This window comes from Protopterus annectens, chromosome 12.part0, assembly GCF_019279795.1.
Source record: "Protopterus annectens isolate FY-2018-M chromosome 12.part0, PAN1.0, whole genome shotgun sequence".
Taxonomy (NCBI): domain Eukaryota; kingdom Metazoa; phylum Chordata; order Ceratodontiformes; family Protopteridae; genus Protopterus; species Protopterus annectens.
Genome location: NC_056746.1, coordinates 906,071,459 through 906,143,547, shown reverse-complemented (window position 1 = coordinate 906,143,547; position 72,089 = coordinate 906,071,459).

Below are 72,089 nucleotides of genomic sequence, written 5' to 3'. Positions count from 1 at the left end.
GGTGTCCAATCTGTGCAACTGCCTTTCTTTTCTATTTGTCAGTGCTACTGTGATTTTTCCTAGGGAATGCATGGCCAATAACATGGCAGGAGATGTCTGATTATGATGCAGACCTGGCAGACTTCCAAGACAAGTAAATATAGCTTCATTGCTATGAAGCATAGCATCACTCAGCACTCATATTATAAATTCTTTTCATCATACCATGCTGCTTGAAAATCAAATGATCCAGTACTGAAGAAACTTGTGTTTGAGCTATGTTGAAATGAATTGTTCTTTTTTATTATTATATTCACAGGACAGCGATGTTTGGACCCAATGGTGACATCTGATAGCCTAAGTAAGAAAGCAGCTTGCATGCAGAAGGCTTCAGCTTATTTTCCTTTAACATCAGAACTTTGTAAGCTTACATTTTTACTTAAGTGTCTGCTATGAAGTGTTAAGGCACCAAATAACTTTCACATAAGACAAGAAAAGCACATAAATAGGAGACCAGGCAAATTATAAAACTATTTCCATGAGTTAAAAAAAGTCTATACTCCTTTTCTTGATTAGTAGCAACAATTATAAGACTGCCATGACCAATTAGAAATGAACACTACAGCATTAATTCTGCTAACTAAGATTGCATGATTAGTTGTTTACCACATTCTTTTAAAACATAGTTAATAGAATATTCTACATGGAATAAATCATACTTTCATGAAGTGTCAACATCTACACGGAACAAATGTTATACTTTCATGACTTGTCTGCATTTACCAAGAACCTTCCATTTCAGAACAAATCCTATACTTTCATGACTTGTCTGCCCAAAGGCCCTTGAAAGGGTGTCCAATTATTACTGTGCAATATTATTATCCAATTGGTAATGTGACTATTCAGTCTAAGGCTTATCAGAGTGGCCTGTTACAATAACCTCTATAAATATGCAATGTACTCCAGAGCCTATCTCTACACAAACCAGCCACAGGTAAAGGTTTGTAAAATATGTAATAATAAATAATTAAAACACAAGACAATACTATTATACCACAGAGATATCTAAGAGTTCAGAGATCACACTGAAACTTAAAACAATACAGTAGGATAGGTCTGATGTCAAAGAAAAACACTTAATCTAACTTCCGAATCTTTAGCTAATCTTAAGAGAAAACACAGTGCTATAATCCTACTTACATACATAAAGAGCCAGCAGTGCTGGGGTTGATGGTCCAAGACAAATGCTTTCAGTCTCTCAATGAGCAATAATTTTTAAAACACTAACAAACAGCTCTGCTAAGGCCCTCCCAAATTACATCATTTTGACACTTAGGTTTTCCAAGTATTCACACTACATCATCTTGACACTTAGTTTGGAGTTCCCAGGCCACAAACTGCATTATTTAGCAAGCTAACACCTGCTCAGGAAACTACAACAATAAAAGACATTTCACATGTATACTCTAAAAATTATTCCTTAAGTTAAGACAATAGAAAGAATGTGTTCAGCCAGTTGCTTCGGCACCATTTTTTAGATAATTGTAACTTCAAAGAACATTTGAAATGCTTGGCTTGATATTCCTTACAGTAGATGGCAATGTTGCAACAATCTTGAAGGTCATATTTTACAGTGTTTTCTTTCATTTAAGAACACAAGCCTGTATTTTACATTTATTTATACAAATGATAGAATTATGTATCAAATTATATTTGACTAGGCTGACAGCCTTTGCCCATCTTTCCCCAATCTTCACAGCTTCTTCTTCTTCTTTCGGTTTTTCCCGGTTAGGGGTCACCACAGCAGATCACCTGTCCACTCATGATTGGCAGTGGATTTTTACAGTGTTGAGTTGCCAGCCCGGCACCCAACCTTCCACAGAAGGCACACACATGCACACACTCACGCCTAAGGCCAATTTAGAGTGTCCAATCCACCTACAACATGTCTTTGGGATGTGGGAGGAAACCAGAGCACCCAGAGGAAACCCACACGACCACAGGGAGGACATGCAGACTCCACACAGAAGGCACCCCAGCTGAGAATCAAACCAGAGAACCTCTTGCTGTGAGGTGGCAATGCTAACTGCTGCACCACCGTGGCCGCCCAATATACCTCCAGTAGGTAAATGTCTTAAAATATTATGCGAAGATGTTGGTTAGCACCCTAGCATCTATTCTGCTCGACCAGGCATCCCTGGGTAGGATATCAAACTCTTTCATATTCCTAAGAACAACTACAGATGTTAGGTTAGGACAATTGGAAAGCTTTCCAGGAAAGAGCCAGTTATAATTTCAGGATTCCTAGGCTTACATACCTTCCGTTTTCAGCCTTTTTTCCAGATTTTAGTTGTTGAATCCCATCAATTGACTCTGTTCGTTCCCCTTTGACAATTGGTTGTCTCTGACTCATTGTGATTAAAAGTGAATCAAGTGGAGAACAGTTGGCATGGAATGCAAAATCCCTTTTTCTTGGGGGGGGGTCGTATAATCGTCCAAACCAGGCAGAATTTTTTCTTCCAGTTCTTCTACTGTGCAGTCATAATTCAATGCTATTTTTTAATTGCTTCTGAAACCAAAAGAATATACTTCCTACACTCCAGTTTTAAAATCTTCCTCCATACTAATATTTGAGCAAAATCCAATATTCTAGATACTGACCCTTTAAACATGTTACTGTCATTCACTAGAAAAGCTTTATGCTTCCAGATCTTTGAACTTTTGGGTCTGGTTCACACTAATAGCCTTTTGTTGAACATGGAGCATCATGATTACAATCAAAATCGGAAAAAAGATAAACTTGTTGCGTGCTACTAGACTTATCTGCAACAGCACTTTCAAAGGTGTGTAACAAATATCACACACACCATAAGCGCTGTGATGGCTGCTATAAGAGAAGGGATGTCCCTTTGATCACTGAATATCTATCCTCCTATGTTCACTGAAGTTTACATGTTAGTTTGTAAGTAGCTCATTTAAATTAGGGCAGTATTTAAAAAACATCACTGACTTTTTCCGCACTTGCTGTCTATGTGACAGCAGTCACCGAGTACTTTATTGCCTTTCAAAGCTGGTAAAACACGTCAGCATTTTTTTTTTGTGTAACACGTAGTAGATGGAGTAGATAAAACTCCATGCACTACAAAGAGTTACGATTGGGTCTCACTGATCATAACCAGTTATTATTTCTTCTCAACATGGATGTCAAGATTCAGCTCTTGGGGTAGACCCAATCATAATTCTCTGTGTTATACCCATCACAATGAACCATTTCCAGATGGTGTTAATGCATTCTCTACATGTACCTTGCATTCTTTGATGGCATGTTGGAAAAGGGTTGATTCTAGATGCTTTCTAGAAACAGCTGTTTGATCCGCTGTATATACCTCTACAAAAAAATTACAGACTGGATTCTTTGTTTAGATCCAGGACTGACACTGCTAGGAACATTCTCCAGGGTTTCCTGGATCCATATTCTTCCTCCTCCTCCCAGGTTGAATATGCTATAGTATTCTACCCATAGGCAATTGCAAAAGTGGGAATGATGTGCCTAATGCAGTTGTATAAGTTACACTTACCCATAACCATAGATGTTCAAATTCCTCACTGCTGCATTTGCCACGCCCACCAACCATCCCCCCAGTGTGGTTACTCATTTTTGGTTAATTCAGAATGAGTTTCCTACATATTATATAGCTGGTAAGAAAGTCCTGAAGATTTTCCCCTCTGACTGCTGATTTTCCTACTTCAGGGATGGCCAGTCAGCAGTCAAAATGGATCTGAGGGAGGGATCCAGAGCTTTTGGAAGCTGGCTGGTTGCTGTGAATTTGGCAAGACACAGCTTATAGGCTACTACATCAGTGAGGAATTTGAACATCTGCTGTTATGGGTAAGGGCAACTTACACAACTGTACTTTTCACTTCTTACTCCTTAACACTATATTTTTCCTTGATCTGCTCAAAATTACATCTTCTAACTGTGCCTTTTTAAAGCATATCCAACTTTACCCAGAGGTCAGCAGGCACTTCATCCTCTGCTACCAATACAGGCACTGGGGTCTCAATGACTAACTCTTTTTCCTGTAAAGGGCAACTCATGCCAATATTATTTAATGCCAAATGCTATTTCTACCCTCTTCATTTTTTCTTGTTGTTTCCCCTCTTTATAAACTTGATGCAAAGTATCTATTTTCTTTACTTTTGCTTAGAGTTTATGATGACTTAAGAAAATCTGTTTAAAATGATCTTACCTCTAAGTATACACTACCCTCTCTTTTTTTCTTTCCTCATTTTGGTTACTGTCCCTGTGTTTCAGTGCTAATGAACACCACCCTCTCACTTTTTTCTTTAGGATGCTCTCTTACTCTCTTACCTTACTGCAAAAGGTATCTCAGAATAAAACCGATCTTCAGTTTTGCTAGTTACGTCTACTCCCTTTACAACACTTTCACGCTACATAATCAGACTATGCATTTCCCTTCCGTGTACTGTCTCTGTTCTTGTAGGCTGGCCTGCCATATCTATTTAAATGGTACAAGTCATTTTTCCCTATGTAACCTTAGCCCAATTTTTTGTACTTATGTGGCTAACTACTCCATTGGCATGACCTAATTAATAGTACAATTTTCACTTGTAACAGTTTTCACAGATTTAAGTGTAACTATTATTTGTTCAAAATCTAGCTATGCGACCCCTTTTCTCCCCATTTTAAAAGAGTATGTTCCAGTTGATGTTTCCTATTTGTTACAAAAAATTGACATATGCGTTATTGTTATTCTAGCCTGTTCAGTTTTAAATATTGCTATGCAATGAAACTTTACCAGTACAAGAAAGCTTTCAATATTCTTAGGATAACTTTGAAACATCTACTTTCATAAAGGAGCAGGCAAAGCCTTTTTAAATTTATCAGTGATTAAGGTTTCTATAATTTTATTTTTAGCTACATTAAATACATGTTTTAGATCACATAACTGAGATCTTGCCATTTTGTTAGGTAAAACTGTCCAGCAATGAAACTTTTGACCTTGTATCTCAGAGGTAACACCTGTTTTGAATAACAATGATTTCTTTCTCATTGTCCTGACAATCTGTCCTTTCCCTGTCCATGAAGGCTTTTAAAGGCTCCCAGCAAGCTGTGCTGTGAGAGTTCTAGTGCAGTTACTGTGGCCCCATTATTTCTGGTGTGCATACTACTCAAAGGCAACCAGGTATGCCTCAAGGTCTTCATTCCCGGTAATTTTTTTAGTGGTGGAACTGTTTTCGGCATTAATATTCCTTTGGCTGTTGATCCCATATCTTCAGCAGCAGATATGTTTGCAAGAAGTGTACTGCAACCATCTTGGCATTTGTGCAAATATGATGTAGTGGCACCCCACTCAACTGCAACATATGGCCACTTACAGGACAGGCCAATTCACAACAGCACAGTCATGCTTTCTAATAAGCTGGGGTAAATTTACTCAAACAATTTGACTATGTGTGGTGGCAAAAGGTAAAGGTCTAGATTTTTGGTATAAAAGGTGCACTAAAAGTGCCTTCTGTACTCAAGAGTCTGGTGCATTAATACACTAAAACTCCAAGGATGATCAAAATCATGTATTTTTTATTTCAACATAAATGAAAAAGACAGCAAACTCTTTCTTACTCAGTGAAGCACATCAAAATAACTTCCTGAACAAAAGGAAGAAAAAACATACAGAATCCCTGCTTCAAGAAATCCCAGAGCCACTATAAATAGAGCATCACTTACTTCCAAAACAATCTACTAACTCCTTTCTACTTTGGCAAGAAACAGGAGTCAAAGTCCACAGCATACAGGTGCTGTCTTGTAGTCTCACTCCTTTGGATTCCTTCACAAGAAGATGCTCAGATTTTCTCAAAGTAGTTCACAGCAATTTGTCTTTACTGCATCATAACATCCAGCCCCAATGTTCCAGGCATCCATTTTCTCTCTATGAAAGACCACTTTCTCTGGCCTGGGAGAGCTACAGCCCTCTCTTGTATACATCATTTAATTACATAATTGTTTCTTTAACTAAACCATGCAGAAATCTACTCTGACATACAAAAAGGTATCTTACTACTAATTTATGTGCAATATTTACATTATTTTTATGTTATTTGAGAGACCATTCTGGCAAGGATCACCACCCTATATCATAGTAAGTATGTTTATATGAATTTATGTATTTTATCAATTCAGCTATCCTAATTGTAGACCAGATGAAAGGTGTGGGACACGTTATAAATGTATACATACAAGGTCCAGCACTTTATGAATAAAATGTCTTTAATGTTAGTGGCAACTCAACGAAATAACCTTGTTAATGAATGTGCAATCAAAACAGGTATAAACCTTACATAAAGGCTTTTATATGATACATTTAAATCATCACAAGAGCAACATAAGACAGCACTTGAATGTAACTGAACAGAAAAATGATGGTAAACAATGAGTCTAAATATTATTAATATGACAAATGCATAAGCAATATAGAGGATTATAATTGTGTCTCCGATTGTAACCATACTATTATGTATTCATGACATGGATGCCAGGAAATTCACCAACAAAGTGAGGCTCAAGATGTATAGCTTGGCATCCATACTGAGAACACACAATGAATGGTTAGGATCAATGAGACCTGATCATAATTCTTTATAGTGCATGGAGTTTTATCTACTCCAGGTACTACCAGTTACAGAAAAGAAAAAAGAAAAGAAAATAGAGTGAAGTGCTTTACCAGCGTTGAAAGCCAGTAAAGAACTTAATGAGTGCTGTCACACAGACAGCATGTATATAATTAATTTGTTTAAGAATTCTGGAGGAGTGGTTGACAAAAGGAGAACGTCAGAGAAATTTTTAAAATACTGCTCTAATTTAATTAGAACTGTAAGTTCTGCAGACAGAACGAAAATATGTGGCAAGATACTCAGGGACAGCTGTGAGTGAAGGAACCTCCCTTGCATGAGACCCAACCGTAACAAAGCTTAGGGGATGTGCAACAATTGTTACACACCTCTGAAAGAGCAGTTACGGTCATGTCTCATGCTGCACTAGCACTTTACAGGTTTATTTTTATCCCAGTTTGGATCCTAATCACAGAACTCTGTGTACTACATTTTATACAAATTCAAGAGAACAAGGGCAATGCTACAGCTATCACAATGTACACAATGTGAAAGGGATGTACATAAATGAACTAGCTGTTTTTAATATTCTGTGAAAAATGAAGTGCAGTTTCACCCCCTAGTGGATGCAGGAAAAAATTGTTATGCAATGAAACTATAAGTACAAGAATATAAAACAACTTATGAAATAAAATACCTTTTAAATGTATTAATTCAGTCTAGGATTGCACAATGCTTCCAAAGTTATTATCCAAATGGCATTTCTTAATGTCTAATTGATGCTTCCTCAGTGATTTATGTATGGTAGCTATGGGTATCCTGTCAATACCAATAAAAGTAAAAACAGTGATTTTATGTGACACTGCATGTTTCTTGAGAGCACTCCTGTATATGTGACATCTGATGTCACTAACATGAGTTGCTATGGGATGTTTTCAAGAATGGTTTATGTGGCCAACATAGAAAGAACTGCAAGTGCATATTATCTTATACACAACCAAAAAAGTATATATATATATGTGTGTGTGTGTGTGTGTGTGTGTGTGTGTGTGTGTGTGTGTGTGTGTGTGTGTGTGTGTATACCCCATATGTAAAAATGGAAGAAAGGGTTGTGGATGTGTACATTTATAGTTTACTATAAATAAATACACTTATATATATATATATATATATATATATATATATATATATATCTGTACATACACACACACACACATATGTAGATATATGTACTGAACATTTTTAATGCTGGCGCAAGTGATTGAATAGTCATATGATTGCAGAATGCTGGCAATACTTGCTGTGAGGCTGTGGGAGGTTGCTACACAGTGGGGATTGGGAATGTGTCCATTCCTCACTGTTGTGCAATCTTGGTGTTGGTACATATAAGTAGCAGGGGGTGTGCCCCTTCTTTTTCAGTATTTTGACTTTTTATCTTTTTAGATTGATCATTTAGGATCGATTTTCTGAGTGTTTGACTATGGGTAGAACACTCATATACATACATGCATATGTGTAGATATAGACATGTAAGACCTTCGCCTGAATACAGATTTGCATCAAATGGAAAAAAAAATGTGTGACAGCGTTCAGTTTCAGACTGAAAATGTAACATACAATGGAATCAATCACTGCGCTGGATTAATAATGCTAAGGGCCTTTATGCATAGTCTTTTCCAAGGGCCACAAAAGGTAGTTTCCAAACAGAAAATGTTACACCCAACCTGAATACATTTATGCTTTGACAGCTATTTGCTGATTAAAACTTTTGATCGTTGTGAAAACAATATTACCATGCAGTAGGAGAAAAGGACAGCAAACTATCACCTTGGTTGTTGGAAGATATAGTAGACTTGTAACAAATGTTATATTAGACAACTAGCTCTAGCTTCAATCATTTGTTAGCCATATTAACCACATCAGGGAGTCATCACATGCACAATAGCAAAGTAACCAAAGAAAGGATTCAGAAGTTACTGCTTATTTTTCCCATTAGAACTTGATTTGTATTTTGAGACTCCTTTGCATAGCTCCCTGACATTCCAGAATTTACATGCAATCTAAAACAATGAGTGAGGTCACTGAAAAAACAACCAGTAAGGACAAAGTGAAAATTCCAGCAAAGCTAGAACATCCAATGAGTGATCTCCCAAACCTCTTGCATTAGAGGCACATGGGACATATGTAAATGATCCTTAGGATCATTTGCTCTGTCCCATGTGCCTCTGATGCAAGAGGTTTGGGAGGTCACTCAGTGGATGTTCTAGCTTTGCTGGAATTTTCATTTAAAATTTACATACAATGGTAAGAATGTTTATATGGGTTCCAGTTTAGTTTTACTGCATTGCAATGATTTCTTAATGTGTTAGGACACGAATGAATGTGTTATCAATTCCCTTAACATCTATGCTTATTATTTCCCATTACGCAGTGGTGGTGCTGCGGTAGCGTTGTCGCCTCACAGTAAGATGCTGTCTGGTTTGATTCTCAGCTAGAGCGTCTTCTGCGTGGAGACATGTGTGAATGGGCTACCTTCGTTGAAGGTTGTGCGTCAGGGCTAGTAACTCGACACGTAAAAATCAACTACCAGTCATTAGCGGACCGGAGTTCCGCTGTGGCGACCCCTAACCGGGCAAAGCCGAAAGACACAACAACTGTCTTCAGATAGTCTTTTACAGGTTCATAAATACTCAATAAGGTATTGATCCATGAGGATCTTTAGAAGCCTAGCCATGCATTACCATGACATTTTTAGACCTTACATTGTTATAAGTATGAATAACACAGGGATGAGAAGAACATTTACATGTTGCTCCTAGCTATGAAGGTCAGCAGTGTTAAACCAGAGGTGAATTTGCAGTTACCCACCCAGTTGTTCAGATAATGTTTGACTAGTGTAAGAAAAGTACTTTGTTTTATGTGGACAGGAAGGCAATTCCAAAGTAGTATTCTCTGTGATACATATTTTTTATTTTTTATTTTTTATTTTACATTTGTTGACCGGGATAGTCCGACTGGATGCATGTCCATTTTCAGCGGAGGCCCGGGGAGAAAAGCTCCAAGGGTAAGCAGATACAGCATTACATAATACCAGTATTACATATTACAAACAGATTATTTACAGAGATTACATAAGTAAGCAAGTTAAACAAGTTCCACAGGTTAAAGTTAGTCCTGAGCACAAGTCAGGATTAAATTAAATTACACAGTAAACTGGTTAACAGATTTTTACACATTCGAGTTAGCCAGGCTTGATACATTGACATAGCCAGTTAAGTGGCAAATGTTGTTTGAGTCTACTTTTAAATTGACCTAAGGTGGAAAGTAAGGTAATATCAGCTGGAAGTGAGTTCCAGGATCTACTTACAGAGTTTGCAAAGAGAGAATCACCGGCTGTGTTATTAATTTTGCTAGTCTGAATTAGTAGTTTGTTAGAGGATCGAAGCGGTCTAGGATTGTTATAGGGGGTGATAATATTTTTAAGTGCAGGAGTATTGTCCGGATTATAGAGGATTTTATAGGCCATAATCAGTTGGTTATACTGGATTAGGCTAGGTAGTTCAAGCCAACCAAGCTGATTTAGATTGATGCAATGATGTGTCCTAAAAGGCAGCCCAGTGGCAAACCTGGCAATGTGGTTGTAGCAAATTGAGAGTTTGTTAAGGACAGTCTTGTTCAAATTCGAGAGTAGAGGGTATGCATACAGAAGGGTTGAAAGAAGGTGAGAGCGAGCTATGGCAATTTTAGCTGGAGGGGTTAGGAAGGCTTTTATTCTGTAAAGTGACCCTAGTTTTTTATTGATGGTTTTGATAGTTTGGTTAACATGTAGGTCAAATTTGAGATTATTGTCTAAGATGACACCTAATAGTTTTGTAGATGGGTCAGGGGAGATTATTGTGCCATCATTTGATTTTATGGTAAAGGTGAAAGCGGTAGTCCTACGTGTTGGTGAAAATAACAGCATTTTAGTTTTTTTGGGATTTAGGATCAGACAATGTTCAGAAAGACAGTTTTCTATTGTATTAAAAGTGGTCTGGGTAGCTGATCATAACTCTACTGGAGATGTGGCTGAGCAAATCAGAGTAGTCATCAGCATATTGGATACAGCTGACTTTTGGGATGACAGTATAAAGGTTGTTAATGAAGATGGAGAACAGCAAGGGCCCTGGTATATAGCCTTGTGGTACTCCGAGGGTGTTAGGTAGAAGGTTAGAGAGTTTGTTCTGCCAGAGGACAGCCTGCTGTCGACCATTCAGGTAGGATTGAAACCATTGGAAGGCTCCAGTATCTAGACAGAATGTTTGCAGGGTGTGGATTAAAAGTTGGTGACAGTATAAAGGTTGTTAATGAAGATGGAGAACAGCAAGGGCCCTGGTATATAGCCTTGTGGTACTCCGAGGGTGTTAGGTAGAAGGTTAGAGAGTTTGTTCTGCCAGAGGACAGCCTGCTGTCGACCATTCAGGTAGGATTGAAACCATTGGAAGGCTCCAGTATCTAGACAGAATGTTTTCAGGGTGTGGATTAAAAGTTGGTGATCAACCATATCGAATGCCTTGGAAAGATCCAAAAAGAGGGCTGAGGATATATAATTATTGTTGCGATTATGGTTTATGGTGTTAGTAAAGGCTAGGAGGGCTGAAGTAGTGCTGTGATGAGGACAGAAGCCATGTTGAGTGTCTGCCATAAGGCAATTTTGGATTAGGTGGTGCATGAATTGTCTATGAATACATTTTTCCATAATCTTTGCAAGTGGAGAGAGTATAGCTATTGGCCTATAATTGGAGAATTCAGTAGAGCTGCCTCCTTTGTGAAGTGGGATTACATAGGATATTTTCCAGATGGTGGGAATTTTAGCTTCTACTATGGTTCGATTGATTAGTATTGAGATGGGGTAAGCAATAGCATCAGCTGATTTTTGTAGGTACTCGGCAGGGAGTTGATCAGCAGAAAGTGTAGTGGGTTTTAATTTTTTGATCAAGGTACGGATAAGTGAAGTGGCGACTGGTTGGAAGCTGAACGCAAGTAGGTTTCTAGAGGTGCTACTTTCAGGACCAGGGGAGCTAGGAGGTAGTTGGCTAGCTAGGGCTTGAATTGTCTCAGTAAAGAATTGGTTAAAACTATCAGAAACATCTTCAGGGGTTTTATCAATAGTAGCAGCAGGGATTGGGGTTGAAGTTTGTCCAGGATGTAGTAGATTATTTAAACCTGCCCAAAACTTCTGAGGGTTATTTTGATTTACTGTCTGTAAATTACAGTAGTATTGTTTTTTGTCTTGTAAAATTGATTTTTTGGTTTCGTTCCTGGATTGCTTGTATTTAATGTGATCTTGAGGGTCTTTAGAAGAATGCCATAAAGCCCATGCTTTGTTTCTAAGGGTAATTTTGAGTTTAGACTCTATAGAAAGCCATGGTGCAGTTTTTGCCTTGGTTCTCTTTGAACGAACAGGTGCATGCAAATCAAGGATCTCAAGGAATTTGTTGTTAAAGTATGCTACTGCTTCCTCTAAGGGGAGGTGTTTTAGAATAGACCAATTACATGAGTTTAGTTCTTGTTGCAATTTGGCAGGGTCAAAGTTTTTATTGTTTCTAACCTTTCTGAGTAAGGGTTGTTGGGAATTAATGGTTTTGTGCTTAATTACATATGTGAGAAGGTGATCGCTTAGGCCATTAAGGAGGGTACCAGAGGTGTACAGTTGGGGTGACTGTTTATGAGTACCCAGTCAAGTATACTTTCTTTTGGTTGGGTTTACCTATCCTGGTAGGGGTGGATATGATTTGTGTAAATGCATGCAGGTTAATATGGGTGGTTGGGGATTCTAAGGAACAGGTGCCCCAGTCTATGTTAAAGTCTCCAAGTAGTAGGGTTTCTTGGGGGTAGTGACATGATAACCAGTGCAGGATATCTTCAAATGTAGATATATTGTTACCTGGGGAATGTACATACAGATGATATTAATGCATTTATTTTTATTAAGTTGCAATTTGGTGGCAAGAATCTCAGAGTTATTAATCTGAGGAGGTTGTATTACATCTATGGTGACATTCAACTCAGATTTATAGAGTACAGCTACCCCACCCCCCTTCCTCGAAGCACGATCCAGCCTGTGTATGTTGTACCCAGGTGGTAACACTTCATTGTCTTTAGTGTTAGGTTTTAATCAGGTTTCAGATAAACAGAGAATCTCAGGGGAGTGGACATCCAGAAGTGCATGCAATTCATGTACCTTGTTATTAATGCTTCTAATATTGAGATGACAGACTAGGAGAGAGTTAGTTGGCCTATAAATCATAGGTTTGTAGTTTAGATTACAAGTAGAGGGGGTATGTGTATCTGAAGTGAGTGGGCCAGGGTTGGGGTGAATATCACCACCAAGTATTAGGTTGAGTCTATACTTGGTGATGAACTTCAGGAATTTGTCTATTAGTTTGTGGTAGTGTTTGGATCTAGAGCTAATGTGCCTGGGGTTGAGATGTTGATAGACTGAACAAGATGTTGGATAGGATCTGGTACTGTAAGTATGGTTGAAGGTGGAAGGATTTACAGCTGGGGTGATAGTATGGCCTTTTGGGACCTGAAATCCCGTAAGAAACTGGTTTTCATACAAGGTAAGGAGGTATGGTGTGAACAAGAGGGGTGTGAACAAGAGGGGTAGTAAAGAGGAGTATATCATTATATGTGATTCAGCTAGTGAGTGAAGGAACTGTTTTACCTGGTGATGCAACACCAGAAGATAGAGTGGTGAGGTAAAGGTACTGGAAGGGGGATGGGAGAATGCCAGATGAAAGCTAATAGGTGCTATTAAATGTAGGTAGTAGAATAGGGGTGGGTGGAATTATCCCAGATGAAAGCAGATAGGATCTAGAAAGTGGGGGAGTGGCTATAGTACTATAAATTTAGAGGTACTGGGGGTGGGAGGGAATTGGGGGCAGGGAGGGGAGCGAAGACAGCCCGAGCGTAGCGAGGGCGAACGTAGCAGGGCTATTGCAGTTTACAAGGTTTCCTAAGGTGTCCTAAAGCTATGAGGTAAGTATTACAGCTCTAATGTAAGAGTCAATTTACTGCAGTTACAGGGGAAGGAGGCAACCACTCAAGTAGAAACAAAGAGCCCTATGGCTGACCAATATGGTGACCAAGATCTATTCTCCACTATGTTCTATTTATGTTGCAATAGAGACTGAGATCTCCTGAGTGAGTATTTATATCCCCATTGAACTTGTAAATATGTAGTAGGTCTCACAGGATAGGGTCTGTTGAGGCTCTGTATGCAAGGCAGAGTTTGCCCCTCATTAACCCTGTATGCCACACAGAAGAGGTACAAGGCTTTGAGATGGTCTGCATAGTTTTTTTATGATTTAGGTCCTTGATTTTCTTAGTAAGAAAGCATTTTGGGCATTCAGGTTGTGTCAAATGTTTGCACAGGCACATACCACAGGGGGTGTTAAACTCAATGATTAGCCTAATGAGTGTGGAATACAGTGGAATGATCACATCCCTGGATATGGACACCAAACCCTTAGTAATAAGCTGTGCAGTGAAAAATGACATTCTTACAATAATAGATATGTGGTGATTGAAGCACAGTTTATTGTCTATATAGGTTCCAAGGTCCCTAACCACTGGATCATTTTTAATTCTAATAGTCCCTATAGCTTTTGTAATATATTTCTCTGTTTTAATTATTAATAAGCATGTATTTTATTTAATTAGAAACAAGCATGTATTTACCAGCATCCTAGAACCAACCTGAAATTGTATTTTATTTTTTTATTTATTTACTTTTCATGATTTTTATTTATTTATTTATTTTTCTGTGGCCCAGTTGCCTGACAACCATCAGACCCTCTTTCATTCAGCCAGGCCATTTACACCCTGTACTCTGGAGTCTGATCTGAGAGAAGCTGTCACTGAGGCAGCCATGGGGAAGTGCTGATTTTTGTTATTTAGAGCCCAAGCTAAGTTAACTGCACATGCCCAGTAACACCCTCAGGGTTTGGTATGCAGTGGGTAGTAGTAGCACCTGTTTCTGCAAGTGACATCATGCCCCAGAACAGCCCTGCTCCCTTTGAAAAGTACAGTTGTGTACCTACCATAAATGTAGATGTTTGAGTGTATTCACTGTTGCAGTCATTACACTTGGGTTATCCTGCTGGCAGGCTACCCGCAGTCGGCCCGAATTCCAAAGTCTTGGTCCGGCGTCGGTTGCTGTCGCCTCTTCCCTGACGTCAGTGTGCCAGGGGTATAAAAGATGCAGCCGACCCCATTTTCTTCAGTTTTTCTTGCCCCAGATGTCAGGTGCCCCCAAAAGGGTAGGCTGTAAAAATTATGAACATAAAAAAGCATGCACATAACCTTCATCTACAAACAAATACACCATATAGGTTGTATAGAATATAGAGGTACAGATAAGTCCCAGCAAAGAAAAAGGGGAAAGGTGGGAGGGTAACCTGGACTGCAACAGTGAATACACTCAAACATCTACATTTATGGTAGGTACACAACTGTACTATGTTCATCGTGTTTCACTGTTGCAGTCATTACACTTGGGTTGAATCCCAAAGCTGAGGTTGGGTGGCTGGGCCTAAATAGAGTTTGGAGTGGCTATGAGGCCCTGCAGAACTGCAGTGGCAAAACCTGCTCTGGATTTAGAGTAGAGAGGTAAATGGTAGTGCTTTGTAAAAGTGTGCACTGAAGTCCATGTTGCAGCCTCCAAAATATCCTTGGTTGGTACTCCTCTGAGGAAGGCTGCTGAAGTAGCTGCTGCTCTGGTAGAATGTGGCCTAATGCCCTTGGGCACAGATTTGCCATGTTGTGAATAGCAGAAACGAATGCAGGGGCCTATCCATTTTGAAATAGTCTGCTTTGAAATGGCTTTTCCTTGGGAATCTGCAGCATATGCCACTAAGAGTTGCTCAGTCTTTCTGAAGGGTTTAGTCTTGCCCAAGTAAAAGCGTAGCTGTCTGTGTATGTCCAAAGTATGCAGAAGTCTCTCCCCCTTATTCTGTGGGTTTGGATAAAAGGTAGGCAAATGTATGGTTTGGTTAAGAGCCACGCTGGACACTACCTTAGGCATAAATGTAGGGTTTGTTTTTAAAGAAACCCTGTCCTGATGGAAAATAATGAAATGTTCCACAGCCATTAGTGCCTGTAACTCTGAGACTCTTCTTGCTGAAGTTATTGCTAGGAGAAAAGCGGTTTTCCATGACAAGTATTTTATCTCTGCTGTATTTGCTGGTTCAAAAGGAGGCAGTGTAAGTTTTTCCAAGACAAAGTTAAGGTCCCATGTAGGTATTTGAGCTCTTCTTGGAGGTCTTATGTTTTTGGCCCCTCTGAGAAACTGTCTTAGCAGTGGATGAGAAAAAATAGGGGGATCCGTATTGTAATGAGCTGAAATTGCAGAGGCATGGATCTTAATTGATGAGAAGGATAGGCCTTTGTCCAGCATCTCAGTTAGGTATTGCAAAATCTGAGGAATATTAGGCTCTAGCGAGTCAATTCCCTGCGCTTGGTTCCAAGCACAGAATCTTTTCCATTTTTCTGCATAAGATTTTCTGGTGCTAGGCCTTCTGGCCTCCAAAATTACACCCATAACTGCTTTGGAGAGAGGTGTGTTTTGAATGATTACATTATCCGCCATGCAGCCAGATTTAGGGTTCTGAGTTGGCTGTGCAAGATCTGATTGTTTTGTTGGGTCAGCAAATGAGGTATTAGAGGTAACGTCCAGGCTGGGCCTTGAGACAAGCTTTTTAGGATTGGGTACCAGTGCTGGTGTGGCCAGTCTGGGGTAATCAGAATCATTTTTGGCTTCTCTTGTTTGACCTTTAGGAGTACCTTGGAGAGGAGAGGCAGAGGAGGGAAGGCATATACTGTAAGGGCTTTCCAGCTGAATGAAAGGGCGTCCACTTTCCATGCTTGCTTGTGATAAGTCAGAGAGCAGAATCTCTGTAGCTGGCAGTTGTGAGGGGAGGCGAATAGATCTATGTCTGGGCATCCCCATTTCCCTGTTATCATGTTGAAGATTTGTGGATCCAGTTTCCACTCGTGAGGATTCATGAGGTTTCTGCTTAGTTTGTCTGCCAAAGTATTTGTCTTTCCTGGCAGGAATTGTGCTTGCAGATGTACTTGGTAAGTCAATGCTGTGTTCCACAAAGTCATGGCTTGCCTGCAGAGGGGTTAGGAATGTGTACCCCCTTGCTTGTTTATGTACCACATGACTGTAGTATTGTCCGTCTTTATCAGTAGTTATCTTGGATGAAGTAGGTCCTTGAAGGCTGTCAGGGCATTTTGTACAGCTAGCATCTCTTTTTGATTTATATGTAGATGCATTTGGTTTGTGGGCCATGTGCCTGAATACATTTTCTTGCCATGTGCGCCCCCCAGGCATAATCCGATGCATCTGTTGTTAGTGTCTGCCTGGCAGTGGGTAAGGTGAATGGCTGTCTCTTGTTGTGGTGACAGGCCTGTACCCACCATAGAAATTCCTGTTGCAGGCAGGGAATAAGAGTAATTACTGTTTCCAGGCTGTGGCAATGTTGAGTCCAAACACTTTTTTTATACCATTGTAGTTTCCTCATATGCAGTCTTGCATATGGAATTAGCACAATGCAGGATGCCATGTAGCCCAGAGCATGCAGAATTTTTCTTGCAGATAACTGGGTCTTTGTTGCCATGTCTTTGAAGTAAGAAGTCAGATGCCTTTGTTTGTCTGGGGTGAGATAAGCCATCTGGGCAGTTGTATTTAAGCTTGCACCCAGGAATATTATCTCTTGAGAGGGCACTAGTTTTGATTTCTTTTGTTTACTTTGTACCCTAGGCAAATTAGTAATCTTTTTACAAACGCCAGATGCTGTAGTAGAATATCTTTGTCCTTTGCTTGAATAAGGCAGTCATCCAAGTAGGGGTATATTTGAATTCCTCTTTGTTTGCAAAATGCAATTACTGGTGCCAGGCATTTTGTGAAGACCCTGGGTGCAGTAGATAAGCCAAAGGGCAGTGCAGAGAACTGGTAGTGCATTGAGCCAGCTATGAATCTGAGGTATCTTCTGCATGATTGTCTGATTGGGACATGCAGGTATGCCTCTTTGAGGTCCAAAGTTGCGAGCCTAGCCTTCTTGTGCAGCACGGGCAGAAGCTGCTGTAGTCAACATTTTGAATTTTGGGACGTCCAGAAAAGTATTTAGAATAGACAGGTTCAGAATTGGTCTCCAGGCTTTGTCCTTTCTTGGTACTAAGAAAAGTCTTGAGCAAAATCCTTGTCCCTGCTCTTGGGGTGGCACTGGCTGAATAGCCCCCATGTCCATGAGAGATGAAACTTGTTTTTGTGCCTTTGCCCATTGATTGTGTGGCAGATCTGGCATACCTTTTGCCTTTGGAAGGGTGTGAAAGTGGAACCTGTAACCCTGAGAGACTATATTTAAGACCCATTTGTCCTGGGTGATCATGTGCCAGTTTTGTGAAAAAAGTGCTAGCTTTCCCCCTAAGGGTGCTGCCAAAAAATAAGTGCTTGGCATTGGCAGAGGGAAGTCATTGGGACTGTTTTCTATAAGGCTGTGATTTGTCTTCTCCGATTTTGGAGGTAGAAGCACCTCATTGTTTGGGCCTGTATGAGCCATGGGGCTGTTGCCTGCCTCTAGGGCATCTGAATCTGCCTCTTTGTGGTCTGTCTGACACTGGAAAGGACCAATTCTTAGAGGGCCAGTTTCTGCTAAATCTGGGTGGCTGTACCTGTAAGAAATCCTTTACTGTCTGCATAGATTTTGCCTTATCCTCCATTTTCTTTAACACCTCCTCTGCCTTATCACCAAACAAAGTATCATGCTGTAATGGAGCATCCAATAATTTTGCTTTAACATGATCAGGCAGATTCTGTTCCTTTAACCAAGCATGCCTTCTAATAACAGAACCTGTAACAGCGGCCCTGCACGAGGCCTCCAGTGAATCATAGCCACATTGCAAAGTATGTTTTCCCACTTGTTCAACTGCATGCAATAAATCCTGCAAATCTTTGTTCTCAGTACATTCAGAATTTGTCAACATTTTTTGTTTTAACAAAGACATTAAGTATTGCTGATATTTGAGCATATGAAACTGACAATTGAAAGCCCTTACAGCCAAAGTAGCAGAAGTGTAAACTTTTTCCCCCATCTGTCCAAAGCCCTAGAATCTCTGTCTGAGGAGACAGGGTTTTTGGCAGAAGCAGCCTTGACCCTTTTGGGACCCTGTGAGATAGTTTCTGGGTTAGCAGCAGGGTTTTTGTAAAGAAACTTATGGGTGTCTGGAACCCTGTAGTATCTGTCCAGCTTAACAGGAGCAGGAGGTAAAGAGTCTGAAGACAGGCCGGACTCTGAGAAAACATCATCCACTATGTCTAGAACAGGGGGAACTGCAAGAGGTCTGTGCTGTGAAAGTAAAAGAAAATCTGTAAGTCTTTTCTTAGATTCAGAATAATCCTGGCTCTCCCAATGGAAATGCGCTCTCATGGTATGCAGGGTTTTCCCAAAAGAATAGTCCTCAGCAGGAGAAGCTGAAGGAATAGAATCTTCAGCATCAGAATCCTCATAGGGAGGTACAGAATATCCCTGATCAGAAGAGGAATCAGAGGAAATGGAAACCTGATCAGAGGAATCATATTCAGTGTCTTGCCTAGGCCTCTTATCAGGAGGGGGATGGGAACCCCTGATCAAAGTAATTAAGTCTTCGGCCATTTTGAGCATCTGTTTCTTAGGCATAGAAGCCTGTCCTGGAGAATGCTGTACTGGTTTCCTTGTCTTTAAAACTGTTTTAGACTTTGTCTTGGATGCTGAAGTAGGCTTTATATAAAGTTGTGTAGGTCTGAAGACATCCTCTGAAGCCGATGCCTGCTCAGTGGCTCCGGACCCATCTGAGGGATTAATTTCCGAAGGGCCAATACCTTGAGTATCCAGAGGCCTAGCTGTCTCCACGTGGGAGTCAGAGGCGGCCTGTGGCTCTGAGGTAGCGGGAGTCAAGGGCTGCGAAAGCGCCTCACTGAGCATCGGGCGAACCAGCGACTGGCCTAGAAGAGGCTTCGTCGTCGGTTTTGGACCTCGGATGCTTGTCCTTGTCTTTATCCTTGCATTTTTTATGAATTCCGGTCGTCAGTTGTTCCAACGGCATTATGTAGTTAAACCTTCTGCCAAAATAATGAAAAGCAAAATCGTACCGATGCTTAATAGTGCATTGGTTAAATCTAGCTCAAAACCGACAACTAGCAACGTCATGGTCAGGGCCTAGGCAAGGAATACAGTAAGAGTGGAAATCCTTATGAGGTATTTGCTTCCCACAAGAAATACAATTGTTAACTTTTTCTGACATCAGTCTGGAGCAAGAAAAAAGTTTCCCCAACGGGGTACTTAGCTTTATTGAAGACTTCGGATCTGAAATTCGATTTCAAAAATCTCAGGAGTCGGCCGACCAGCACTTGCGAACTGCTTTGCTTCGGCCACCGCGCGGCAAGAAAGACTGAAGAAAATGGCGTTGGTTGCATCTTTTATACCCCTGGTGCACTGACGTCAGGGAAGAGGCGACAGCAACCGACGCCAGACCAAGACTTTGGAATTCAGACCGACTGCGGATAGCCTGCCAGCAGGATAACCCAAGTGTAATGACTGCAACAGTGAAACACGATGAACATCCAGTGCTTTTGTGGTGTCTCTGGTTTCTACAAAGGATTCCTCTACAGGACTTGTATATGCACCCCCCCCCCCCAAAAAAAAAAAAACAAGTAAGCCAGCAGAGCCATGTTTCTCCTATCCTCCCCCTGCCAGCTTCAGCAGGCATCTGAGCTAGTAATCAAACTCAGGTCAGTCACCTGGGTCATAGTCAGGGCTTTATCCATCTTCCTTTAATGGAAGTGGCACAAATATGCATTTTAAAATTAAGTTTTAAGTGGAATGAAATATGATTACTTTTTAACTGCACTACTTCCATAGGCAAACTAGGCTGTGATTTTTTTTGTTTGTTTTGTAGGTAACTATCAGTGGTGCTTTATGGGCACACCACTGCCATGCTTGCTTTATATTAGAATGCTTTCTCTGCAGCTGCTACCTGTAAAACTGTGTACTGGTTTCTTTGGGCTGAAAATATGGCCACAGTGGAGAGTGAGGCTCTGAAGCACACTTTTTGCAATTCCTTAGCCTACCTAGCCCATTCAAGTGCAGCAGCCAGATATATACGTGTACTGTTAATGCATTTGGGCTGTTCTTCAACCCCCCCCCCCCCCCAGCAGTCCTGTGAGAACCCCAGCAACTACTCTGTAAAGAAATATTTTCTGATATCAGTGTTAATTTTCTCTTCTCACACAGCTATCACTCCTGAATTCAACTTTCCTATTGTTGTTTTTCAGATATACCTCATCATCTTGTCCTAATGATGATCAGCATGAACACTATATATCCTCTTACCTTCTGCTTTACCAATATGTACAGCTCTGTTGATGTTTTATTTTATAGTGGAGATGAGGCCCAAGAATGTTACATAGTTGACAGGGGGCATGTACTATGCAGGTGTCAACTGACGGAATTCTTTCTTCCCATATTTTACACCTATTCTTTTTACTTCATAAGCCCCATTTTAATTACCATTTTATTAATCTGATAACAATATAAACACACTGATCCAGAGACAGGCATTAGGCTGTACATTAATACAGAGCTCAGATTAAGATGTTGTTGAAAGAACATTAACAGTAAGTAAATAGATGTCTAGTATTCAAAGATTAGCACTTAAGGCAAAAGGAGCAATGATAAGGAGACGTATATGGAAATGTGAGTAGAGTATTTGATGAGTTAGACTACAGTTAATAATACAGAGTGCTGCAGCAGCACATTCATGCAAGTGATTACATGACATTATGCAGGCATCATTTTAAGAAAAAGAATGAATGGATTAGAAGGTTACAGCAATGTTTTTTATTTCCTCACTATAAAAAAGGGATACTTTTGATAGTTTTATTCAGGCATTTGAAAGAGTGTGTAATTAGAACCAAACTGACCAATGATAATGGGTGAGGTTGCTAACTCCTCTGCTTATAGGTAAAGCTATGCTGATTGTATTGACTGTAGTAAAGTGTGTCCTTTTAGAATGCTTTAATCTCATACATGAAACCTATGGAAGAAAATTTAGGGGACACAGCAAAAATCATTAAATAGTTACGGAGACAACAAACCTACAACTAGAAAATCTTACAAGTGTAAGAGGTTTTCTAGATTGTGCCCAGCCAATAACTGTGGCCCTGAAATTCTTTTGACGGCTCTGGCTTTGAAATATTTGTGTATGCTACTAATAGATGGTTTGTCATATGCTTCTGTCAAAGTGCATCTTGCGGTCATCTTAGTTTGTCTTCCCATGGATCCTCCTCTTTCATCTTTGTGGTCAGTTTATGAAAAGAGTTACCTGTGAGACCCCCTCGAAAACAAATCCCTCCTTCCTAGGATCTTAACTTTTATTCTTGAAAAATGTAACTTAACTCCTTTTCAATCTGCCTCTTGGGCTGATTTATGGTTCATTACTTAAGTACTTCCACGGTGGTGCAGCGGTAGAGTTGTTGCCTCACAGCAAGAGGTTCTCCCATTCGATTCTCGGCTGGAGTGTGAGGAAGATCTTTGTGGCAGACCAGATATGTGCCTCAGATGAATAGATGGGTAGAAAAGGTGACCTCTATTTAGCAAGCAGGATACAACTCCACAACAGGAGTTTACCTAGCACTATCAAAGGGTATTAAGGGAACCTGTGGGGTGCAGTCTTTGCGATCACATCAGGTTCCTTATACAAAAAGGGGGAATCTGATTCCTGTACATGCCAACGCCCTGAGGGGGTAGATGCTTCCAATGTAATCAAGTGGGACATGTATGATCTAAATGTCCACAGAGACAGGGAGATGGAACAGCAACTTTGTGAGGTTAAAGAAGCTATTGCTAATATACAAAAAACACTTGCAGGATGTTGCAATAAATTCCAAAAGCTGCCAGGTGGTAAATCCCAAAGAAAACTTCTTTTTATTGACACAAATACATGCTTAAGCGCTTTCGGCCATGAAAATGGCCTTCATCAGAAATACCCATAATCCCAATGGCAAACACTTAAATACCCTTCAGTGAAAAAAAAATTACTATTCAATTAACCAATGAATGTATTTTATACAAATAACATAAATAAACTAAAAACACTACTATAAGACACTTATAAAAACTGCAATTCTACTTGCATTTATTATATTTTGCTTTTCTACGTAAAACAACTTTATAATTCACCCCACTACTGAGACCAGGTTTGTTATATGCATTGAGCAGAATCTGCCATTTGAGCTCTTTGCAGTCAAGCTCTCCTTCTTTGTCCCCATTAAAATCAGGAGAAACATAGTCTATTACCGAAAAACAGAAGTTATGTACTCACCATAACGTTCCATCTGAGTAGTTGTACTTCATTTGTCTTCAACCTGTGGGAATACGGATCCATATCAGATCTGAGCCGGCAAAGATTACTAGCATCAGCTTTGAGCTCCAGACTCCTACCCTTACCCATAATCCACCACCCTTGCCTTTGATCCCCAAATCGAGTTTGCTGAACTTATGCTTATAACTCAACCTGATAACATACTTGTGACCTATACTTACAGCCTGCAGGCTGAACATGTGCTAAAGGTCCGGGGAAGGAGGGAGGGATGGTTGAAGACAAATAAAGTACAATTACTCAGATGGAACACTATAGTGAGTACATAACTTCTTTATCTGAAGTAGTTTACTTCATTTGGTCTTCAACCTGTGGGACAGAGTCCCCAGCTACTAAACTCCTGGGTCGCCCTCATGGACGGATATTCCTGAACACCGTGGAGCCAAATGATGCTCTCCTTCTAGAGTCAAATCCAATTTATAATAGGAGATACACTTGTGAGATGATGACCAAGTAGCTGCTGAGCAAATGTCATCTAAAGATATCTTAGACCAGAAAGCTGCATATGTAGCCATGGACCTAGTGGAATGAGTTTTAACCTGACCTGGAGGAGACATGCCTTTGTCCTTGTAGACCTGCAGGATGCATGAAGAAATCCATCTAGCGTTCATGACTTTGGAAATAGGTTTGCCCAAAAAGGGTCTACAGAACAAAACAAACAATTGATCAGATTTACGAAAATTGTTTGCCTGTGTTAATAAAATCGTAACTGTCTGTGAACATCCAACATGTGTAGCTTGTATTCCATTTTATTGTTAAAATTGGAAAAGAACACAGGCAAATTTATAGTCTGATTGATATTGACTGGTGATGCCACATAAGGAAGAAAGGATGGACTGGTGCAAAGGGAAACTCTATCTTTATGAAAAATCATGTACGGGAATTTTATAGACAAGGCCTGCAATTCCGAGACCCTCCTAGCAGAGGCAATAGCGACCAGAAAAGCTGTTTTCCATGATAGAAATTTTAGATCAACAGTAGAGGCAAGCTCGAAAGGTGGAGCGACCAGAGCTTGGAGAACCATAGTAAGGTCCCACGGGGGGACAAGATCTTTGGCCAGGGGGCATAGTAAAAAAGTGCCTTTAATAAAGGCTTTACACAGTCTAGAAGATGCCAAGGATGCATAATTCTCGTCCACATGAAAATGAGAAATGGCAGCCAAATGAACTTTGACAGTAGAAGAACTAGCTTCGTGCTGGAAAATATCAGCTAGGAAATCAAGGATAACAGAAATAGGAGCCGTGAAAGGATCCAAACGCCTCTGAGAGGCCCAAAAAGAAAAACGTTTCCACTTGCTGTGATAAACTTTTCTGGTTGAAGACTTATGAGCAGCTATCAAAATAGACAACCGAGGAGGAAAGTCCAGGAGTCCGAGCGATCATGAGAACTGGAGCAGCCAAGCCGTGAGCTTCAGGCTGACCAGATTTGGATGAGGCACCCCCGATGGGTGTGAAATCAGATCCTGAAAGGGATCTAGGATCCAAGGTGGAGCCAGAAGGTAAGACTAAAGGAAGGGAACCCATACCTGGTGAGGCCAAAAAGGGGCAATGAGGATCACCTTGCTCTCCAGTCGATAAGCTTTCTGCAGAAACCTCAGGATAAGAGGGACTGGAGGATAAGCATACAGAAGACCAGGAGGCCAATCATGAATTAAAGTGTCTCTGGGGGACTCCCATGGAGGGGGGTTCAGAGCGAAAAAACAGCTGCACTTCACTTTGGAAGGAGATGTGAAGGGATTGTAGCAAGGTCGACCCCACTCGCTGAAGATCTGTTCTGCTATTGATGGATTCAGAGACCACTTGTAAGGCATAAAAATGGTCTGACTTAGCCTGTCCACTAGAATGTTGGACCGTCCCGGAATGTGCATTGCAATAAGAAAGCAACCGGTGGAAATCGCCCATTCCCACACTCTCACAGCCTCATGACAAAGGGGATAAGATCCCTCCCTGTTTGTTGATGTACCAGACTACTGACGTTGTTTGACTGAATAGCAATCGTCCTTCAGAGGAAGAAAGGCATGAAGGGCCTGTAACACTAGAAGGACTGCCCTCATCTCTAGGACATTGATATGCAAACTGGTCTCCATGGGGGGCCACAGGCCTTGGACTGTCCTGCCCGAACAATGCCCCCCCCACCCGAGTTGGGAGGCATCCGTGGTCACTGTGGCATGGGCTGGGGCTGGAACAGAGGGTCATCACTCCAAATGTCCAGAGAGCTCATCCACCATATGAGGGATGATACACTTGACTTAGGTGGATAGGATAGGTTAATATAGCAATAACCCATGCCTGGGTGTGGGTAATGCTGGATTTACCCATGGTTGGTGTGGTTTGGTCACAAGGGCGAAGTCCGAGTGGCCAAACAAAGCCAACCGTGGGTAAATCCAGCATTACCCAGGCGTATTATATTATACAACGACATTATTTAAGAAAAAAAAAACTTTTCTTAAATAATGGCATTGTATAATGCCTCCTTGCTGCCCTTCCACAGCTGTCTGGTATTCTGCGGCAGTTCTGATGTACTGCGCATGTGTATGCCTACGCAGTACATCAGAACTGTGTTCAAAAGCAAAGGAGAAAGCAAGATCTCAGTTGCTTTTTACAAACTGTTTTGCTATGTTAAATGGGTTTAACATAGTGAGACAGCTTTAAAAAAAGCAACGGAGAATCTCCGTTGCTTATTTTAAAGCTGTCTCGCTATGTTAAACCCATTTAACATAGCGAGACAGTTTTGAAAAAAGCAACTGAGAAAGCAAGATCTCCGTTGCTTTTTATAAACTGTTTCACTATGTTAAATGGGTTTAACATAACGAGACAGCTTTAAAAAAAGCAACGGAGAATCTCTGTTGCTTTTTTAAAGCTGTCTCGCTATGTTAAACTCGTTTAACATAATGAGACAGTGTTGCTGTAAGAGGTATAATAATGGAAAAAGTCTGGACGACTGGACCTTTTTCCATTACTATAACTCGGATTTACAACGTGCACACTGACCAATCAGCGTGCACATTTTTGAATATTAATGGGGGGTCATTGTATAATGGTAAATAAAACAGGGACCACTGAACCGCCAAGGTCCACTGAAGTATCCGCATGTGTAGTCAGGCACATGGAAGGAGAATTATGGTCACCGCCATCGAACCTAGGGCCCTCAATACAGATTCCACTGTCAGGAGATGAGAATGGTAAATTAGGGAGACATGCATCCTGAGGTTTTGAACTCTCTCTGAGGTCAGGAGCACTTTGCGCTGGAGTGTGTCTGTCCTGGCACCAATGTAGTCTATCACTTGTAGAGGCTCTAGTAGAGATTTGGATGTGTTGATTGTGATACCCAAACTCAGGGCAAGTGTCAGAAAGTAATCCCTGGTTTGGAAAAGTAGACAACTGGTGGGAGCATTGAAGAGCCAATCGTCCAGGTATGGATAGAACTGAATCCCCTGAAGCCTCAGGTGAGCTGCTACCACTGCCATCAATTTGGTAAACACCCTGTGGGCTATGGTGAGACCAAAGGGTAGGGCTCAAAACTGGTAATGATTGGCCCCTAGCCAGAAGTGGAGGAACCTCCTGAAGCTTCTGTGCATCGTTATGTGATAGTAAGCATCCTGGAGATCTAATGAGCACATCCAGTCGCTCTCTTGCAGGAACGGCATGATGGACTGTAGTGTGACCATCCAGAACTTTTCTTTGGCCATTGACAGGTTCAGGGTAGAGAGGTCCAGAATGGGACTTAAGTCCCCCATTTTCTTTGGCACCAAAAAGAACTTGGAGTAGAAGCCCGATCTGGACTGATCTGGGGGGACAGTTTTGATGGCTCGTTTTCCGAGCAGCTTGGAAATTTCCTGTGTTGCTGCCTCCCTTTGCATGGGTGGAACATCTGGGAGGTGTTTGGGAAGGGTTGGAGAACCCACAAAGGGGATAGAATATCTTCTGGATATGATTTTCAGCAGCCAGCAGTCCATTGTTATGGACTCTCAACCTTCCTTCTTCTGAGATAAAAAAAAAAAATCTTTCAGTGCTTCTGTAATATCTGCTTCTCGTCAAGACCGGCCTTTGATCAACTGGTGCCCTAGGCAAAAGGTTTCCCAGCACCCCCCAACATCACTTGGTGCTCCCATCCTGGTCTGCCTACACCATCCAGATTACTGGAAAAGCACCCCTGCTAGAGCAGCACCCTAGGCAGCTGCCTAATTGGCCTATACCTAAGGCTTGCGATGCTTCGTGTGTTACTAAGCATACTTTAAAGTGTGCTCAAGATGCTGCTGTTTCTTGTTCAGTATTGAGGAAATTGGCTTGGCTTTATTCTCTAAACCTTCACAAAGATGGGGCTTTCCAAGATGGCTACACACTGATCAGCTTAATGTTAGTTGTCCCAGTGTAAAATAAGAAACTGATAGATAAGGGCCAATAACTCTGCCTGTTTTAGTAAAATTCAGTTATTGGCTAGTAGGTACACTGCCTGGATGCCAAGAAAGAAGAAAGTAAGGGATCCTGAAAGAAAATCAACTATAAAATGTGAAGAGAAAACACTGACTGGGAAGAATCCTGCAACTGTTCAGCAAAAAAAGTAGTTCAAGGTCCACCTTTGGTGCAATTGATTGCTTTCAGTAATTTAGAGGAAAATAAGTCAAATGTACTTATAGTTGATTAAAATAAGTGAAATACTGAAGGGGTATATCAACTCAAATAACAAATGGCCGGAATAAATGAAAGAAACTTTAAACAACTATTCAGATGAATGGATAAAACTGAAAAATAAAATCAGAGGTCGAAATATATAAAAGAATGGCTGATTATGAAACTGCTCAAAAACAGCTTTTTCAAAAAAATAGTAAAGTTAGATGACAAAGTGTACTGAAAAAAAACGGAGATTTTCTGATGTACCAGTGAAATAGGAAGGAACAGATTGTAATAATTTTATGAACATGCAAATAAGTAACTGGACTGCTATTCCACAGCAGGACTTGATGTAATAAAAGTACTTAAGCAAGTTAATTTCTTCTTTTTTTTAGTTTTAAGAAATGTAGGCATTACAATGTAAAAAGAGAAGAAAAGCTGGACAAAAGCATATTCAATTAATATGCTGTAATCTTCAGTTGTTGAGGTGGGGGATGGGGTGTCAGAATGTACAGATTGCAAAATATGTAGAGCTTATATGTTTTCTCTTAGGTGAATGTCTGGTTTGAGGCCCTTAGCATAATCTAATAACAAGTTTTTTTTTGTCTAAGCAAGAAATAAGAGAACACTAAATGTAATGAGAAGTTTTCCTTTAGCAAATAAATGTTCAGTTTGAGAAGTCTGTAGCTGTGGGCCGATGTAGATTTTATTCTTGGGATTCCGTGGAGACAAGCGGCAATAAAAGCCATGGCATATTCTTAAGGCTAAAAGTTAATGCTTTCTGAAAACATGTAAGCTGTATTTCATATCATAGTGGAAAATAAAAATAAGAACAGACAACAATCTGTCTAAGTAGGAGCACATGGATAACCTTAATATTTGGTTAGATTTTGCCTGAGTGCAGCTTTTGATTTGGGACAATTGTTCTTATCAGGAGAGATAAACTTCATTATTTGAAGATGTACATAGTTTTGTGTGTTTAAGTTAATAGGTTATGGGAGTGTATTTGCTTTTTTGTTTGAGGGTTTCATTAAAACACAGAGTTTTATAAAATGTGATATAGTTCAAGTACAGATGACAAGAAACAAATGCATAAAAGATGTGCTGCCAAACATTAGTGGAAGCATGTAATAAAAGAGCTGGAAATGGACATTTAAAAAATCTGTCATATATAAGATGCAGGAATAATCCCTTCTTGTCACAATGGCTACACTAAACATATTATTTTGGAATGTGTCTTGTCTCACAGTTATAGACAAAAAGTAAAGAGTTCTAGATAAATCTATCAGAAACAACAAGAACTTTAACTCCACTGACTTTCAGAATGAACTCAGCATGCAATTGGGCCATACTTAAAGAACTTCCACTAGATGATGCTGTAGCCTAAGTTAATTCTAAATTCCTCTCCATTCTAGATTCCCATGCTCCTATCCGCACCCTCAGAGCTAAAACTAAAACCGCCCCCTGGCTCTGTAAAGTAACCAAAACCAAAATCATAGCAAGAAATAAAGCATGGGACAAATGGCACACCTCCAAAGACCCACTTGACCATATTAAATTCTGACAACTAAGGAATGATACCAAGAAAGCCACACTGTTAGACAAAAAAAAAACTTCTACCAACACCTTCAGCAAAAACACCAGAACAAACCTCAAAAATTTTGGGCAGGCATAAACAAACTGCTCCACCCTCATCAAACTCCACCCCACCCCCTCAACTTGCGACCTTAAAACTCCGGAGGAAACTGCTAACATCATTAACAATTTTTTACCAAAACCATCCAATCACTAGCTAGCCAGCTACCCCCACCAGCTCCTTTCAAAACTCCTCCACAACCACTACCCCACTCCCTTTCGCCTTCCAACCTGTATCTACATCCACCATTCGATCTCTAATTAACAAACTAAAGCCCACTACCCTTGCAGTTGATCTCCTCCCACTGCAATATTTACAAAAAGGGGCAGATGCCATTGCATACCCTGTCTCGATCATAATAAACCGCACCTTGACTGAAGCCACTATCCTCTCTCTTTGGAAGGTTTCCCATGTCATTCCCCTTCATAAAGGAGGGAATTCTTTAGACCTCTCAAATGTCTGGCCAATAGCCATACTATCACCACTGGCCAAAATTATGGAAAAGTGCATCCACAACCAATTAATGCACTATCTCACCCAAAATAAACTACTGGCCAACTCTCAGCATGGTTTTAGGCCACACCACAGCATCACATCAGCCCTCTTGTCCTTCTCTAACTCTATCAACATCAACCAAAACAATAAAAAACTTACCTCTGCTCTCTTCCTAGATCTCACTAAGGCCTTTGATATGGTTAATCACCAGCTGCTTCTCCATACCCTGAAGGAACTGTCACTGAATAGTAGCTCTATTAAATGGTTCCAATCTTACCTGTCTGATAGACAACAAGCAGTCTTATGACAAAATACCCTATACACATGTCTACCCATTACTCTAGGAGTCCCTCAAGGCTCCATACTAGGGCCACTACTCTTATTGGTCTTTATCAATGACCTACCCACCATCACTCCCAAGGCTACCTGCATCCAATACGCAGACGACTCTACTTTAATATGTACCCCCTCCTCCTCAACTGCGCTTATGACCCTAACCCAGAATACTTTCAATGATGTAGAAAAATGGTTCGCAAACTGTCAGCTTCTATTAAACCCCAACAAAACTAAACTGCTCATCTTTTCCCCACCTGCAAATCCTTCTCACCATTCTTTACTATAAGTTCCAACAATGGCACAATTATTGGCAATTTGCAAGAACCACTATCGCTCGGTCCCACCTACTTTCTACCCTCCTCTATGCCTTCCCCCTCTTCACTAACCTGAATCAAGCCACCGTTACCAAACTTGCTAGTTGTTGCAACCATATTGCTAGATTTGCTACAGGTGCTACCTCTAGGACCCACCATTGTATCAACCTAACTCAACTAGGATGGCTGGAGTGGCCCAGTCTTCTCTGATACAACCAACTTGTAACAACCCACAAAATAGTATATCAACCTGAGAAAACACCAGCACTAAATAAGATCATCAAACCATACAGCAACCTTAGGTCACTGTGTTCTGCTGACAAACTGCTGGTACAAATAACTAAGAGCATGAATGGGCTGAGTACTCTCTATTCACTAACTCAGTAGGCAAAACTTGGAATATGCTACCTACCGAACTTACTCACCAATCCTCCTTAACCCAGTTCAAAAAAAGCCTCAACCTACACTTCCAACAACATTGGCAATGTCCCTGCTTAAACCCTGACTAATCACCACCTGCAAATTCTCCCTAAGCATTTCAATCATATACTCTAATAAGTGTATGATTCTTGATGGGACTTAGCCCATAACTGCATGTATTATTGTCTGAAACTGAAGCCGCATGATTTTGATGTTGTCTTCTATGTTTTATCTAAGTTTGTAACCCTACTGAAAACTGCATATTATACTTATCTCTAAATGTTTATATTGTTCCTAATGTATTTGTACTCTGCTTTCTGGAGCTTTTCTCCCCAGGCCTCTGCTGAAAATGGACATATATCCAGTCGGACTTTCCTGGTAAACAAATGTAAAATAAAAATAAAATAAATTTTATTAACAAATGCAGAGTGCAAGTAACAATGCTCCAGGAGACACACTTGGAAAGAATTGAGCATGTCAAATTTATAAAGAAAGGACTTCAGGAGCGATATTCAGCAAAGTATCAGGGACAAAGGAAAAATATCATGGTGTGAAACTAATGCCAAAAAATGCACTATTGTACCCCCAGGGAACTACCACATTAGCAATATGCCCGTGAGAGTTGACCTAGTTGTTCAGGATTTGGGAACTTATGTGGGCAGTGACCTAACTTTTGACTAACATGTTTTTATTGCTGTAAGAAAGTCCTTCTGTATTGCATAGCTTATAAACAAAATTATTGTGTCTAGATTTAGGGATGTCATTGCCGCCTGTATTCATCCCTCATTAGGCCTGTCATTGAATATTTAATGCCCCCTTTGGCATGTATCTGTCTAGATACATACAATAACTTGGACACCCACAGAGGTACTTTACTAAAGGGATAGAAGGCTTAAACAACATGTCCTACATGGACCTACTCAAAGCCCTGTCACAATACTCAGTATCTTACCCTAGACTGCTAAGTGATGACCTGTGTCTGACATACAAGGCATTCTCTGATCCATTACTGATGGATTTACTGCTCATCAACAAGTCAGATGGCATCAGAAATGCTCAGTCTAGGGATCTAAACCTTTTCTGCAACATTAACAGAATGGTTTGGAGGGACAAGTATATTTTGCACAGGATGTCACTGCTGTGGAACAGACTTCCCATCCACATATAACAAAGTTCATCCCTGCCCATTTTCAAGAACAACTTAGATCTATGGATGGGAAACAGAAATTTACCCTAAGACTGCCACTTTTACTACTAATAAGGTGGCTCCTAAATGCTTTAAACCATGCATGGGTCCCCTCGATTTATCTGTGGTATGATCCCGCCAACCTATAACCAAATGAGACAAGTTATTTCAAGTGCAAAGAAAGGGAAATTGGCTAGGCTTAAAATGGCCTGAAGGGCAGCGTCTTGTACTTACCTTTAAACCTATAAAAGGGCAGTACTTACACTAATTGCTAGAGAAGCTCCAATAATGATAGAAGAGGTAAAAAGCTAATAATGGTAGATTTGTGGTAGTAAGGGGCTACGGGTATGGGAGAAGGATTGTGCTGGCATGTATTTATATTCCACCTAAAACTGCTATTATGAAAATTAAGCACATTTTGGGAGAAATAATCCATTTTCAGCATGGAATATTACTTATAGTTGAGGGATGGAATTTGATTTGCAACAGTGAGGATGACCTAGATGGGAACATAAAACTAGACAGGGTAGATCTCTGAAGAAATTTATGAAAGTATTGGGTATGAAAGACGTGAACTCAGTAGTAGGAAATCAGAAAGAATTAACATATTATTCCTCAAGATACAATAATTGGGCTAGACTAGACAAACATCATATTTCACAGGAACATGTACATATAATTGAAAGCTTTGACACATATCCAATAACTATTTCTGATCATGGGCCAATAACAACTAAAATAAAAATGTATGGAATTAAGTAAAAATGAGACACTGGCACTTCCCCACCTACCTGTTAAAAAGAGAAGAGTGTAAGGAATGGGTAATGGAAATTATTCCTGAGTTATTATGAAAGATAGAAATTTCTTCAGAAGTTATACCTAGTGAGTGGGATAAAATGAAAGTGGAATTTAAGAATAAGTAGAAATAAATGAAAAAAGATATAGTTAACAGAAAACAGGATTTACATAGAGGGGCTGAAAAGTATTACAGAATAAGGGTAATCTCATAGAACAAGAAGAGACACAGTTGCAGAGTGCTAAAAAGAAAATAATGACATATCTGGATTATATACATAAGTTCAGAAAGATTGCTGTTAAGCAACTGTTTTCTAATAATAACTCGAGAGCACAAAAACTTTAAGCACAGCAACTTAAGCAAGAGAAAGTGGAAAGAGTTTTTGCCAAACTTAGGGAACATGTAACAAGAAAAATAACCAGAAATTTTGTAGAGGTGTTAAGAGGTATTTCAGAAATGTTATGAAAATGTGTATAAAGCAGAGAAATGTGTAATTCAGGAAATAGCACAATATATATAAACAGTATTCCTGTAGAAGTTTGGAAGCAAGGAGGGCAGAGAGTGGTAAAAATCTAGAAGGATTTGTTTTACAGTATCCTGAAAGGAGGGAAAGCACCAGCATCCTGGAAGAAAGCTGTGGTGGTTGTAATACCTAAAGATGCTAAAGACCCATCAGATCCAGCTTCATATAAGTCCATTTCAATTTTAAACCATGATTACAAAGTGTTCATGTCTATGATAGCTAAAAAATGGCAAAGGTGTTGCCAAAACTGATAGATGTGGATCAATGTGTTTTTTTGCATGAGAAGCAAACATTTGACAACATTAATAGAATAATGATGATCCGGGGAGAAGTAGAGTATAAGAAAGTGCTGCTGTTGTTGATGAGTCCTGATGCAAAGAAAGCATTTGACAGAGGAAGCAAGGACTTTATTAGGAGGGCAATGGAAGCATTTCCATTCCCTGACACAACAATAAGGTAAATTAAGAAAATGTATGAGGGATCGCAGGCATAAATGAAAGTGGGAGGGTTCCTTTCTGGCAAGTTGTGTCTGAACTGAGGAAAAAGTCAGGGGTGTCCTCTTTCCCCTTTGGTATTTGCTTTATAGTTGGAGTCATTGTCAAAGAAAATAAGGGACTCAGAAATTAAAGGATATAACTGGTATGGTAAGCAAGAAAAGTTGGCTTTATTTGCAGATGATATTATTTTGTACCCGATAAAACCAGAAAAGGACACCTTAGTGTTGTGGAACATTTAGAGAAAGTTTTCAAGTCTTTCATCATACAAAATTAATGAAGATAGAACAAAGGCTACAGCAGTGAAATATGTACCCACACATGAATTGATCCAGCAATACCCATACTTATGGGGACATGATAAAATGAAGTATTTAGGACTAAGGATTCTTTTATGGCAGCTAAGGATATTGTGAAGAGACTAAACATAAGATAATACAAAAACTGGAAGATCTTGTTTAAGCAGTGAAAAATGTTTTTAGTCCCTTTAGTTCTATAATTAGATCAAGCATATTTTTATCAACCAGAGGAGAAGTGGTAGACAGTAGAGTTGAAGGATTTTATCTTGGAGGGGAAAGGGCAAGGGTCAAGTGGGATAAATTGATTCTTGCAATAGAATAAGGTGGATTAGGATTACTTAATTTGAAGGGGTATTTTAGAGCTACACAGTTAAGGCTGATATATATAACACAAGCAGAAAACTGTAATTCAAATTAGAAAGGGATGATGTTGAAACGGGGGGGGGGGGGTTCGGGAAATAAAGAGAGTGGGATTTTGGATGCAGATCATTAAGGAGAATAACAACAGCCACACATATTATATTCAAAAAGTAGCAGAAAATATTTGGTACTTACATATTATTGCAACCAGATTTTCGAGATAATACCGGTTGCTTCCCAATGTTTAAATATGACCCTTAATGTAGTGAAAATGTCATACAAATTGTTTTGTTTCACAGTGAAGGTTGCTTTATGGAAGGTTATCAATAAAAAATTAACAAATTAATGTTGCTGTCTATGTATGCTTTTTACCGCCAGCATGTCATGCTGTTTTTTTGCAAGTGCACCTCTGTGTAATGCATGTTTCCCAGCAAAAACACTGCTTTGAAGACCTACTGAGTGCAATTGCTGATAACTTTCACCCATATACCAAGAGAAAAACAATGAATGAGCCATGCACAGCTTTCCAGCTGTAAAACATGCAGAAATCCTTGAAGTACATCCAGAGTTTGTCTGAATATGCCACCATCACAACATCAAGACAAACTACACCTGGCAACTTCTGCCGTGAAAAACTACCCCAGAATCACCTGTCAACATCACTCCCCATCACTCTTGCATGCCCTTAATTCCTGCAAGTTTCTGTTATAAAGGTATCTTTTCTAGCATGTTTAAAAACATTGACAAATAAACAGTTTAACAGAGCATTTTCATGTGTCTCTGTTTTTATTGTCAGCATTGCTTCCTCAAAGTTAAAGTAATTTAACTATGTAATAACTTTCTCAGTCAACAAATGTTAAATAAATAAATAAATGAATAAATAAATAAATAAAAGTAATTCTTTCTTCAGTAAGACAGCAGCCCTGCCAATTGAAGTGTGCCTGTGTAATGTACGACAAACAGGAAGAACATTAAAATATTTGTTTCTCTTCCTGAATGGAAGGCAAACTTGTTTCTCATCAGTAAAGATGTTAAATAACAGCTTAAGTTATTTCCCACACTCATTTTCAGGCCATCATGCATAGTATCGCAACCGCAGAAATCTGGTTGCGATAATACATAAGTACCAAGTATTCTAAGAACTAAGGCAACATGAGATTGGAGAAAGGAGATTTTTGCCAATAGGGATGACTGCAATTAGGGGTACGGAGATTAGGGAAGAAGGGGCTGGAATATACTCGAGAAAACTGGTAAAGAAACAACAGCCTTCCTACCTTCCTACCATCCAGAGGAGCATTGCTGGTCAGTTAGCTGCCAAAGATATTTCCCTTGATAACAATTCTGATTTCTTCTGGGAAATCTTTGCTTGATAGATAGAATAATGCTCATCAAGCTCTATTTTGTCACCCCAAAAGCCTGCCTTCTGCCATTGAAACTCCAACACATGCTCTTCCCTATTCAGAAAGTGAAGAGAAGTATCAAACTATGGTTCACTCCTCCTAACAGAGACTGGACAAACATGACCTGGAGGCTAAGGTGTCCACTATGTGGGATACATATTTATTACAAACCTCAACACATGCTTCCACAGATTTGGCCCCACTCTCAAAAAAAAAAAAAAAAGAAAGAAAATGAGGGATCATATCAGGAAAAAAGATCACCAGCGATATTACTTGTTGTTATTACTAATATTACAAATTACCCTCAATTCAAGATCAGGAGGACAACTACCAGGTAAGTGTAAATAAAACTGAATTAGGAAATGGTCAGACCACAAGAATGGTTCTACCATCAGACCCATGGCTGCCAGATCCATAAGGAAAACCAGAGCCAATGCACTGGTTGTGATGGCACAATCAAATGATTTTTAGCTACCTGTTAGATTACACCTTATGCACTGCAGTGGTAATAACCTGAACAAATCAAAATCTTTCATAATACAGTTAGATTCATGGGCAGGAGACCCACTGCCTTATCATTGCCACAGATATTAAAATCACCTAACACCATTATGTATTGGTGACCTAACACTGAGTCGATGAGGATGTCAGTGAACTCCTGGAGGAATGTCCTCACACTACTTGGTGGACAACAGATGAGGAGAAACCTACAATTTGTTCCTGCAAGAAGGATATATTCAAAATAGTGGGCTTTCCTAGTTTCCACCCTGGTTAGCCTGACCTTATCATTATAATAGATAGCAACCCCATCCCCAGTCCTATTCCCTCTAGGGTAATGTATAACTGAGAAGCCAGGTGGAATTGCAGCAGTTACATGAGGACCAGAATTCTCATTAAGCTATGTCTTGTTTATAAAAGCAAGGTTTACCTCATTCAACAAGTTGAGAATAATATTGGTTTTAATGAGACCTGATCTTGCATTAAAATACAATGCCTTAAGGTGGTCCATCAGAGAGTGGATCATGGCCACCTGTTCCAGATGGTTAATGGGAACCATGGGTACTGCAACAAGATAAAAATGTTGGCAGTTACCTTCAGGGAAAGGTCACCAGGCCTTCTGCCCCCCCCATAGATATACACCCATGAGCATTGGTTGTAGACCAATGATAAAAATCTCCCAGATTCCTATAAAGTAAATGAAGATACTAGGCAGTTGAAAAACAGGGATAGGAAGCCTTATTAAATTGCATGAACCTAAGGTTAATGACAATTAAATAAGGAATTTTGAATCACTACCTGAGTTCAAAAATGCCCACTCTGGACACCTACACAATAAGCTTCCAAATGCTTTAGGGATAATTGTTTACCACACTGTTCATCAAAACTGAACATAGTTTGCCTTTAGCCAACCAGTTAATCTCATCTTGTTGCCGAGATCTTTATTCAGCTCCTCTTACTGTAATTGTCTTCTACCTTCTTTATTACCTTAGTTTGCTGTTCTTTGTGCTCTTAACTGTTCTTATTCTGCACTTATTACTGCTTGTTAGTAGCCTGATTACATTTGTCTGCTATTCTATGCATCTTAGGTTTGGTTTTAGCACTTGTGCTTCAGACCAGTTACTTTACATTTAGGGTTTTTGTGGACAAACCCTAATCAAACCTGCTCTCCCTAAGTCCACCAAGTATGCAGAGCACTGTATTTCTGTGAATTTGTACAGAGTTGATATATCAGAGAGCTAAATTCTCCTGTCTGTGAACAGAGTTGGAACCTTTTCCCATCTTATATTCCAAACTGATAAGTACAAGTTTTTGCAACTCAGTTTGCACTGTGCTGTATTTACATATATACTTTATTATTCATATATTTGCTGTATTGCTTCTATCCTTTGTTGTTGTCTGCACTTTGTTTCTCAGGGTAGCTCAGAAGCTAGTTTTAGATGGGGGTTGTTGAGCCAGCCCATCTTAACTGTTTGTCATTACCTGGGGTGTATTTTCTGTGTTGTACTTCCATTGCCAGAATCTCCTTGCATTCTGACTGAGTGTGTTTCTCAAACAATATGGAAATATAGAGCTGATAAGTATATTTCTGTCACTTTTTAACCGTTCAAAGTTCTGCACTGTCTTAATTTTTGCTTGACTGAATTATTTATATATCTGCTGGCATTGTCTTCTAATATGCTAAGTGCCTCCATTTTGATTTTATCCTAATTTACTGCTTTCTGCATTTGTTTTTAGTTTTTTTTTTTAATTTAGTTGCATTTATTTAAACTGTATTTGCTTTAATACTGCTACACACTCAAGTGTGCTAGCTTGCACTGCATTTGAATTGTTTTACTGCTGTTTTAGCTGCTTTTCTGTAAAAAAAAGTTTTAAGCTTATTTCCCACCTTTCCTGTAACTAGTCTAGTCCAGATACAGATTTGCTACATCCAGGACTGTTTGTAAGTTTCTGAGCCCCCAAAGCCTTTCTGTGTTGGATGGAAGCCTTCTAGCTTAACAATGGGAGTGGTGAGCACTAGGTAAACTATCTACCACAAGAGGAGTGGTTTCTGGCCCAGAAATTGTAGTTTATTGTCCGCTTGGGCAGTTTTTCCATCCCTTTCAACTTTCTGGTTTAAAAGCTGGCATTTACGCTTGTTTCCCGCCTTTCCTGCAACTAGTCTAGTCCAGATACACATTTGCTGTATCCAGGACTGTTTGTAAGCTTCTGAGCCTCCCAAGCCTTCTGTGCTGGAGGGAAGCCTTCTAGCTTATCAGTGGGAGTGGTAATCACTAGGTAGCCTATTTACCACAAGAGGAGTGGTTACTGACTCAGAAATTATAGATTATTGGCCGTTTGGGCAGTTTTTCCATCCCTTTCAACTTTCTGGCTAAAGCCCATGTTTGCACAGGTTTGAGCTTGTTTAAGCTCCATGGATCCAGTGTTGGTGTGCTGCAGACTGCAAGAGCATGAACAAGGGGAAAGAGATACACTAAGTGCCTCCATTTTGATTTTTTTCCCAATTTCCTAATTTACTGCTTTCTGCACTTGTTTTTAGTCATTTTTTAATGTAATTGCATTTATTTAATCTGTATTTGCCTTAATATTGCTACACATGCAAGTGTTCTAGCTTGCAATGCATTTGAATTGTTTTTACTGCTGTTTTAGCTGCTGTTCTGTAAATAATAAAAAAAAAAACAAGTTCAAAGCTTGTTTCCCGCCTTTCCTGTAACTAATCTAGTCCAGATACAGATTTGCTGTATCCAGGACTGTTTGTAAGCTTCCGAGACCCCCAAGTCTTTCTGTGTTGGAGGGAAGCCTTCTAACTTATCATTGGGAGTGGTTATCACTAGGTAGCCTATCTACCATAAGAGGAGTGGTTTCTAGCCCAGAAATTGTAGTTTACTGGCTGTTTCAGCAGTTTTTCCATCCCTTTCAACTTTCTGGTTTAAGAGCCCATTTTGCATGGGTTTACACTTGTTTAAGCTCCACCTAGCGGCCTGAGCTGAGGTAAACCATTACTGGTGCCAGAAAGTCTGCTCTTCAGTTTTCCCTTGAATCTTGCTAGTTCTTTCTCTCTTGCACTTCAAATAGCTTAATCGCTTTGTACTTCAACAGGTTTTTTGTAGCAATTATTGTAGCACACCTAAGTGCCATCAGCACTAGTTGTTCTTCACAGAAATAGCTCCAGTATTTAGTAGTTATGACCAGCCCTCCTGGCATGATTAAAGGGCAGTTATCTGTGCTTTCTCCTATTAACCTGGTGCACTTGGGCATTCTGAGGCAATGTAGTAACTGTCTCATGTACACAAACAACCCTCTCTACTTACCTCCCAACACTCAGACTTGTGAGAGATGCACTTATATCACCAAATTGAAAGCTACGCACTCTCCAGCCAAGACCGGACTAGCTGGTCAAGAGGAGAAGGTCAACACCTACACCACACCACATGAAACACCCACCATCACATCTCTCACATAAAAACACAAACCACGCACCCACCTTCATGGAGGCTGTCAAATGAAATTTACCCAAACAGCAGAGACCTCCAAGACAGAAACACACTCGACCACCACAACACAGCACAAAGCACAGGACACATAGCTCACCTCCACAGTGTGCCCCTCAACCTAAGCCCCTAAGGCTAAACACCTTTTCCAATACACTAATCATAGGTGACTCAATAGTGAGGCACACAGACGTCCCACTCACTAGGTTGAATGTGGAGAAGGTAACAGTCAGGTGTCTATCGGGTGCCAGAATCCGACACATAGCACATGCACTCAGGTCACTCCACAAGTACAAGTATGACTCTGTCATTTTCCATGTGGGTGTGATTGACCTGAGATGCACCTCTCTCGGACTACATGAAAAGAGACATGGTGGAGCTCTTGGATTATGTGTCCCAGGCAGGTATGACCCTAGCCCTGAGCAGTATCATACCATCTCCCAGAATGATACCGCAGTACAAATAAAAAATGATTGACTTCAACAACTGGCTAAGTTTCTGGTGTCATTCTAAGGGGATCCAGTATCTGCCTGCTTGGAAAGACATGATTGACAGACTTCGATGCATTGCCAGAGATGGCATGAATCTGTCACCCTTGGGTTTCTGGGTACTGGCCAAGGCTCTTGCCACCCCTTTAGTGCCTTTTTTTAGGCAGTGTTCCACAGACCAAATTACCACTGTAACAGCTATAAATAAACGCAATCTGAGGATCATGCTGCTCAGTGATAGAAATCTAAATCTCAAGATCCACTCACTCGAAGCATTTCTCAAAATGGAGAACATCGACATTTGTGCTGTAACAGAGACCTGGTTAAAAGCAGCAGAAAGCACCCCTGCACTACCAGGCTATAACTCATTCCACACCTTTAAGTCCCGAAACATGGACCATAGCTCCAAAGGTGGTGGTGTCTCCATATTCATAAAGGATATGCACACCTCCAGACTAGTAGCCCAGCATAACACATCTGAGATACTTCATGTACAACTAACATTAGGTAAGATGGCGATCCAGGTGATAGCCTGCTTTAGGTCCCCAACCATGTCCCTAGACTCTCACTCCATGTTCCTAAGCACCATGGAATCTATCAAGGTCCAACCCAACACTCTCATACTAGGACACTTCAACTACCCCTCCATCAACTGGGAGAACTACTCAAGCACCAATACACTGGACCAATGCTTCCTGGAATTCATTAATTCCAGTGTCCTGGACCAGCTCATTCTGACGTCCACTACAGGAAGCAACATCCTTGACCTGGTTATTACTAACATGGACAACCGTTGCTCTACACCAGTAGTCAATTCCTCCCTGGTCAGATCTGACCATAAACTAATCACCATGGTAATCCACATCTCACCCACACACTTCACAAAGGTATCCACCTTGAAAAACTTCTCCAAAACTAACTCTGGGCTCCTAAAAACAGTATTGGCTAACTTCACGGCACCCATGCCAATGGAAAATAGCTGCATGACTGCCGAATCATACACCAATGCACTGTATGAACATGTACATAAATGCATGGAGCTAGCCATACCCAACAGAACCAAGACACTCTCCTCCAAATAAAGGAACCCTTTCTGGTGGTCCCCTGCCATTAATAAACTCTATAACAGAAGGAAGAAACTGTTGCAGAAAAAGGTGAAGTCACAAGACTGAAAAAACTCCCTTATTAGCCTCAACAAAAAGTTGAGATCCATCATCAAATCCTCTAAAACCAGCTATGAAGGAAGAATTGCGGCAGACACTAAAAACAATCACAAAGCCTTTTATAGTTATATCAAGAACCTCCACACAATACCCAGATTTGCTCTGAGTTACTGCACAATGATACCTCCTATACTCAGCCAAGATATATTGCCAACATAACTGCGGTGGTGGTGCTGCGGTAGTGTTGTCACCTCACAGTTAGATGTTGCCCGTTTGATTCTCAGTTAGAGCGTCTTCTGTGTGGTGACATGCGTGAATGGGCGTTCCTTCGTTGAAGGTTGTGCATTAGGCTCGGCAAGCCAGCACATAAAAATCTACTGCCAATCATTAGTGGACCGGAGTTCTGCTGTGGTGACCCCTAACTGGGAAAAGCCGAAAGATACAACAACTGGCCAACAGATTCAGTGCCAACTTTACCCCTCTCTCCCCCTCTAAAGGACCAATCACAATACTGGAAGAATGCCAGGCACCCAGCATTACTGCAGCACAGGTTAAAGCTGCATTGTCCAAGGCCAAGAATACAGCTTCCATGGGACCCGATAATACCCCTGGCTGTGTTCTACATGAACTACAAAGTGAACTGGCACCACATCTGTGTGCCCTGTTCAGTCACAGCCTCACTTCAGGCTTTGTCCCTACCGAATGGCGCACTGCGACAGTCACCCCTCTCCATAAAGGGAGCAACTACAGACCCTGGGAATTATCGCCCCATTAGCCTGACGAGTCTGATATGTAAAGCTATGGAGTGCATCATCATGGACCTGATTAACAAAGGAATAGGAAATTTCTAAATTCTAGACCCCATGCAATTTGGCTTTGTGAAAGGGAGATCATGCCTGCTTAACGTGGTTGAGTTCTTTGAGTCAGTCACCAGGGCTGTGGATGAAGGTAAGGCAGGGCATACAGCCTACCTCGATCTGGCCAAGGCCTTTGACACCATACCTCACTCGGGAATTATTTTTAAACTCACCAAACTAGGCATCAACCCCTATATCACTAGGTGGGTTGCAAACTGGCTCACAGATTGAACACAAAGTGTGAAAGAACTAGACTCCAAGTCAGATTTCCGACCAGTCATGAGTGGAGTCCCACAGGGATCGGTCATGGGTCCTCTCCTATTCGGCATCTACTTCTCAGAAGTCCAGGCCAACACAAAGGGACTCTGGCTGACCAAGTTCACAGACAACTGCAAGCTGGGAGCAGATATTAACTCCCCAAGTGATGCAGGCATCCTACAGAAAGGCCTCAATGAGACCAATGACTGGTGTTGAAACCATGGCCTTAAGCTTAATGCCAAAAAATGTGTCATCATCTCTTTTGGTAAAATATCAGTTCCCACTAATTAACACATCGCTGGGTGCCCACTGAACACTGAAGGCTTTATAAGAGATCTGGGGATGCAGGTTGACAGCAACTTCTTCTTCAACCCCCCCCCCCCCCATTGCCACTGTGGTCAGAAAGTCCTTCTATGTGACACATCTCATTATCAAGGGTTTTGGATCCACGAGGAAAGAGTTCATCGTCTCTCTCTACTCTTCCCTCATTAGACCAATCATTGAGTATGATGCCCCATTTGGCATATACCTCACTAGACAACTGCAACAGCTGGAGAGGCCACACAAGTAGCTCATGAAGAGGATCCAAGGCATTAAACACATGTCCTACATGGACAGACTCAAAAGACTCCAGCTATTCTCTGTCTCATATTGCCTACTTAGAGGTGATCTTTGCTTGACTACAAAGCCATGTCTGACCCAGCTCTGTTAGAAATGCTACATCTAAAGAAATCCCAATCCATCTGCACCACACGCTCCAGAGACCTCAACTTCATTACCACAATCAACAGAACATGCTGGAGCGACAGGTTCCTCACCCAGAGACTGCCTGTGCCCTGGAATAGACTTCCCATACATGTCAAGCAGAGCACCTCGCTGTCCCTCTTCAAGAGGGATCTTGATGAGTGGATGGGTAATAGAAAGTTCACCCTGGGGATCACAACAGTGGCTCTACTTGATAGAGGCATTGGGAACTAACGTCGGGCGGCACGATCCTAGGGCAGTTCTACAGGCTAGGCTTATAATGGCTCCAGGGCTATTAGCCTAGTACACACCTATGAACCTATGGGCAGCCACGGTGGTGCAGCGGTTAGTGTTGTCACCTCACAGCAAGAGGTTCTCCGGTTCGATCCTCTGCTGTGGTGCCTTCTGTGCGGAGTCTGCATGTCCTCCCTGTGGTCGTGTGGGTTTACTCCGGGTGCTCCGGCTTCCTCCCACATCCCAAAGACATGCTGTAGGTGGATTGGACACTCTAAATTGGCCCTAGGCATGAGTGCGTGTGTGCCTTCTGTGGAAGGTTGGGTGCTGGGCTGGCAACTCGCCACTGTAAATCTCTACTGCCAATCATGAGCGGACAGGTGATCCACTGTGGTGACCCTTAACCGGGAAAAGCCAAAAGAAGAAGACACACCTATGAACAACTGTATGTAACTTATTTATATAAGGGGAAGGGAGGATAGTTTCTAAGTTTTTGAGGAGTGCCAAAGAGCATAGTACTGCTTTTCTTGGGATTTACAGGGTTTATATTCTGAGACACATTTCTTTTGATTTCACTTATTCTCAAGTTTTCCAACTTAAATACAGCCTACTAGAACTGCAGCTAGGGTGGGGTGAAGGGGACAGCTGCCCCAGGTGCAGGCTGTTCGTGATTGACGATGATCGTCCACTACCAAAAATGCAATGCCAGCATATATTCAGTATCAGTATGCCAGCATTCACTCATTTAAACCACCATGGCTATTGGCTGTTTAAATTAATGAATTTGTGTGTGCCAGTCCTCAGAGAAGTGTTTTCTTTCCAGCTTTGATTTGATTTTGAGAGGCACCAGTCTGGAGGACTGCCCATGATGATAATTTACTTAGCTACTGCTCTACTCTGCTGCATTCCCCAAGATAAAATACTAACAGTTCATGATCAGGGAGCCCCTTACAAGATCATTATTTGGTACAGTAGTCAGTGAAAGGGCATTTTGAACATAGGCACTGTTAAGGTACCAAATAACTTTCACACGAGAGAGTGTGAGAGAATATAGCAATAACCCACGCCTGGGTGTGGGTAATGCTAAATTTACCCACGGTTGGCGTGGTTTGGTCCCGAAGCCCGAGGGACCAAACAAAGCCAACCGTGGGTAAATTTAGCATTACCCACACCCAGAAGTGGGTTATTGCTATTATACCATGGCATTATTTAAGAAAAGAAACTGCTACTTTTCTTAAATAATGGCATAGTATAATGCCTGTTTACTGCCCTTCCGCAGATGTCTGGCATCCGCGGCAGTTCTGATGTACTGCGCGCCTGCACAGTACATCAGAGCTGTAGCAAAAGCACCGGAGAAAGCAGGACCTCGGTTGCTTTGTCTTAGTGTCTCGCTATGTTAAATGAGTTTAACATAGCGAGACAGTTTTAAAATAAGCAACGGACATCTCCGTTGCTTATTTTAAAATTGTCTCGCTATGTTAAACTCATTTAACATAGCGAGACACTAAAAAAAAGCAAAAGAGATCTTGCTTTCTCCGTTGTTTTTAAACACTGTCTCGCTATGTTAAATGGGTTTAACATAGCGAGACAGCTTTAAAATAAGCAACGGAGATCTCCGTTGCTTATTTTAAAGCTGTCTCGCTATGTTAAACCCATTTAACATAGCGAGACAGTGTTTTAAAAAAATGAGTTATACTAATGGAAAAAAGTCCGGGCGACCGGACCTTTTTCCATTAGTATAACTCGATTTACAACGGGCACGCTGGCCAATCAGCGTGCACGTTTTGGGGGGGTCATGGTATAATAGAGAATAACAATCTCCTTTATTGCAGAGAAAGACATGTATATAGGAGACTTGGAAATCAAGATCCTGTCTCCTTGAACTACTAAAAAAGAAATCAGTTTTTATTTTTTCATTAAAAGAAACATTATTGTAACAATTACAAAGCTGCCACTGACCAATTACAAATGAACACTACCGCATTAACTTGCTAACTTAATGTTTCCTGACTCCCTATTTATGATATTCCATATAAGGCAGGAGTTCCGAATTCCATGATAGAACTTTCAGCTCAGAACAAATCTTACACTTTTCTAACCCTGTCAACACTTACTGATATTAAAAGGAAGGAAGCAAGCTAACAGATACATATTGAAGGACACTCTGAAATTTCATTCTGTTATGGAAGCTTATTAGAAATGAAATGCACACACTTACATTTTTCCCTTCTGTCCTTCTCACTCTACACACACACACACGCGCACACACACACACACACACACACACACACACACACACACACACACACACACACACACACACACACACACACACAAAATCTGATACTGTAACGCATTATCCAAATCATGATTATTTACGAATGGACAATGACTACAAGTTTTCAGATGAACAGAAACTTTTCACTTGCTATCAGACATTTTTGACATGTTCTTTCTTTCCCTGACATGCACAGTCTTTACACAGTTGTTTCAAAAATCTAGTCTTATTTGCAATGAACACATACAAACATCTTGATGGAACAAAAATGCAATCTGAATATTGTAAATAATCATCAGTAATACATTCAATACTACATATATTTTCACATTCACCCAATCCATTATGTGAATTATCATTTATCTTACTAACAATGATCTTTACTAATAGTGGTTAATGGGACAGTTTCAATAAAATTCAAATTAACATCCTTTCTGGACTCTAAATTTGAAAATGCATGCTTAAGCATAAAAAGAAGCAGGCCTAAAAAATTATTACAATGTTTATAAGTATGAAAAACTTTAAAAACCTTCCTCCCCATCCATTGAAAAGGTTGGTTAACCATTCCCATTGGGAATGGTCAGCTTCTTTGGCATAGGAATATTCATCAACCTTTTTAATTATATCTAGGCAACTACAGATGGCATCAGTATTATCAGAAATAAAATAGTAGTACTCTGTTTGGATGAACATGCATGTACCCCATTAAAATGTGAGGGTGAAGTCAAGTGCTATGTGGTTCTCTAGCACTGCATTTTGCAGTCAGTTCTTGGGTTATCAAATTCTTAGACTAAAACTAATGTCTTTTGGCTTTTCCCAGTTAGGGGTCGCCACAGTGGAACTCTGGTCTGCTAATGATTGGCAGTAGATTTGTATGGTGCCAAGGTGCTAGCCCAACACCCAACCTTCAAAGGAAGCACACCCATTCATGCAAGCACCTACCTGCATGTTTTTAATGTTACTTGACCTTGGGGAGGACATGCAGACTCCACACAGAAGGTGCTCCAGCCAAGAATCGAACTGGAGAACCTCTTGTTGTGAGGCGACAACACTAACCGCTGCACCACTTAGACTCAGAAGTGAAATTACTTAATATTTTCAGGAGCTTAAATAATTTCCTAAATTCCCAGATTGATTTCACTGCCCCATAAGCAGGTATAATGACTGCCCAAGAAATGACCTCATCACCATGATCCATGGGAGCAAGCCCTTTAAATGCAGTTTATTGTACAGTGTTATGATATAACCAGGAGGCAACTATTTTACCAGCTGGATTAAGAATGTCTTTATTGTCTTTCCTGTGATAAGCATTGTGAATCTTTCTCTCCAGTGAAGCAGCTGTATAGCGAGTAGCTTGAATAACATGACCAAAATGACAACAACCAGACCAGTTTTAGGTAACCATAGCTAAGCTAGATAAGCTTGAGTTTCACAAATGTCATAATATTCACGAGAAAAGAGTGAGACGTTCCACATCCCCTTATGGTAACCTAGTCAAAGTGTACTGTTGACCCTTATAAGTAAAAGCAAACAGATATCGACTATTTGGATGTATAGTGATAGAAAAGAAGGCAGATGAAATGTCTATCACTGAAAAGGTGGTCACATTAGAAGGGAAAGAACTCAGTATTGTTGCAGGGCTAGGAACAACTAGAAATGTTGGGACTACTATAGTATTCACTGCACGTAAATCTTGTACAAACCTATATGTACTTTGTCCTGGTTTCTTATCTAGTAAAATAGGAGTATTACATGGACTGCAAGTTGGTACAATGACATCTTGTTATAGCAAGGCAGAAATAACAGGTTCAGTTCCTTTTTCTGCTTCCACTGACAAAGGATACTGAACTATCATAAGCAGGTGCTCACAGGGTTTTAATATTATGTGTACAGGTTCTGCATCCTGTATGAGCCCTACCTCATTGTCATAGGTAGTCCAGAGCTGTGGAGGGATAGCATTCAATTCCTCCATGTCAGCAATATTCTATTTGCTGCTCGGATGTTATAAAATCAAAACGGTTATCTTCATTTGAACAAATAGTGTTAAAACATAATTCTAAAAAATATTTAGGAATGTCTAAAAATACACCATCAAGAGTGCAATAAAAAAGTACATCTGAGTTTACATAGTAAATCTCTGCCTAACAGATTTAAAGGGGTAGAATTTCCTATAATAAAAGCATGCTGTTCTTTCAATGGTTTGATTTGAATAGGGTCAGGTTTAGTTTCTGGATAGTCTACAGGAGCTCTGGATGCACCTAACAACCTGAATACATGTTTATAGAAGGTGAAAGGTGTCTGCCATTTGCCAAAGTAATCATAGATCTAGTAGCTCCTGTATCTACAGGTAATGGAGCATATGCATTTTGCTCTATAACATTGAAAAAGGGACTGTCATGATCAATCGGTACCAAGGGAAATAAGTGTAGTTCCTGCTCATGGCTGTACTAGGGAGTTTGCTGCCACACTCATGGCTGCCAAGTAGTGTTCCATACTGAAGGGTTTCTGTCAGGTTGCTGTGGTGTTTGAATGTTTGGTAAAGCTGCTTATTGTCCCTCTAATGGGCTTTCATTTTACCAGTGCCCTGTTTGACCACAATTAATTAACCGCAACATCAGGGAGGTATATTTCCATAAGAACAAGATACCTGATTAAGGTGAGAAGCAAAAAATATAAGAAATGGAAGAGAGGTTGAACTACAACTTTGAAAACTGAAATAAACGGGCTGGACAAACAGATTAAGTTAGACAAGATCAAGAAAAATTTGAAAAAAATTTATATAAAGATATTGAGCATAATAGGAAATGTTTTTATAGCTACATAAGATGTGGAAGGAGTAAAGATACACAAATTGATAAACTGTGTGCAGATTCTAAAATGTATTCTCAGACACAACAGATTATATATATATTTACAAAATCTTATGCAAAACAGTTTGGTTCCACAAAAGGGGTGGTAAGTTGTCCTAGTGACATTCAGGTAACCCCAGATACTGGAATCAAATTAGATTATATTGAAAAAGAACTGTGCAAACTGGATCCAAACAAAGCGCAGGGAGGAGACGGAATAAGTAACAATGACCTGAGAACACTTAAGCAAGAACTTAACACTGCCATTACATCTATTATTCACTAGGTCATATTAATATGGAGAGATTCCTCAAGATTGGATACATGCACTTATTAGACCTGTCTTTAAGGGACTGGGGAGTAGGACAAACCCCAAATCATATAGACCCTTAAGTCTACTTTCATGTTATGGAAAAATAATGGAGAAGGTAATACTAGAAAAGTTATTGTCAGAACTGGATAGGTTGGGACTTGAAACCATATCTCAGCATGCATATGCTGAAAATAGATCTATTACCACCTATAAAATGATGTTCTATAACAATATAATAACAGCTATGAATGAAAAATTGTGCTGTGATGTGATTTATATAGATTTAACTTAAGCATTTGACAGGGTCATGCACAAAACACTGATCAATAAATTAGTACAACTAGGTATTGATGTACTGTTGATAAGATGGATAGCTGCATGGCTTACAAATAGGACATGGCAAGTATCACACACCAACTGAACAGGTGAAATCCTTTGTTACAGTCAAGGTGTCCCACAGGGCTCTGTATAAGGCCCTTACTTGTTTAGAGTGTATCTTTCAGACCTTACTTTTTCATCTGAGGTGTTCTACAATCTATATGCTGATGACCTGAAATTGGGTAAACTTATTACAAGTGTTACAGATAAGGCATGTCTGCAAAATAATAAGACTAAATTAACCATTTGGGCACAGGAGAATAATATGTTGATAAGTATATCAAAAACTAAGCATATGAGATCTGGGGGATATAAACTGAAAGGTGAATATTTAATACATCAGACAGTGATTGAAACTGTAGACGAATTTAAGGACCTGGGTATATGGGTAGATTCAGCTATGAGTTTTTCTAATCATATCAACCAATTGGCTAATGATAGTTATAGAACTATATGTTGTATAAAAAGATTCATAAAGTCTAGGAAATCAAATATAATGAAGTCATTGTTTGTTAGTTACATTAGTCCCAAACTTGAGTATGGAATAACAACATAGAAACCCTATAGGAAAACAAGCATGAATAAACTGGAAAGAGTACAGCGGAAATATACTAAGGGCATCCATGGATATGAAAATCTAATTTATTATGAAAGACTAAAATATTTGAACTTGTACAGTGCCTCTTACAGATATTTAACAGAAGATCTTATTTAGGTATATAGGGCATTTAGGGACAACTACCTCTGGGAATGTTTGGGGTTATCAAAAAGTACTAGAGAATCATCAGATAACCTATGTAGAAGATTCTATTCTAAAGGAATGAGAAGTGTACTAATTGGTTCTCTGACAGAGTAGCTGATGCTTGGAACAGACTACCAAATTACATTAAAGCAAGTACTAGTTTAGATATTTTTAAGAACAGCCTGGACATTTATTATGGGAACAAGTGTTTTGGCATATTGGCAAGCTAGAAGGGCTTTAATGCCCGTGCTTGAAACATTTGCATTTATATATGTATGTATGTATGTATGTATGCATGTAATTAAAATAAGTATTTAATCAAGAGGGTTTCACAGCAACTAATGACTGGTGCTAATGTCATGGCCTCAAGCTAAATACAAAAAAATGTATCATCATACCATTCGGCAAAAGCATGGCCCCTGCTGATGATCACATCAACGGCAACTCCCTAAGCACACAACCTGTGGTGAAAGACCTGCGCACTCAGGTTGATAACAACCTCACATTCAACCATCATGTAGTGGCAGTGGTCAGAAAAGCCTTTTACTTGGTTCATCTCATAAGTAAAGGGATTGCACCCAGAAAAAAGGAGCTTATCACCTCTCTATACTCCACCCTCATTAGACCAATAATTGAGTATAATGCCCCATTTGGTATGTACCTCTCCAAACATTTGTACCAGCTGGAAACGCCACTGAAATACCTATGTGGACAGGCTCAAATCACTATCACTCTATTCGGTATTGTACAGATTGCTCAGGGGTGATCTGTGTCTCACCTACAAGGCAATCTCAGACCCTGCCCTACTAGAGATGCTCTATATCCATAAGTCTAACTCCTCATGCATTACCTGCTTGAAAGGCCTGAATCTAGTATGTGACACCAACAAAACCTGTTGGAGATATAAGTTTGTTTCCCAGAAGCTGCCCCAAATCTGGAATAGAGTGCCCATACATGTCAAACAGAGCACCTCGCTGGCCCTCTTCAAGCACAACCTTGATGAGTGGATGGGAAACCACAAATCTGTCCCAGGGGTTCCACCTGTGTCCCTCATTGACAAGGGCGACAGGTACTGACTGAGGTTTCCTTTTGGGGATACACCCTTGGCTAGGCTTGTAAGGGCCCCAGGGTCATTAGTCTAGTAACCTCCTATGATAGTGCACCCTATACTGCCTGTGATTAATCAGAGGGATAATAATTTTGCTGATACTGTCCTGGGGATTGCTGAAAAAACTGGACTCTACCTTTTTGCTCCACAATTTCTTCTTTCCCATTCCCACCCTCGGAAGTTGTTATTGAATTGCTGAGGTTAAATTTCTACTTTTTCTTTTTATTCCCTTTCTTTCCTAAGGATACTGTCTGCTACATATTGTGCTTGCTTTACCATTTCATGAGTGCATAAACTTGGCCAATTCAAACAAACCTTTTTAATCTGTTCTTGTACAGGTGGTAGTAAGCCCTCTACAAAAGCTGCTGACAACCTGCTGGCTGCTGCATATTCCATGGGCTCTAGATGTCCAAAGAAGGCTACAAATGCATTTATCATGCACTGCAAATATGTATCAATAGATTCATTCTCTCTTTGTACAATAGCTTTTATTTTTCCCATTTAGGGACAGGGGACATGCTGTGGTAATGGCTTTTAAGAGATTATTTCTAGCAGCTAGAAATCCATCATCTGTGTGTTTTGGAATATTATCACCTAGGTTAGATTTTTCCCATATTTTCCTAAAAATATGTGGTGGAGGTGTGGAGGCTTTTTCTACGACACTCAGATCTTCAGTGGTAGGCTTTTGCAATTGTATGTGTCCTTCTAAGATTTTTGCATATTTATAATAGGAGGGAGCCAGACTACAATGGTTTGAAAAGCCACTGCAGTCCACGGCCATGCCACTCTAACAGTAGGTTCAGCCTTGCTATCTCTAGCTGCTGCAAGATTTGGTACTTCTCACAAAGGGTGCATCTGAGTAGAAGGTATGTTAGAATCAGTAAAAGAGTCAGAATCTGTCTCTTCTTCTGCAAGTCGACTTGCAAGGGATGTCCACTGATAATTTGTTGAGTGTTATTGACAAGAAAGAAAGAGTAATAATGTGCTTAATTTTACCCAAAGTGCTATTTTTTGCTGGCTGACTTTTGTTAGAAAATCTTTTTAACTTCCCCCATATTTATGTTTCTGATGTAATTGTTTCCCTTTATTAGCTATACGCATTAACACTTGGTTAATGTATATAAGGCAGGGAATTGCTGCCTTGTCCAATGTCAACTGAGATCCTAATAATGAACACCAAGTACCATCTTTGGCATGCTACAAGAACAAAGGAAGAGGCCATATTGCTAATATTCCTTACACTCACCACTGGGTACCCAACATACTTCCCCAGGAGCCCTAAAATGTTTTTCTGTCTTTGCTTGTCTACTGCAGGCCACTTAAAACACAGTGTTTTCAAGTACCTTTTGATGAGGTTAGACAAATACCAAATTTAAATTCTTTTTTTTTTTATACCCTCTCATTCTGCCAGTCATCACTCTAATGAAAAATTGGCCCATTCGTTCCTTCATGGTGGGGCACAGACTTAACCAACCCTAGTGCCACAAGTGAGGCAAGAGTCAGTGATGGACATCATCCATGTGGACTTTGTGGGATTACTTCCCAGACCTGGGAGCTCCTGACCCCATCGCAGCAGCTCTGAGGGATGCTTAAGCTGCCAATCCTTTGAAGGAGGGAGTGAGCTTCCCTGCATGTCTGCTTCAGACCTATGCAACTACGTAGTGACAGCACATCTCTCTCTCTCTCTGGCTTGGTCTCCATGGGCTACACTGCCCAAAACTCCCACTGGGTGTTGCCTAAGTCAAAAACCAAGCTGCCTCCCCAGGATGGATGGGCGAGCTGAAAGCCACTTCCCTCCCATCCTCCTAGCTTCTGTCTCTCTAGCTCCTGTACTCACTAATCGAACTCAAATCATTTGGGTCAAAGTAAGGACTTTATCCCTCTGTGACATCGGAATGGGCCTAATTTGATTTCATTTTTAATGTTAGGCATAAAGCTAAATTAATTTACTTAATGTTTTGTTTTATCTTTGTATTTATTTATTCAAATTACCTTTTGTAATTGATGTTTTGTTAGTGAAGTTAAAGTTGAACTAATAGGGTGTAGCACCAATGTTGAATCATGTGGCATCATGTTTTCCTTGGATGCTACCCAGATGAGGAGTCATGATGCTGCACACTCCTCTGGGTAAAACAGTACCTGATAATGTTTCATCAAAAAGACTTTTAAAAGTATGTTCAAATAGTCATTCTGGCTGTTACAAGTACAATATTTATTCACTTGTTAGACATCCCATTTCTTTATTTTATTTTTATTGACTTCAGTTTTCATTTGAATACACACTCAAGTAAAGAAACCACAGAAGAAAAGAAAAATAATTAATCTTCATTAATAGAATCATAGACTGTATAAGGCAACTGGGTCATGTGGCCATTTATGCATTGTCAGTACCCACCTTTAGCCCTTACCCCCTTTTTCAAGGAGCAATAGGCCAGTCATACCTGTGGTGAATTTATGAATACCTGTTATAGGTTCATATGTACTTACTAGGCTATTGATCTGTGAGGATCCTTACTGTGCCATGGTAGTTTCTATCTCTTATAGTTGCTGTACAAATAATCCAAAGGCTGGCAGAATAAAGTTATGCTGGGAAATGTACTTGTTGCCTCCATACATGAGGGACATGGGTGCTAAACTAGTGGTGAGTTTGCGGTTTCCCATCCATTCATCCAAATTATATTTGAATACAGTAAGAGAAGAACATTATGTGAAATGAAAAACAATTCCCTAGAAGAAGTATTCTCTGTGATACATACCTATCTTTGCAATGGGTTTTATTTATGCTGGAAAGAGATTGAGATCATTCAAGCAGGTGTTCACATCACACTACCGTTGGACTTGTAAATGTGCAACAGGTCTGACATGGTAGGGTCTGTCGAGGTTCTATACATGAGGCAGAGGTCACTGCTTCGCAACATCTATGATACCTAGAAGATGGGCAAGTCTTTGAGATGCATTTTTTTGTGATTTAGGCCCTTGATTTTTTTTAGGGAGAAAGGATTGTGGTCACTCCATTTGTGACAAGTGTTTGGACAGGTGCATATAAATTGGGACATTATATTCAATGATCAGCCTGATGACAGATGAGTACAGTAGAATGATTGTATATCCCACCTGCATGCTTTACTTTAGATATAAGATGTGTGATGAAGAAGGACTTCCTTACAAAAGTGGTTATATGGTGATCAAAGGACAGTTCGTTGTTGACATAGGTTCCTTGAACATGAGATCAACTTTCAGGGGTTTGTCGTCAATGTGACAGTTTCAAAGGATGTCATGCTTGCTGAAGACTACAGTTATACATTTCTTGGCATTTAGTCTTAGAGCATGGTTTTGACAATAGCTATTTGCTTGGGAAAGACCCTCTTGGAGGATTTTGGTGTCCTCTGGGGAGTTTATGATGGCACCAAGTTTACAGTCATCTGCAAAATTTGTCAGCCCTAAATCCTTAACATTTGCTTTGCCTTCAGAGAATATATGCCAAAGAGGTGTGATCCAAGAACTGAACTCCCTAGTATACCACTAGTGACAGGTGTTTCAGAAGAGGTACATTTTTTTTAATATGTAATACTTAATTTACATTTTAGTGAGAAGGTAGATCCATAGTGATGGTGGACGCTGTCTACTGCTGACTCTGCATAAAAGAAACCTGAAGCACAGAGTTACATAAGAGAATAGCAGTATATATAATGATTAGCACAATATGCATTCATAAAAATATAACAAAATACCACAGACTTCTTGACAGAACATCATCAGCCAGCAGAGTTCATTAATTTGCTGACAAAGAATCATCAGTCAGTAGTTCACATTACATTTTTTTAATCATTACCATGCTAATATGAAGTAGAAGATTTTTGGCAATTGTAGGTATCTTGTAGGATCATACATTGACAAAATCCTTGACAGATATCCATGAGTTTTAAATGAGTAGCCTATGAGCAAAGCTTAAAGATCATGTGCAAACAGTTGAATGCTAAGTCTGTGTAAGACTTGTTCTTCAGACATTGTGCACTCATTGTGTCTTTGATGAATAGCAGTGGTGTTTAGCAGATGTAAAATTGAGTATGTCAACTGTGTCATTTCTGAGGAAACTGAAGCCTTGCAGGTGGAAGTGACCAGCATATGCAGCTTGTTAGCCTGAACTGGCTGAGTTTTTGAAAAAAAAGGTCATATGTCAGTCAACACTTACAATCATTAAAGTTACAGACTTCATTTTCTGCATTAAAATATCTTTAAGTTAATTGAAAAATTGTCAACTGAAAAAACTCACTAACCTACTGGGAGAATAATCCTTGATGGAGATTTCTGTTTTGCTTTACTCCTCAGTGGCTTTATGTGCTGACTCCTCCTATGCCATATCACACAGTAGCATAGTGGAATTAATAACTTGTAGGAAGAATCACAGAAATGAAAGGAAAATATTAGTTCAAATTTAGGATTTGAACTAAAGACCGCCAGCATACAGTGCTGGTGTCACTGATGTTGGACCAACAAGAGCCTCAGGACAGATGGTACTGCATTTCCCATAAGACAAAACATGCACATACACACACACACACACACACACACACACACACACACACACACACACACACACACACACACACACACACACACACACATATGGAAAAAGACTCTCTACTTAAACATTGCTGAAACCACAGCTCTCATTTGGGGACTCACTGAAGGTCTTGGTTAGGCTTACTTAGTTAACAATAAATAAAATAAAATATGTTCACTGCATTCTCTTTTCCCTCTTCTTATTCCATATGTTCTTGTCTTTCAAAACATAGTCTATAATGCAAAGCTACAGTATATTTGTTTAATTTGAGTAAATGGCAAATGGAGACATGCAAGGGGATATATTATATGGGGGAGTACAAAATGCTGCTATACTTTTTAAGACCAAGGGCAGGATTCACGAAGCCTCTGTGTAAGAGTTACAAGGCTTACATGGAGGCTGCAGTTAAAAGGTATGACGTCAGCATGTCATGCATATGCATGAGGGCATGCTGAATCACACCTAAGGCTTACATGGTCTGTGGAAGACATTAGGGGGTGTGTCCGTAGGCCGAGCCCTGCAAACGGACATGCCCCCAGAAGAGTAAAAGTCCCGAAAGTAAACCCCCACGACAGAGCCCGTGTAAATGTGAATAAATACAACACAACACATGCCCCCACAGACTACGAACATAAAATGTACAAATGAACATCTTATAATTTTTTTTTAAATTGTAAAGATGTTTGCCCGTGAGTGCGCTCGTTTGCACAGGCATGCCCGTAGCTTAGCCACAGTTAGCAGTCAGTGGAAAAGCATATAAGAACTAAATATGCAAAGTACGCCAAGAAGCAATAGCGTAGCAGTAGAGACGTCGGCTGAAAAGCAGGCAGTCATGGTTCGAGCCCCCCCAACATCAATTTTTATTTTTAGTGAAATAAGCACGAAACAAGTCCCTGACATATATGTACACATGTAAAATTATATTTTATGTAAAATGTAATGAAATGGGCCATATATTTTGAAGAAATTTGAGATAACAAAATAATCAAAAATGTCAGATGTGCCTATAGCTGAGCTACAGTTTAACAAGTTGAGTGCATCTGCCCGTAGGTGAGCAGTGGTTTAACAGGTATAAAATGAGTGCCCGTAGGTGAGCAGTGGTTTAACAGGTGTAAAATGTGTGCCCGTAGGTGAGCAGTGGTTTAACAGGTGTAAAATGAGTGCCCATAGGTGAGCAGTGGTTTAACATGCTGAAACTGTGTGCCCATGGCTGAGTTGAGCGTAATATGCGTGCTGACAGCCAGACGACGCGTAAACCAGCGTGGCCCGTTTGCATGGAGCTGCGCACCACGCCAACAAGCTAACCGACGGGCAACGTTGAGCAAGCTGTAACAAAACTGCCTTTACACAGACACACCTCCTAGCCTGTGTAGACAGTCGTAAAATATAAAAAGCAGTAGCCAGATTCGAACCCAGGATACCATGCACCGTAGTCAAGGTACTGAACCACTAAGCCATGACAGTTGCACTTAGAAATGCAGTAATAGCATATATATAGGAATGAATAGAAAGAGGAGCATGACAAAGCAGGTTTTGTGAAGCTGATACAATTCCAAAATGGCCAATCACAGATAAGTGCGGGAAAAACGGCATATATAAGCCCCATAGGCGGGAATACACAGCATAACCGATTGTAGAACCAACTTGCAGCCAGAATGTCAAGTGTAGGTGAGTTTAGTTGCTTTCGAGCACAGAGGTGGGGCGTTGAGGAGTCCAAATATATGGTTTGGCTCCTTGTCCACAATCATAAGGCCCAACTCATGCAGGGCCAGGTCCTGTGGGGAGCATATAGGGCTGAGGCATGGGACCGGTTGGCTCATGATCTCACCAGTGCCACAGGGATACCGAGGACTGATGAGCAGGTCCATCACCACCATGCGGACCTGAAGAGACGGAAGCAGGACCAACTGAACCATTGGATCCAGGAGGCCCAGCAAATGCCCAACGCCCCACTACTGAGTAAGTTACATGTAATTATTTATGTAAGAAATTAACCTAGCTGATATTATGGAGATGTGTATTCCAATATTACTTTATTTATATTACAGCTGCAGGTGTCCGTTCTGCAAACCATAGAGCCTATGGCGATAGGCTGGCATGGTTGTGCCACCAGGCAGGTCAATAATCCTCCCCCTGTAACTGTAAATAAATATATAAGTATGTCAGTTAGCAAAAGAGTGCAGTGTAGTCACTAATTAATAAAATGTGCAAGTAAGAGTGTAAGAGGATTTGCAAGTATTGCTTGATTACAAAAGTGTGATGCAGTCTGTAATCCAAACAGAAAAATGAAACAAGTCTGAAATAAAGATGTCCCACCTGTAATATAATAGTACATAACCTGCAGCAGGCTGAAAAGTACAGCTGCAGAAGCTGAGTAAAACACGTGTGAAATATATCCCTGTTGAAATATAGAAACATGACAGAAGTGAGACTGTTGGAAAGGATTGTTATAACTACAGGTAAAACATGTCAATAAAGCCTAGAATTAAGTACCATCCTGAACTGTAAAAATAAAACAAGTGAGAGAGTGTGAGAAAGAGTTATGAATCCACCAATAAAGTAGTAATAACTCCTGAATAAAGTATACTGCAGTCAGTACAGAATGAAATGAATGTGAGAAGCAGAACCAAACAGTAACGTGTTGAAAATGTTACTGCAGCTGGAATGTGTATCCCAAAATCTGGATATGTTGCTCTCAGTCTGCAATATGCAGATAGTATGGTTGTCTGAAATACCAAACATCCACAGTTGTCTATAGCTATATAAAGCAAATGTAGCAGGATGATGTAGCTGAACAGAGCCAGATATGAATGTGTATGAATAAAAATGAAAATGTATATTGATGTAGCAGTAACATTCCTATCACCAACTTGAAGTAGTTATCATATAGGAAACTGTAGGCAGAACTGTAGTGTGTATATATCTGCAGCTATTAGAAATGTACAGCATATGTATTGGTATTTGAAGTTGTTAATTAAATTTTCTTCACCCTACCCTATAACCACATATAATCCATTCCACGTGAAATTGGTATGTGCAATCACAATTAACACCCCTGGACATTTGCCCTGTTGGTTCATACATATTTGCATGTACGTTGATGCAAATGCCCTGTTCATACATCCAAACCTGATGGCCTGTTGCCATCAATCAACCCTGCATGTTGTTGGACTGTGTATTGCTGTTCAAAATATGCATGTGTTATGCTTGCTGTTCAATGGTTTGAATATCTGGGTGCTTGGTTAATGGGAATACTAATGCATGCTGTTACAACTAATTGTGAATGGTATTGTACGTTACTAACCCAAACTGTCATGACATAATGCAAAACATAGGATGACGGGGAAGGCGGGTTCCAGCGGACCCACCTCTCCCTCCTCAGCTGGCGAGTGCACCTGGCAGTAGTGCCCAGGCCGGACCCTCCTCCGGTGGCCATGTGCCACCTACGGGTGGAAGCGTTGCAGGGGATGGGGCTCGTCCCCACTCTGCAAGTGTGGCCAGAGAAGAACATCCACTCACCCTCCATATTGTCCAGACTGTGGTACGTAGGGAGATCCGGGAAGCTGTTCTTGGGCCCCTACGCCAGCTTGAGGCACAGGTGGCACAACTAATGGGCGTGCCTGCTGCCCGGCTTACACAGCCCCCAGCACAGCCTCGTCCTGGGCCGTGAAGGCACAGTGGCAACTGCCCATGGGTGGGGATATCAGTTCCACTGTTGCCATCTGTGGGCTCATGGGCTCTAGATATCCAAACATCCGTTCCCTTCAATTGTGTAACCCCCCCACATGTGTCATACACCGCCCCTGTATGCATCTTGTTTGTCTTGTCTGTTAACCTACCCAACCTACCCCCCCAGCTATACCGACTTCCTGTACCTGACATACCACTCTCACCTGAAAAAAAAAAAAGGGCACTCTGTACCCACAAAAAAATTACGACCCATACATAGCTGCCCATTTCGCACACATGTCTGCTGGACATGGAAACTGTCAATTACAATTGGCTGTACAACAAATATTATTGTTGTCCTTACACCTCTCTCAGGGGTGGAAGGTTTCAAATGTCACACCAAATTACAAACATATGCACAGCTGTTGCTGATGAAGAAATGGGCAGCTATGGACCTTACCTACATCCCTCCTGCAAAACCCGAGCTTGTTTCCCTACTGTCTTGCCCTCTTTGTGACCCCTTTTTCACCACTTTCCTGTCTCCCCATTTTCATTTCTTTCAAAGAAATTAGCACGGGTGTGCGCAAGAGTAAGCACTTTTAAGCGGTTGTAAGTGGGTGTGTGCAGAGCTGAACGCCAGTGCACATGCGTGAGCTCCGCGCAAACCAGCGCGAACCCGGTTACAACTGCTTAAAAGTGCCTTAGTCACTCTGAATGACAAGGCCTGTAGTCTGCTCAAAAGCAAAATAAAATCCCACTGTCAGTTCCGAACCCAGGACCTTGGAAACAGTAGTCTGCATAACTTACCACTAAGCCATGACTGTTATATAAGAGCATTGTGCTACAATAAATATATCATGTAATAGTAGGAATGAATGTAAAGGGAATATAGGATGTGTAGTACACAAAGCATGTCATGTATATTTACTGTCAAATGTAGTGGATTCCTATAATAGTAGTGTGTGAACAGAAACAGCCATGGTAGTTGGTAGCTAGTAGGTAATAATGTCACTGTAGCACCTTGCAAGCCACACACATACTCACAGCAGGATAATCACTGCCCATACCCCACAACCTCTTACAGCAACACATCCGGACTACGTAATAAAAAATGTGGAGCAAAGGCCCAAAAACAGGGACACATTTCAAATATTGCTCCGACAAACTTAGACAGTTGAGAGAGTTACAGGTTTTGCATTACGTTGGATGTTTGGAAGGGTACGAAGTCTGAAACTGAAATGTTTGTCACTATAGTCTGACTTGAGCCCTGAGTGATTTGCCAGAAAAAGCTGTTTATGAGATATGGACCAAAATATGAGGCAAAAATGTGGACATCCTGCAAATATCTGTACACTTGAGAGGTCTGACACTGCCATATTTGAATAGTTAAGAGCCTAGACATAGCAATAGTGACTGAGTTACAGGGATGCCCCACAGACTCCCTGTGAAATGTACAAACAGTAGGCAGAAAAGTGTTACAACACATGCAATGGTAACTATGAAGTACTGAAAGTATGCACCACTTGCACGGCAGAAATAGTGTAGTAATGCATATGCTCATGCTAACCCACAGTCACAACTGCAGAATACCAGACAATTTAATGGGTGTACCCCACTGATATGTACCATTCCATGACGCAGATAAAAGATGCACCTGAGAGTCTCTGGGGCCTGCTCAGCAGCATACTCAAATACCCTAATAGATGTCAAGGCCCACACCATGGCCAGACCACACTGCATGCAGTAACACCCTAGCAGATATAGCAAGCATTCCAAGGTGTGAATGTACATGGAAAATAGGAAAGCCACAGCAACACACTACAGTCAAGACACCTAGCAGGCATACAAGTAGTGAATGTAAAGGGCAAATATTGAAGCCATAGCAACAAAGTGCAAGAGCCACTGCTATATACCAGTTACACCACATGTCCCACAGGAAAGCACACACACCCACATTAACAGTAGTAGTAGTCTTAGGTGACAGTGTACATACACACTTAGTACAGGAAACTGGAGAAATGAATGGAGAAATGTTAATCTACAACACAGCCAGAAATATGAGAGAGATACTAACCTTTACACTCACAGAACAGTGTCCACAGCATACCAGCATGGTCCCTGCCCTTAAACTCTGAAAGGGCTATGCCTATCTCACATACCTTTTATAGCACTGTCCTGGAATCACAGTGAGAACTGCAATCAGTACACAACTGGCTGCATGCAATTAGCAAATGCTGGCTAACAATTGGTGCAGAGGCCATCACATGGACATATGCAGATACCTACAAAAGCATGCTGTACTCCCAGTCCACACATGCAATACTTTCATTGCACCCTGTGGAGGTAGGGAGAGACAGAGAGAGAGAGAGAGAGAGAAAAAAAAACATACACAAACAAAACCAGTCATCAAAACCCACTCGAAAGCTGCCAACTGCCAACTGGAGCAGCAGGACACCAAACCAAATGGCAACGCAAGCAGCTGTGACAAACACAGGTAATGTAAAGTAATACTTTAAAATTCTACATATTGTGAACCCTCCATATGTGTCATTGGTCTGTATCCATATGTATATGAAGATGTGCATAGGGCAGGGGACATACAGCAACTATCAGTGAAGGCTGTACATACATATGTATGTGAGGGCATCTATGTGCACATATCAATGTAGGTTGAATGTAGGTTGTAGTGCAATGTACAAAGTAGGTTTCACGGTTATGTATGTTTAGCAGTATGTTAGTGTGTGTATACAGTTTTGTAAACAAACATGTTGATATACCCATCTATCATATGGATACGTATGTATGTCAATATATGAATGTATGTATGTATATATATATATATATATATATATATATATATATATATATATATATATATATATGCATATATGTATACATACATAGAGAGGGATGTAGGAATACACAGACAGATGTAGATAGATAGAATATGTAGAAAGATGTATATGTAATACACACATACAGATATAGATATATGTAGATACATAAACATAGACAGACAGATCTGACTATCTACAGATATGACTGTATATGAAGATCTCACACTCCCCCTGTCCCACCCCCTCTGTCACTCACACCCCCTCTCTGTCACACCCCCCTCTCCATATCTATAGCAATATATGTACATTGATATATATATATATATATATATATATATATATATATATGTGTGTATATGTATACAGACATATATATATATATATATATATATATATATATATATATATATATATATATATATATATACTATACGAAAGATTCGTCGAAATGCCCGAAACCGCCAATTACCGAAAATGGTAATTCCCGACTCTGTTAATCCCGACAACTGTACTGAATGGTAGTACTCAGTACTTAAGTACCTGATATGGTATATCAGTATATAAGTGAACCATACGCTTACCGGAACATATCCTACGAAACTGGAATGATGGCCATCCAGTTCCAACATGGGTTTACTTTGCTAGGACATGATCATTTTGTAAATATTTCCCACAATTCCAGGTCCAACTTGCGATACATCCGCCATCATTCCAGTTTCGTAGGATATGTTCCGGTAAGCGTATGGTTCACTTATATACTGATATACCATATCAGGTACTTAAGTACTGAGTACTACCATTCAGTACAGTTGTCGGGATTAACAGAGTCGGGAATTACCACTTTCGGTAATTGGCGGTTTCGGGCATTTCGTGTCGGGAGATCTAGTTTCAGTAAAGTGCAGTTTTGGGCATCTATAGTAGACCCATATACATATAGATATATATATATGCATATATATATATATATATATATATATATATATATATATAGAGAGAGAGAGAGAGATGTATATATAGTCTGAGTGAGGCACATGTGTACAGATGTATTGCAACAGGTGCCTGGTGACAAAGGCATGGAGTGAACACCAGTGTCGAAACTGGAGTACCATACCCCATTTCAAATCACCTACACCAGTAACCACCAGATATGTGATTGGCTGCCCACCACTGCATGTGTCAGGGGTGAACAGGGTCATAAATGTGTACAATAGTCCCCCCAATGATAGTCACAGTGGCACACTATTCCTGGTATGTGTCAGCAGACATGGTATGTCAGCTATGGACATGTAGGTCAGTGTACCCCTCCATACCACACAATGGCTGCCACGGTATGTACCTCACATGACAGCTACAGATATGGAGAAGGACACAGTGACATGTACAACACTGTGACAATGCACTCAAACACATTACCAATGCACAGTGACTGACAACACCACAGAGTACACACATACTACCCACATAGAGGTTACCACTCCTGGATTTACATACTTAAGTCACACCCATGACAAATGTCCAACAACCATAGTAACACCTCACACCATCCACAACCTAAATGACTGCTGTGTGTCGCCCGTGACACCACAGTAGAGAGCACATGGCGGAGGTACAGGTTCCTACCCACAGATAAGACATACCCTCCAATAAACCACACAGCATTAAGAAGCAAGACTCCCCATGAGTACATGTCACACATACCCTTTACTGAACGTTAGTCAGATAGGTAATATGCCATATGAGTCACCCTGTGTAACTGTTTGACAGGAGCAGGTACCATCACATCACATGTGTCACAATGGTCAGGGTAGCAGAACACTATGCTGCTGTAGTCCCAGGGGCAATAGCAAATTGTATTGTATTGTATTGTAATGTATTGTATTGTGTTGTATTGTATTGCTATGTAGAGGTGCCTCCTTCATGGAGTGGAACCACTGCTGCTGTATGCCAGTGTACAGGTACATATCCTGTAGTCAGGCTAGTGTTACATAGCACTTCTATATGTGTGTTTAGCTCCTCTTGGAGGTCATGTAGCATGCAACCGGGGATACCATCAGGTCCCATTGATGCTGTGTTTTCTGCTTTTCTGAGGGTGGCTCTCACCTGGACATCTGTGATGACAGGGAGGTTACAGTCAGCTGGGATAAGTATGTCTTAGTTAGGGGGAGAGGGAGGGGGGGAAACTTGCACTGAACCTGTCTGCCACAATGTTGCCAATATCTGTGGGTTCAGTGAATTATTTGTTGTTGTGTACTAACTTTGAGCATATTGGAGGGTTTCTGACCAGGTTTCTAACATAACTGAAGAAGGCCTTGTGGTTATCTGTAGTGTCCCCATTGATTTCCCTCTCAAAGTTGCCCATGGATGTTTGTATGAGAGAAAATAGCTCTTTACTAGTGCTGATCAGACATGCCTTCCCTTTATGGAATTATGCTCTGTCTTGCAGTAGCTTCCATCTTTTGTTATACAATCTATCTATGGCTGGGGTCCACCAGACAGGATGCTTTCCCTTTGTGGAGAGTGTCTTGGTCTTATATGGGATTGCATGATCCATGCATTCTCGGAGATGTCCGTAGAAATCATTTGTGAAGGAGTCAGCATTGTGGGTTGTGTCTTCCACTGGCCCAGTGGGCTTAAAGGATACCATGTCAGTGTTACGAAGTGTAAAGTTTGCATTTGAAATGTTATTCACTGTAGTCGTTTGTGCTGGTGGTGGAGGTGGGATATGTATATCCAGGGCACTTAGTTTGTGGTCAGCTCACAGTAGTTGATGATGTACCCCATACAGTACCTCGATACAAACCCCCAGAGTGAGGAGGTGCTTTGGACCTGAATCAGTGTTCTGACTGCTGAGGGTTGGTAGTATGTCGTATGGAGTGTGCCAGGTACTGTTGCACAGTTGTTGGCTGAGCACTGATACCTGGCCATTTACATGTGTATCCACCAATAGACAGACAGATGCTATATATGTGAGATATGTTGTATCACAACAGTTGAGTAGCATGTGTAGTATGTGTGCCAAATTCTGCTGACATATTTTGCTGATATCATGTTATTTCCTTTTTCAGGACCATGGCTCACCAGCACAATCCAGCGTACTCTGCAGCTGAGGACGAGGAAATACACCAGAGCCTGGTGCGGGATTATGCAGTACTCTTTTCCCACACCAGTCAGAATCAGCAGGAGAGGGCTGCACTGTGGCAATACATGGTCCGTCGGGTAAATGACATAGGCACGCATAATAGGACATATGAGCAGGTACGACATCACTGCAGTGATTTAATCAGAAATGTCCGTCAGCGTGCGTCGGATATCCACAGGCAACAGGTTGCCACAGGTGGTGGGGTGGCTACACATCTCCCACTCACCAGACTGGAGGGACTACTCATAAGTGTTGTGGCTCCAGCCCGCCAACAACAACAACAGCAGCAGACCTGCATTATGATGGAGGCTGGAGCCACACAGCACCAAGACTACGAGCGTGCAGGTAATATGCCATATGTATAGTTGACAGTTGTGTACATTGGTAGTTAATGCATGTGTGAGGTGTGTCCTTGGTTTGTAGCTGTCATCATAGTATTTAATGTGCAAGTGTGATATTCTCAATATCAGCAGCTGACTTGTGAAAGGCAACTGTTGTACTACTGACCTGTATCATACTCAGTAACAATGGCACAGTTGTGCCCACTGACATTAATTTCCTCACTTCTGCAGGTCCCTCTGGTGTAACAGCAATGCAGCCTATCCATGCTGGTGAGTGTGTATTAACAATACCTTTAATAGTCTTGATAGCAATAATAATATTAGGCTCACTTAGTAGTGCTCTGTGTATGCATGCAGGTGTGTCTGTGTCTGTGTGTTGATATCTCGCATACTGAGTAGTGTGCAAGTGTGCAACTGTGTGCAAGTGTGCACGTGTGCAAGTGTGCATGTGTGCATGTGTGCACCTGTGCATGTGTGCATGTGTGCACCTGTGCATGTGTGCATGCGTGCATGTGTGCACCTGTGCATGTGTGCATGTGAGCACCTGTGCATGTGTGCATGTGTGCACCCGTGCATGTCTGCACCTGTGTACGTGTGCATGTCTGCACCTGTGCATGTCTGCATGTGTGCACGTGTGCATGTGTGCATCACTGGTAACATTGTGTAGACATTGTAAACTGTGTTTCCTGTTTCCCTCCCATGGGTTCTGGTGCTGCTCTGGTGTCATGCAGCAGGGAACCTGAATCAGGTGCCACGGGTACTGATAATGATGACATCTGTGTAATGGCACAGGAAAGTATGCCAGGGTCCGTCATTGGTCAGCCAATTGACAGTTCACAGCTGTCAACACCATCAATGCGCACAGTCATCCTGCCAATACACCCTTTGTCACCAATGTCCCTAGGTGATGGACAGGATACAGTGGGCATTGACCAGGGTAATGTGGTATCTGTGGCACATGCTTCCCCACACAGCAGCCATGGGCATGGCCCTGAGATGGTACCACACAGACAGATGTCCAGGGGTTCTCGTGGGAGCATCCGTGGGCGTACTGCCCCTGTCAGACGTGCCCACAGAGGTCTTACAACCTCAGCTATGTTTCGGGCTGTCATGCAGGCACAGTCACGTATGGAACAGTGCACCAGACAGGGTCTGAGGGAGCTGACAGCATGTCGCACAGCCATGACTGACAGTATGCGTGACATTGCGGCTGCCATCCGTAATTTCACCGATGTCATAGACAGACGTTGTGGGGACATATTAGATCAGTTCCACAATTACATGTCCATGAGCCAGGGCAATAGTGGACAGCTGAGGCGTCGACGTGGGTGTATACCAGCAACAGCAGCAGCTGGCAGTCGTCGCGGATGACAACAGGTCCGCAGCTGCCCCCATAGTACCAGCAGCAGCCCCAGCAATGCTGGGTCTGTGCTGTCATCAGACCACCCCAGGAGACCACATGCACGTGGCTCTGGACAGGCCCGACAGGGATCTGTGTCCAGTCAATGAACACCTGCTTCTGATGACAGTACCCAGTCTGTATTGGTACTGGATACGGTCCGTAGCACCCCTGCAAGGCACAGGTACCATGTCCGTGGCCAGAGACACTGATCTGTATGACCTGGCAGGTACAGTCTATGGCTGTCCACAAACACCGGTATATGGCAGCCATGAGGTGGAACTGTGTGCATTCATACACACATGCGAATTGACAACACCTAGGGCTACCGCATACACGCACACACTGCATCAACATTGCCCCACCTTGTACTGCTGTCCCTCACCAACACACATACACATACATGTCAATTGGTGGTATCAGTGGCAGACTCAGGCATACCAAGTTCACACCCTGTGCATATGATGAAACTGTGCCACCTCCTGCAATCTGTAACATCAGTGCAGGTACAGGTAACATGTTGCTGATGCACAGGGTGACTACATAGATGTGTAGTAATAGTATCATGTTGTTAACAGTACTGTGTGCTGATATAATTGTGGGTATATCCCAGCATGCCTGATGCAGTAAGGGTATGATTGTCTTGTACTGTTGTCTACACCCATGGTAAGTACCATAGTGTATCATCTGCACATGTTGACATACTGGTGGTAAGGATGTCAACAGAAGGCTACATACATAGGTAGCACAGGGGATAAGGTAATGAAAGTATTGATACGCAATGATGGACATGTAAACTGCAAGTGGCATGTTGCCCACACTGGACTCTGCAATGCAGATGTTTGAGGATGTTGATATGTGTGCAGTACTACACGACTGGCACAGGACACACAGGGGCACCCTAGCACTGCAAGCTCACATCTCATACCATGCTAGACAGCCCCAACACACAAAACTAACTTTCACAGGAGGGAGAGTCCCCATAAATGTCAGGGATACTGTGGTGGCAGGACAGGTAGCATACATCCTACTAAGTATGGAACCACTGAGTGAAGGCTCAGTGTCTGTTGTTTGACATGTGTATTACTGCAGGTATGAGCACCTGGGTTTCCATCCAGTTATTGTACATCCTGACGGTACATGGTCTGTACACTTGTGTGCTGAGACTGGACCCTAGCCATCTGACCTGTGTATTTCCATGTACATGTGTATAGTGCCTGCATATTTGCACTGTTACCTACTGGAAGTGGTACAGCTTGTTTGTTGTACAATGGACTACATGCAGCCCTGCTTACTGTAGCTTTGTTTGCATGCATGTTTGCTTGCAGTTACCCTGGAACACTGATCCCACCTGCAATGCAGATTTACAGAGCTTCTGTGGACTCCTAGTGACATCTGCATAGCTTACTATATGTATGTCCATGTCTCACTTGACAGAACGTCACTGTTTGTCCTGTTCACATGTACGTTGCCTGTGACACATTGCATATGACTTACCTGGCATTTGACCACGTGAGCAGTCATATATGCCAGTGCTAACTAATCACAGGCACTACACCCTCACATTCTCAACTTCTGTACCTTGTTCCCCATTGGCCCTATGTGCTGTTAATCACCATGGCAATCACAATACTATGGTAGCATGTGCAAAGTTCACTTGTCAGTCACCTCTATGGTATAGTTGTGGAATATGTGGGTCATGTGGCAATGTCACAGCTGCCACATGTACACAGTCAACCATCTCCCCTACACATGGACGTACAACACATGTATGAGATGCAACCACATAGCCAAACTGGGGACCAAGCACTCTGAACCCAGTACTGGCATAACCTGTCAGGTGGCATGAAATACTACAGTGACTACAATACCAGTCTGATGTAGACCTACACTGACAGCAATCCAAACACATGAACACACTGGGCCATTCGTGGAGCCTCAGAATAGCATGCTGCCTGAGCAGCAGATACCTCTGCAGCTGGCACACAGGCATACGTTAAGCCGGAACACAGCACGTGCAACACATAGCACACAAATCCTGTGTGCCAAACAGTCACAGCTTGTACGGCTAGACAGCACACCTGCTACAGTTGTGTTAGGTACCTTTATTGTCTGGTACAGTGAGGTCCCACTCACCAGGCTGGACAAGGTGAAGGTCACAGTGATATGCCCGTGGGGCACTATGGTCCACCACATAACACAAGCATACAGGTCAGTCAGAGGCATGGACACATATGACTCAGTCATTGTCCATGCCACTATGGCTGACCTGTGATGTACCTCCCTGGACTACATGATAGGGAACATAGAAGGGCTCTCTGAGCATGTGGCACAGGCTGGAATGACCCTGACCTTGGTTGGCATCATACCCTCACCAAGAATGCTGAAGTATTACTGAATGCTGATGAATTACTGTAGCTACAACACCCTAGCTGAAAGGTTCCTAGCATGTAGTCACTGCATTGCTATGGAACAACTTGTTATCATTCCCACAACAGGTGAAAACATGCAGCACCTGTTCATCAACAACATGTAGACTATATGCCCCAGACCAGATGTGTATCCCTCACTGCTAGGATGATACCATATACAACTCACACTGTATATACACATACCACATGCAGCACCCGCACAGAAAACCACAGCCATAATGTTATCCAGTGCAAATACCATGTATTCACATGTGGCAGGCGTCAGACATGGGAACTATTGAAGGTCACAGGTATATATGTGTATTTGGCACACACATACATCATATGTGTGCATTGCCATTACTGGTTTAATCGATGTCATGCATTATTGTGAACAACAACCCACACATATGGGCATTCTGTGTGACAAAAACACACGTGGCATTTCTGGAATTCAAAGACATCACTAACTGTGCTATGACAGTAGTGAGAGATGCAGTAGCAGAGCATGCTATTTGCATTACTGGGAGATTTTCCCTCTTCTGCTGTACTTGTAGGGTGCTGACATCATCTCTGTTTAGAGATTGGAATATGCAGTAGCTGGTGGGTTGTACTGGTTGCCAAAAGGGTCAGTTCTTTCACACATGTAATTACACACACCCTACTTTCACACACACCCACACACTTGCAGGATTCAAACCCCTACCTCACTATGTTATGACACTAGTACGAGACACAGTAGCCGAGCATGCTATTTGCATTACTGAGAGGCTTCTTTTCTCCGGCTGTACTTATAGGGTGCTGACGTCATCAGTGTTTAGAAAGAGGAATGTGCATCATGTAGTGTGTTCTCCTAGTTACCAAAATGGACATTTCTTTCATACAGAAATGCACACACACTAATCCCCCTCCACACACACTGAACATTTGCAGGATTCAACCCCCTACCTAACTATGTTATGACACTCGAGACGAACGCATTAGCAGAGGGCGCTATTCGCATTACTGGGAGGTTTTCTTTCTCTGGCAGTACTTATAGGGTGCTGACATCATCAGTGTTTAGAAAGGGGAATGTGCATCCTGTAGTGTGTTTTCCCAGTTGCCAAAAGGGACATTTCCCTCACACAGAATTGCACACACACTAACCCCCCTCATCCAAACACACACACTTGCCATTTGCAGGATTCAAACCCCTCCCTAACTATGTTATGACACTCAAGACGGACACATTAACAGAGCGTGCTATTCACATTATTGGGAGGTTACCCTTCTCCTGCTGTACTTATAGGGTGCTGACATCATCAGTGTTTAGAAAGGGGAATGTGCATCCTGTAGTATGTTTTCCCAGTTGCCAAAAAGGACATTTCCCTCACACAGAATTGCACACACACTAACCCCCTCACCCAAACACACACACTTGCCAGATTGAAATCCCTACCTAACTATGTTATGACACACAAGACGGACGCATTTGCAGAGCGCGCTATTCACATTATTGGGAGGTTACCCTTCTCCTGCTGTACTTATAGGGTGCTCACATCATCAGTGTTTCGAAAGGGGAATGTGCATCCTGTAGTATGTTTTCCCAGTTGCCACAAGGGACATTTCCCTCACACACTAACCCCCCTCACCCAGACTTGCCATTGGTAGGATTCAAACCCCTACCTAACCATGTGATGGCACTCAAGACAGACGCATTAGCGGAGCATGCTATTCACATTACTGGGAGGTTTTCCTTCTCCTGCTGTACTTATAGGATGCTGACATCATCAGTGTTTAGAAAGGGGAATGTGCATCCTGTAGTGTGTTCTCCTAGTTGCCAAAAGGGACATTTCTCTGACACAGAATTGCACACACCCTAACCCCCCTCACCCAAACACACACACTGAGCATTTGCAGGATTCACACCCCTACCTAACTATGTTGTGACACACAAGACTGACGTATTAGTGGAGCGCGCTATTCGCATTACTGGGAGGTTTCCCTTCTCCTGCTGTACTTATAGGGTGCTGACATCATCAGTGTTTAGAAAGGGGAATGTGCATCCTGTAGTGTGTTCTCCTAGTTGCCAAAAGGGACACTTCTCTTACACAGAATTGCACACACACCAACCCCGCTCACCCACACACACACACACACACACACACACACTGAGCATTTGCAGGATTCAAACCCCTACCTAACTATATTATTACACTTGAGGGAGACGCATTAGCAGAGCGCACTATCCGAATTACCAGGTATTTGCACCTGCAGTATTTATAGGGTGCTGACATCATTATTTCTACAGAGGTATGTACATCTAGTACTACCTGTCAGGTGGGGGATAGCATATATATGCCTTTGCAGCCACCTACTTCAGGGTCAGATATGCACATCAGCACTG